Below are 61,671 nucleotides of genomic sequence, written 5' to 3' on the forward strand. Positions count from 1 at the left end.
AGAGTTATCTCGAGATACTTTACAGATAGAGTAGGTCTAGACCACACTCTATAATTTACAAAGCCCCAACAATTCCAGTAATTTCCCCCAAGAGCAAGCATTAGCAGTGGCTGTTGCGACAGTGGCGAGGAAAAACTCCCTTTTAGGAAGAAACCTCGGCAGACCCAGACTCTTGGTAGGCGGTTTCTGGCGGTGCCGGTTGGGGGTGTGATGAACAGTGGCGTAATAGTCACAATAAAGATAATGGAACAGTGACTACAATGATAGTCGTAGTAGTTCATGTCATAGCGTGGCACAGCATAGCGTGGATGGATGCAGTGGACGTGGCACGACGCAGAGAGCAGAGAGATAGGGTGTGTGTCTATGTTCTGATTAAGGTAACCAGTTTCATCCAGGTGCTTGTCAGGGTGTGATAAAAAAATAGAAGTAAACACAGACTCATGAGGTGTAGTAAGCTTTCAAAATTAGCAGGAAAGAGGAATGATTTTTCGTTGACCTGGCTCTGGTGAAGTATTTTCTGTCGAAGCATCAGCAGCCTACGTAAAATGGACGACGAGCATGAGAACAGTGTGCAAGTGTGTAATTAGTAGTCATTATAGCAGTTTAGGTCTAAATGTGATGTAATTAATACAATATCTAATGCTGCATGTGTATTTTGACCCCTATAAAAAGAGAATATAATGACCAAACCTTTACGTGACCACCTTCCTCTGTCTCTTTTGCTCTGCCTCACATGCAAGCACTCCCTCAAGTGAATGCACATTTTTCTCATAAACCACTCACACAGCAAGTCGCTCTCAGTCATCCCTGCCGAGATGGTAGGGAGGTGTTGCTTTAATTGCTCAACAGATTAACAGATTAAGGGGAGCCCAGGTGCTGACAGTCCAGAGTGAGAAAGGTATAACCATGCATTGAATGCATTATTTATGTATGCAACTCCTGATACCTTATTGAATGTGTGCCTCTATTTAAGGAGCACATATCATCTGCAACTATTTTAAGTGCAATTTGCAAAATATGCAGTACAATTTGAAAAAATAACCATTTCATTGGCACAATTTCTTCCAGAATGAAATTTCTCAGGGGAAATACCGGATCTTGTGTATTGAGGGAGATGAACCTGTAATTTATTTAGGGCTGCAGCGTTTGCCCTTTAATCTTTGACACAGGAGAGGATCCAAAGGCCCTGACACACCAAGGAGACCGTCGGCCGTCTGTCCAAGTTGGGCCGACGGTGAGTGACTGTTGCCGTTGTTTGTGTAGTGTGTCCCGCACCGTCGCCACACGTCAGCCTTCGTCTGCCTTCGTCTGCCTTTTTTTTCGGCCGAACAGTGTTCATCTTGAAAACGAGAGTGAGGAAACAAAACAAATGACAGTGAGAGGCACACCCAAGGCATTTTTCGTCTCATCTGACCAATCTAATAGACATCAGAGCTGTGAAAACTGGTAAAAAGAAATTACGTTTGAATGTTCCTTCTAAAAACACATAGGTTTGAATGATTGGAATAACTATTTTTGCACATTATGTCCATAAGATGGCAAATGTACAACAAGATATACATAGCTACTTGTTTTGGTATATTTATTCCAACAATAAGATGTCTTTTAAAAGATCTCTACATACCTATATACCATTGCAAAATAAACTAACGTTAATAAACTAATATCCTATACCGGAATATTTCATAAAGACTGCAATAGACCTCTCTCTCTCTATGAATTAGCCCCCTAGCAAGCTAGCTTACTAGCTAGCCTCTAAATTAGTCAAATGTAACAACTTAATGTTTCATTCACATGCTCTTGTCACATCTATAACAGTCTATGGTCACATCGTCGGAAAGCACATTGCTATCGCCAGATGAGTGACAATTTAGTTTGGATAATTTTCTGTAACCAGTGTATTATGAGGGCATGTTGGGTGCATTAGCATGCAAACGTTAGTTAACAAGCCAGCCGTACATCCAGTCTGCTCCCAGTATAGGGAGAGTTCTTTGCCAAGAGAACGGGTAACAGCCTGGGAGAGGCACAGTCGGGTTAGCCGTCTCCCGGTGTCCGCTGTCTTCCTGGTGGGGAGGGAAGCACGTATGTGGTACTGGTACTTGACAACCAGCTGAAGTCTCTGTGGTGTGTTCCAGTGCTAATTTTTTACCAAGACAAAGGCGACGTGGGGCAACATGCGGCGTGTGAGCATATGAATGGGTTTGTGAGTGCATACTGTGTTTGATTGATTCTCAGGGTCTTCTTACCAGATGATCCTTTGGTGCAGGGTTGTATATGCTGTTCACACAGCATATCATTTACAATGAAGTGAGTCTTCGTGCTGCATCTTGACTTTTTTTTTTTTAGCATACAAATGACTTTTTTTTAGCATACGAATGACTATATATATATATATATATATATATATATATATATATATATGTATATATGTACTGTATATATGTATATATCTGTTCTTCTTACATATCCACATCTTTGATAGAGAAAGAACAGCCTCAATCTATGCATTGATTTTTAATTCACTTTGAAGTCTTTTGAAACGCCCCCTTTTCCCCTCTTACAAACTGCATTGCTAACCATCTAAAACAAATTTTATCTAATTATGTTAAATAGTTAGGCCTACCTCAAATCCTCAGTGCTTATGAATGTTAGTCACGAAACTCACAACATTCTCCTCTTAAGGCTTCCATTCTCCATGTCTCCTCTTGTTAACTCCTTATCAAAGGAGTGAGATAAATGAGGTACTAATTAAAATGGATAAAATAGTAAATAAAAATCATGAGATTTTAAATAAAAATGTTGATTTTGTATCTCATAATTTTGACTTCCATCAAGTGTAAGATTTAGAAGAACTAAGTGATGGGTATCCCTACTGTATTGGGAGTCAATATAACAGTAAAACTGACAAATCAATCAGTCATATTAGCACAAGCTAGCGTTTGCAGGCTACATTCCAAAAGCTCACGGGTTAGCATTAGCTATCAGTATTAGCAGTGGTGTGATTACAGTTTTAAGTCTCCCACCTTGGGGGGATTCAGTACAGCAACACACATTTGATTTAAAATCTCAATTTTGACTCACTACCTCAGAATGTTGACTTTGTATGTCATGTATCTTGGCAACAATCTATTTTTTCCTTTTCCTGGCAGAAAATCTTATTGTTAGTAGTAGAGGGCTGTAGCTACCATGCAAGTGAATTTGTGGGTTTTAGCAACCTTCAGGGACATTACAATGTATCATTTTTTTTAAACTAACACACACTGGGTTGTGGGTGTTTTATAAACTGATTCCAGTTTTTAGACTAAATACATGAACACATAGCCTACATGAATTTACATACTTTTAAGCCTTTATACCTTTAGATGTATAAAGAATGTAATGGAACAGTTAACCTAATAGATAAAATGGGAAATATTAAAATAATAATAAAAACAAAAGCGTCAATGAAAGCGCTTTCTTTTGGTATGGTCAGACTTTTCAGAGGGATGCGCTTCAATGGAGGGAATTGGGCTCTTGACCTCAGTATTTCTGCATTCCTGGTTACGGCCTGGTATTAATATGTTGATTTGACAATAACAATGTTTCTTATTTGTTTTCTGGTTTATACTGTGGATATTGCACAGCTTATAGCATCCTGCAACATGATGAATGAATTTTAAATAATTGTATTCACAAACCCAATGATGAAATTTGACTAAAAGCATTAAAAAATATTTGTTGATGCTTTTTGTATCATTTTGAGTTATAATGACGTTGGTAAAAATATCCCTCAACACTGGCAGGGTAAAGTATTGGAGTGGAAAAGTATCCCAATGTTTTCATGTGTGAATCTATGGGATATGCTACATCACCTGCTTGGATCTTCTGTAATGGTTGACATGTTTCAAGGGCTTTAACTTCCACCGTGGCCACATTATGCATTCATTAGAATCTATTGCTATTAATCTGTCACCAGGGCACACGCACACGCACACGTGCATGCACACACACACACACACACACACACACACACACACACACACACACACACACAGACTTGTTATTTACTTGGGAAAACATTTTATTGACTTACATTCATTCCCTGGAGACTTATCCTTACCTCAACCATAATCACAACATGACTAACCATTACCTTAACCTAATATTAACCTAAAACCAAGTCTTAACCCTAAAGTGTTATGGTAAAAGGAAGAGTTCAACATTTTGGGAAATACAAGGTTTTCCTATTCCTCCACGCTGCAAACATTGCGTTAAAGGTGCAGTAGGTAAGCCTTATAAAACTAACTTTCTGTCATATTTGGGGGTGTCTAACTGCGTGTGAATCACTGCTCAGGCACATGCATTTCATAGTGTCCTCCCCTCCCCCTTCCACGCGCATGAGCTGCAGATAGGTTTCCTCACCTTCCCCACTCTTCACACGCGCTGTATCGTGCACAGCTCTCCCTTGTGGGGGGAGGGGCTTAGGAGACCGTTTGGGCTTTAGCAGAAAGGGGGGAAGGACTGAGAAGTTGTCGATGTTCAAATATTTTGGCTAAGTCCTGGATCTTCACAATCCTACCTACAGCACCTTTAATGCAGCCTAATGATCACATTATATCCAGTTTGTTTAATCTGTATAAAAACCAAAGTCTCTGCTGGTTGCTTGGCAACCTCACATTTTTTCCCCCTAAAGGTTATTCATGTTTTTTTGTACGGATTAAGCAAAAAAACAAAACACAATGTGTTAATGAGTGAGCTTTTGGGGTGTTGGTATGTGGATTTTGTTTTTATTAGACAGCGCCAGGCTGTTTCCACCTGTGTTCCACCTGTTTCCAGCCTTACAGTAATGTGCAGGAAAAGTTTGACAGACCTATTTCAGTGTGTTCAGTTTTGTTTTTTTAAGCTATGCTGACAGACTGCTGGCTTTGAACTTTATGTTACATCTTAAAATTGCTAGAACTCATTTCCCACCACCATTTCAGGATTGGTTCCATTCTCACACTTGCCCCTTACCATAACCTCAAAATGGCAACAAATTAACAGTAAAGGCAGCATGTGTATAAACGTCAGGGAGTGTCAGAGAGGGGGAGGATGATTATTGGGCTGTTTGGACAACCTGGTGGGAGGAAAAAAGTGGGAGGCTTTGGTGGAAGAAGAGAGGGACAGACAGAATGTCATTACCACCCCTGTCTGTAATCAGCATCTTTATCCATCATCATTAGCCGCTGGTAAAGACTACAAGTGTCCATAACATCTGTTCGTCCACACACAGAAATGCACAAAGCCTCTCATATTCATGAAGTAAAAGGAAAGAAGCAGAACAAGAGACTTGCATTTGTGCCTGAACTAGAGAGACAATTTTAGTCATTGAGCTATTTTTGCCCTGTGTGTTTTGTCTCCTCAGTCACATACTGTACATGCAAAGCAGGTCTGAGTGATTCAACAATAAGCAGCCATCACTCATGCAAGCATCCTCTTCCTTCTGAGACCTGCTGATAAACATCCAAACTCTACCTAACATTAATCTTTTCCTTCCTCAGACGTGTCATCCCCACCTACTGTAACAGGGTGAGCAGTGCAGCTAAACCCTCCCTCTGCCTTTCACTCAGGGATAGGATCCTACATTTTTTTAACCTCCCTCAATTAGACCTCAGACGTCAGATTCATGCATGTCATGCAGCAAATAATAAAGCCTATGCCTCCTACGACTGAAGAAGAGGGTGAAAAACTTTAAAGAAGCAGCTAAAAGAACTGCAACTTTGCAGAGCTGAATCAAAAAACTTTTTCGAATATTTTCCACTAAGATATTTTTTGGACTTTTTTCGACATAATATGCTATGACTTTTTTCAACATACTAAGACTTTTTTCGACATTTTTCGACAAACTATACTATGACTTTTCTCTACATTTTTCGACATACTATGACTTTTTTCCGACATACAATACTATGCCTTTTTTTCAAATATTTTCCACTATGACTTTTTTTTTTTTACATTTTTTGACATACTATACTATGACTTTTATTAGACTTTTTTTCGACAAACTATACTATGACTTTTGTTCCAACTTTTTTTGACATACTACACTATGACTTTTTTTTCAACATACAAAACTATGAAAAAGAAAAGTCACATTTATTGTCATAGCACTATAGCTTGGTCAGTATGGACTTGGCTTGGGAACTAGAGGGTCACCAGTTCAAGACCATGGATGGACAAAGTTGAATAAATGTCATAGTATCAAAAAAGTTATAGAATGTCTTGTGAGCATTTCTTCTGTAATTTGTAAAATAAAATATTCCAAAAGGAAATTGTTGCTGTGTTGCATTCCTTCTTTGTGAGTATAAAATAAAAAAGTCATAGTATAGTATGTTGAAAAAAAATCAAAGTATATTATGTCAAAAAGTTGAAACAAAGTCACGTACAGTATGTAAAAAAAAGTTGAAAAAAAAAAACTATGTATAAATACTATGACTTTTTTCCCGACATTTTTCAAGTCATAAAAAGTCATAGTAGAGTTTGTAGGAAAAAAAGTCATAGTAGAGTCATAAAAGGTTATAGCACAGCTTGTTTGGTGTCCAAGGCTGCCATGAAAGGTGCCGCCAGCTCATCAGATAAACTTTCACACACCGATGGAACAGCATCAGGAGCAACTTGGGTTCAGTTCAGTCTCTTTTACATTGGACTGCAGGGCTAGGGATTGAACCACTGTCCATCTAATTTGTCGATAACAGCTCTACCATCTCAGCCACAGCCTTATGCCATAGTATACCAAAGTCATAGTCTATTATGTTGAAAAAGTCATAAAAAAGTCATAGTATAATAAGTCGAAAAAAAGTATAAAACTAATTATAGTATGTCATTAAATGTCATAAAAAGTCAAATTATAGTAAGCTGAAAAAGTCTACTATGACTTTTTGTATGTTGAAAAAGTCATAAAAAGTCGTAGTATGTGTTGGAATAAAGCCATAAAAAAATCATAGTTTAGTAAAGTAATTTACCAAAATGTCAAAAAAGTCTTGTCGAAAAAGTCATAGTATAGTATGACGATAAAAGTCATACTATTGTATGTTGTAAAAAGTCATAAAAAGCCATAGTATAGTATTTCCAGAAAAGTGATAAAAAAGTCATAGTAGAGTATGTCTATAAAAAAGTAAATGTCAAAGTATAGTATTTAAAAAAAGTCAGTATAATATGTCGAAAAAAGTCATAAAAATCGTCATAGTTTAGTATGTCAAAAAAAAAAAAATAGTATAGTTTGACAAATAAAGTCATAGTATAGTATGTCTGGTGTCAGAGGATGCCATACAAGGTGCCACCAGCTCATCACATAAACTTTCACATACTGATGGCAAAGCATCTGGAGCAATTTGGATTCAGTGTCTTACATTGGTCAGGGATCAAACCAACAACCTTCAAATTGGTAGACAACCACTCTACCACCTGAGCCACAGCCGTCACAGCATAGCATGTCGATAAAAGTCATAAAAACGTCATAGTATACTATGTTGAAAAAAGTGGGAAAAAGTAATTGTCTAGTATGTCGAAAAAAGTGATAAAAAAGTCACGTCGAAAAAATTCATAAAAAAGTCATTGTATAATATATAAAAAAAAAGTTGTGGTATGTCATAAAAAGTCATAAAAAAGTCAAAGGATAGTATGTCAAAAAAATGGTTGAGAGAGAGTGACTGAAGAGAGCGTCGTCAAAACAAGGAAGTGAATCAGAGAAATAAAACGTTTTTTGCTGTTTCATCACTAGAAATGCAGCTTCAGCAATCTCACTATTACTAACTTTATCCACATTCATATTTAGACACAACAAATTATATTCAGCTACAAAAATAGCATTAAAGTTGGAGTTAGGACAAGTACAAGAGTACAAGAGTCGTTGTGCTGTGGAGATGATACAGCGTCTTATCTCGTCGCATTAGTGTAAACTGGCAGGTTTCAGAACGTTTCAGAACGTTGCAGAACGGCGAACAAAAAGTCATTAAAAAGTCATAGTAGGCCTATATTCTTTTTAAGATTTTTCAACTTCTTAAAGGTGCAATATGTAATATTGTGTGTAATACTGGCAGCTAGCGGTTAAAATAGTTACTGCACTACCAATTCAAAATACTGGAGAGTCGTTTCCCCCGCCCCCTCCTGCCCAGACTCGAAGTTCACGGGGGTTGCCAGGCTGAGACCGCAGCATTCACAACAATGTTGCTAGACGCTTTTCTCACATAGCCAGACGTTACTCCACAGCACAGCAGAGTAGCTAACGTTAGATGCTAGTCTCACATAGCCAGACATTACTCCACAGCACAGCGGAGTAGCTAACGTTAGATGCTAGTCTCACATAGCCAGACATTACTCCACAGCACAGCGGAGTAGCTAACGTTAGATGCTGGCTATATTGACAGTCATAAAAGCCCGTGCCAACTGACAGACACACTTTTTCGGCTTAAAATTATAGTATGAACCGCTAAAAACACAACAACCTTGCCGACGGAACACACTTCATTGGCTTAGAATTACGGCAACAATCGCTAAACACACTGCAAACTCACAGTCCTCTCTTTCTGATTTACAGCCCCCCTCTCGTTGTTTAAAATAACTCACCGTTGTCGGCTCCAACCGCTGAAGAGGCTACACGCTGTAAACAGCCACGACAACATTTAGCAGGGTTAGCATGGCGATGTCTCAATTGTTTTTGCGAGTAACCAACTTGGTTACTCTAGCTATATAATTCAATGTGAGTACACAAATGTTGAAATGACAAAAAATGCCCGTCCCTAGTTGCTGTGATAAATTAGCCTGAAGCTAATGCTTACCTGTTCAGGAGAAAATAAGCCAACTCTGCGTCCTTTTGGGATCTAAGCTGTCTCCATCTTTCAAATACATCTCCAATATTTACCAGGGGGTTGTTACATCTCTGGTCACGCAACTGTTAGAAACATGCCGTTTTCTTTTTTTTTATGTCATGTAGAATCTATCTCCGTTGATCGTGTTTGTTTGTTTGCTGCTTTCATGGCTGTACTACCGTTACAGCTGTAGCGTGTTGGGTTTACGTTTTTACAGGTATATCTGGCAACCCGGCCTGCCTGTAAAACTGGGCCGTTGATAACAACACAAAGACCAAAACATAAACATAAATTCCGTCACGGAATGTAAATTTCAAAAAGAAAAAATACTGAAATTAGCATTGTTGTCAGAAAAGATAGTATTTCAGTTTAACATGTTTCTTTAATATCTGATGAGGCATTGGTGTCATTTTTGGATTTATTACAGTATAAATATTACATATTGGACCTTTAAAAAATAATTATAGTGTCCTAAAAAGTCATTAAAAGTCATAGTATAGTAAGTTGATAAAAAAAGTCTTAGTAGGCCGATAGTATGTAATGTAAATGTGGCAGTGGGATAAAAATGTCATAAGTCAAAGTATAGTATGTTTAAAAAAGTCGGACAAAAGTCATAGTATAGTTTGTCAGAAAAAAAGTTGCAGTTTATATGTTTGGTGACCGAGGCTGCTATGAAAGGCGCCATGTTAATGTCATAAAAAGTCATACTATAATATGTATTAACCATGTCATAGTATAGTACATAGTCATAGTATTCATACTAATATTTCCCACAATTATCAGATTCATTCAACATAATTCTGCTCCATTTAATTTCTTCATTAGATAAGGGGCTTTAGGATGGAATGCACACAGAGCACGTCTGTGCGGGGGATCCAACAAACCAGCAGGGGTGCAACGATAAGGACTTTGAACACTGTCAGTACCCAACACTGAAGCTGAGCCTCTATAAGCCGCTGGTGGCCTGTGTGCCTGATATGTATTGTAAAAAAGATCATTTCAAACAAGCTACTTTGATAAAAGCTTTATTTTTCTGGTCTGTAATTTCTTGGAAAGCACCATGTTACTAATGATAAGGAAAATAGGGCCTTCCTTGAGTGAAAATGCCATTAGATACAAATGAATATTCAATCATAATGTTAAACATAATTCTACATATTTTGAATTGTGTGCTTGCCTGTAGACAAACTTCATATTTATGTTCAGCTGACCTGCTGTGCACTGACTCACTGATTGTCTAGATTGTTCAAGAAATTAATTGGAATTATCTTCCTTATAATTACTTGAGAAAACACAATGCAGTGCCACAATCAACTTGTTTTGGAAACAAATATTTTCACTATACTGTCAGAATAAGCCACACAATTTTAGACACTCAATAAGCTCTCCATGTGTTTTCATCACCTTCAGGATAAAATGTCAACTTTTCACACAAGATGGCTTTCAGTGTAAAAAGCTGATTGCCAAGAAATTGGATAAGCACATACAGCATATTCTCCCGAAGTGATAAACTCGTTTGTTTTTAATGACCCTGTCAGTTGTCCTCTAGCAGCATCCACATAACACGTTTTAGCCTCATTACTGATAAAGATACAAAGCAATATCATTAGTATATTTGATCCATAGAGCTGTTTCCTGGCCTTTGGGGGTTTTGGCACATATGCAGTTAATTTACAGTAAGATGATTTTATTATTGTCTCAGAATGATGTCCAGGCAACAAAAGCACAAAGCAAGCCGATCCGCTTTTCCATGTTGGTAAGAGCATTAAAATGAGAAAAAAATAATGGGACAAAAAGAAATCAAGGGAACTTTAGAATAGATAAAAATTTGCGATTAATTGCGAGTTAACTATGACATTAATGCGATTAATCGCGATTAAATATTTCAATCGTTTGACAGCACTAATTAATTTCAGTTGCAAATGGATTTTTTCTAGAGAAGGAAAACATAAATTAACATTAGGGGTTAGTAGCATTAGGATGATTCTACACTGGAAGTTCCACTCACATCACAGTGTACACCCATAAATAAAGTCACACACACATACACCTGATGCATCCTCAGTGGAACAAGGCCGAGTCGACGCAATGACACAAAGTGTCAGGGGAGCAGGTGTCTATGCCTCTTAGAGAAATAAGACAGCTTAAATTGTAGGCTGAGAAAGGCTGACCCCCACCCCTTCTTTCCCTTGTGCAGCTATCCTCGATCCATCTACCTTTTCCCCCATCTTAGTTATCTTTGATTTTTGTTCTTTTACTTAAATTATTTTCTTTTTGGCTTTACTCCTTGCCACTCCGCTCTCCCATCATCCTTTATCTCGTATTGTGTTTTTTTATCCTCCTTCGGTGTCAATGTTGCTTCTTTTTTCAGTGTCTAAATCTCAGAAAATCCTCTCCACTCCATTCCTCTTGTGTTCCTCCCAGAAAGCTCACAAACACTTTAATTCATCAGTATCTCATGGTGTCTCCCATCATCAGCAACATTCAGACATATACATGCATACACTTGTAATACTCTGTGTATAAATAGCCTGGAAAACATTTAATCATTTCTTTTATTTACAACGCACTGCAGTAAATGTTGTGTCTATGACAGACCTGCCCACCACACGGTTTATAATCCTGCTGGATTTGTTAGGATCACACAACTCCTCCGTTTATCAGCGCGTCAGAACAGCAGCAGGCAACTCGCCAGCAGGGAGGTTCGCCAATAAACAGACAGTTCCTTTAAAAAAGAAAAAACACTGTGCATTACATCAAAATCTCACATTTCTTTTAATTATAATGAATTCACACTAAGCACAATGTTTCCACATCAATATATATGACAATCTTTAAAATGATGTGAGGCTTGGCAGGGACCAATACGATCCTTCTTGCACAATTCAAGTGAATGTCCTTGAAATTTTATGTGTGCATGCACTGGAGAGTAAGTGATGGTGATGAAGTAAGGAGTGAGTGTGGGAGGTGAGTAACATCAGTTAATCCACACAGTGCAGTGGCAGCGGGCCTCAGGACGAAGTGGCCCGGAGCTCTCAATTTATCAGCCTCAAAGCTTCATCTTGAGTCCATAGAGCTTCCAAACTTACATCAATTGGAAAGGAATGTGCCAAAGTGCAGCATTCATACTGTACAAGACATATTCAACAAGAAAGTCCAACACCTTGTGCTATCAATAAGACTGTATGCATGTGAAAATGTAGGTAGAAGTCTTATTTGAGGAGTAATACTGTTTAAATGGAGTCCCAGCCCTGTTGAGAAAGAAAATCCCCTTTTGTTTGTATTAATTGCATACCACAGCGTCTGTTGTTTTTCATGCTGCTACTGTGTAATTCCTGTAGGACAGGTTTGCTTATATGGATCATGAACAGCGTACATCTGTGGTCACCATTTACCAAATGCACCACGCTTGAGTTGGAGCACAAGTGCACAGCCTAATCTCCATTTGAATTTCCTGGCGCGCTGTCCTCCTCAGCAGCTCAGGATCTTGATGAAGGCCCGTCTGAACTCAATGTTAAAAGTGGTGTAGATAATAGGGTTGAGGGCACTGTTGACATAACCCAGCCAGGTGAAAGCACTGTAAAGCCCAGGAGGCACGTAGCATGTCCTGCAGTGGGTGTTCAGAATGTGAGTCACAAAGAAAGGCAGCCAGCAGATGAGAAACACCCCTGGAGCAGCCAGAGAGCAGAGAGGTATGAAGAGAGGACGAAACAAAAAACATAAGAGCAGATTTGTAAGAAACAGTGTGTTTGTCTGCTGTAACATAAGCTGCATAAGCTAGCTACCAACAGTAGTAATCAGTTACTTCAAAAGTTAGCTAATAATAATTAATGTAGTCATTAGCTAACTACTTTAATTATTATGCGGGGTTACGGGTGATAATGAGTTTAGAGTAACAAAAAATGTTAGTATGCTGAGCTAACTATCTTACTACCTACAGTAACCGTGGGTTACTTTTAAAGCTAACAGTTAGCCAACAATGCATAATAATTAATGTAGGCCTAGACATTAGCAAACTACATTAATCATTTTGTGGGATTTGAGGTTATGCTTGAAAATTCCCTAAAATGCAACTGTAAAACTAAAAGAAATTGTCAGCTTTTTCAACCAACTCATGAAGTTAGTGTTCGTTAATTAGGTAACACTATCTAACCACAGCTGATAAACTCTTCTAGCGACGGTTATTTCACCCAACAAATTCTGCAGTTGCTGCTGGCTATAGTTGACCTGCCTTTGTTGACTTTTGTGTAAAATAAAAGACCCCTTGCTTCAAAAATTACTACAAATTTCAAGTGGTAAATCTGCTGCTTGTTGAAAACTGCCTGTGTGCCAGAATGAAACGCTTGACAGGCTTAGCAAGGGGTCAATTAAAACACTTTTGGTTCCCAATTAACCTTTATGTGGTAGTCATAGTCAAGTCTTGAAATCACTTAATATGCCCAACAGCAGCCAACAGGACATAGTTTATTATGTATAAACAACTATAAATGCAGCAGCATACTAAACACTCTTTAAAGTCAAGCACTATAATTGGGGTCATAACATCAGAAGCACTAGTCGGTTGGGTGAAAAGCAGGTGGGAAGTGGGCGGGACTGAGATGTGTGCCACAGTTTTTTTTCACAGACACCAGTGTAACGTAATGAGACACCTCTGATTAAATTTTTGCCAGCGAGATCTATGCTGTGCCAGAGCTAACTTGAACGGGCTTATAGCAACCTGGCTGATAATTGAAGCGTGTGGAAGTTGTGTCAGGAGCTGCAGCGTGTGTCTGGACACACACTGTGAACCCAAAGCCAGCCAGACATTTTTGACATTTCAACTTGATTTATTGTGGCTCTGCAAAATAGGCCGCAAATGCACACGGAGTAGGAAAATGTGCTGGTTTTACCGTGTTACCATCGCCAGGTGACCGGGTACATATGGCAAACAGGAAAATGTCAAAGGAGTTGAAACAGAATAAACAACTATCTATAAAATTGCTTGTGTTAATTGCTACCATGACATTAACATTTTCCTTCCTCAGCCACTTAAGACAATTTCCACTCACCAAGCACAATGGCCAGCATCTGAGTGGCCTTTTTCTCCCGTGCGTGCATGCTCCTGAATCGTGAGCTGTTAATGTGAGAAAGAGCCATCGACTGCAGTGACGTGTGTGTTCGTCCATTTGACAGATCCTTCACCTCGCAGCTCATCCTGACAGGAGGCCGTTCACTCTGGTTGTTCTCTTCCGCCTCCTCCTTCCCTCGCTCCTGCTCCAGATCCAGCTCGGTGCGGCCGCAAGAGGCGTGGCTGATGCTGCAGCAGTTCTGCATGTCCACTGGGGGCACCACAGAGTTCTCCACAGGTCCCGTCTTTGGGCGTTTGCGCCACAGGCAACCTGACAACAGGTTGGGCTTGGAGGGACCTGAAGGCTCTACACTCTGTTGTCGGGGCAAATGACACACAACAACGAGATCAGCACACATGTAATCATATTAGTTTTATTATAGGCTATGTCATTAAAGCTGCACTAATTCATATTTTTATATAAACAATAGATCAAATGACAATATGTTATATCAACGTTGTTGGTTGTAGGGACCAACCCAACTCTGTAGTTCCCCTCAGCTCTTTCAGGTCATTGTTTTGGTTTTTTGGCCTGCAGCTGTAATGTTTTGGTTCATTCTCACCTAGTACGCTACCTGCCAAGCACCAAATGGCAGGCAGAGTTAGCAGCTATCTGGGGAACGTAGTGGAGCATTTAGCTGTCTGAAGTGCTGGATATTTTCCTTGGGAGTTGTAGAAGACCAAAACAGAGCTAAAAGGACTGAATATTGGACCTTTGTCAGGTGCCAAGAAACACAAGTCTAAATGCTGCTCAGTGTCTGCTCAATATGTAAATAGCTAAGTGTTTACTAATGACTTAATTTGGTGATGCAATGTAGTGTTTTCAGCTAGTTCTGCTGTCTCCAATTGCAAAAAAATATATATATCTATATTGCAGCTTTAATGTTTCAATTTAAAGATATCACAGTTCATTGCTCTGCCTTCCTTCTTATCTTCTTCTCTTTCTATTGAAAGATTACTGTCCTCTTATCTTGCCTTGACCTCATGTGGAAAATATTAGAAGCTGAGTGCTACTCCAGTGAGCCAACACAGTGGGGAGTATGATTCAGAAAGTTGGACATTATGGCCAATACATCTCAGAAGTGCAGTTCAGACAGACTGAAAAAGGTGGAAAAGCCCCCACTGCACCTCTTCTCCAAGTTTTTAAATCACAGATGCAGAGTTGGCATTCAGCATATATCGGTGCGACTGCAATATCTGGTAACTACCTGTAAATACAATATTATTTTTTATAGCCTTGTATCAGCAATTACTTCTACTTTCTAAAACGTTGCAAATTCAGCAACTACAGCTCCAATGAGCTTTTCCCCCTTGGAGCAATAACAAGCATCATTAACTAGTAGTGTGTAATGTATATTTCTAGTATAGCCAGAAACGTTAATTGTCAGTCTTCTCTTACTAACACACTCATCTCTTTACACATTTTCCTTTAGGGGAAAATTATAGGTTGTCATTCCCTCGGCCTTTGAGCTGTCTGTGGATTATGCAGGTGCTGTAGTTTTTTGTTTTTTTTGCAGTGCAGTGCATCACCCACAGACTTTGTTCAGCTGACAAGTGACCAGGTGACGATAGACACGCTTCAGAATCACAATTTTCAGCTCCTTCTCAGACCCCTGGGCTGTGACCACACAGCGGAACAAAAATAACTCAAGTGTGCATGAACATACACGCTGACAGACTCCCATGAAAAGCTAAAAACAGAACCCCCTTGTGTGCCACCATGTCACAATACGCCAACACAGTCAATATGAGAGTTAGTCAGGCATTAGGCTGTGCTGCATTCAGCTAAATTAAAGCACTGAAAAAAATTCTATTCAAGAATCTCACGGTTGTGTTGGATCTCTCGTTTAAAATAGCACCCACCACTTTAATCCTTATAGGTGACAGGTCTTGCTTTGCCTTGGGAGTCTCTTCTTGTAGACAGGTCTCCTAGGGGATGAGAGGGATAGAAAAATGCTGAGCCCCCCTTATCTAGTCCCAACACCCCTACCCCATCAACATACACGTACAGAAAGTCTCTGCCATTCATTTGGAAAGTCATTGATTCATCTGTACAGTATGCATCTCAGTGTCTCCCAACGCAGACATGAATTGCGATTCACGTCTGTCATGTCTTCAGTTGCTTTCACTCCTGAGCCAAACGCTGTGCGACTCAATTAAAGCTCACAGCAGCAATAAAGATAAGTTGCTTTTGAAACAAGTCTCCTTCTTCATATCAATATCCTATATATCCTACCCTATTGTGTTATTTCAAAACACGTTGCCATTATACCAATCTCAGCCTCTCATCCAGCTCCAGGGCTTGGATATTATTTATATATATATCTATCTATCTATCTATCTATCTATCTATCTATCTATCTATCTATCTATCTATCTATCTATCTATCTATCTATCTATCTATCTATCTATCTATCCAAGATAAATAAGAGGGACAGAGAAGTTAATTAAATTAAATTAAATTGAATATATTTAGCGTTACAAGCCATTTTAATTAAGAACAACTTCATTTTGACAGTGACAGTCGTGTCAGATGCTTAAGAACCATACTATAAATCTTTTCTACATTTCATCTTTGACCATCGGAGAGGCCACTTGCCTACATTTACATTTTACAAAATGACACAGCATTTTTCTCCTATTTGAGCAAAGCAATATTCCTGAGATTATTCTGACATCTCCTCCGAACTCTTTTACCTGCAAATGACTTATAGGAAATTATGCAAATGAGAAAACCGGCTTTTACTTTGGCAATTTTGCCAAGTTTCTCAGACAAGTGTTCTCTCATTCTATAATGGAGCCAGTTATCAGGCTCTGGGGGAGGTTTTGCTAGAGAGGTCTAACAGAAAAGGTTTAATATAAAGGTAAATTGTAATTTGCAAGTCATTATGGGAATACATAAAGTGGGGGAATGTGAATGAGGGAGAGAGCCTGCATTTACATGAGAAATATAAAGCTGCAGAGAAAAACTTGAATCTACAAAGAGTCAGTTTATTGGGAGCTAAACAAACAGCAGCATTATTCTAAGCTTGACCACCATGAATTAACTTTATACAATCAGATCTAAAGGGTTTTATAATGGTGGATAATAGTATTTTTCTCTGTATAATTCCGATGCCACATTCTAATAAGACACCCTTTATAAAGGGTTAATAAGTTTTAACTAATGACTGTATAAATGGTTAATAAATCCTTTACTAATGTTAACAAGTTAAATAAATGATAATAAAACATCAAGTCTGCATCATGAATATCATATCACATCAAATATCACATCAAATGCAATCATATAAGTTTTCAGTTAAAAATGTTTGTAAGTCATAAATAAACGATAATAAACCATTATGTCTGCCATTATTCAAAGTAGCATAATTCTGCAAAAGTGAAAACACTAACAAAGCTAATGGACTCACCACAGACGGCAGAGTTGAGCCTGGCTGCACCTTTCCGCTGGCCTGGCCGAAGGTGATCCTCTTCCGCCTCATCCTGAGGAAGACGTAAATGCGGATGTAGACCAGCAGAGTGACAATAAACGGCAGGTAGAAGGACACCACCGAGGAGTAGATCACAAAGTCGGGGTTGGAGATGGAGCACACCATGGGGTCATCTGAGTAAAAAATAAATTATAATTATGCAAAACAGCTCAAAATCACACAGGATATCAAAAGAGAATAGGCGTAATTTATAGCCGACCTCGGAGCCCAGTGCTGATGCTCTCCACTTTTAAAATGATCTTGATGGCTTGTCATATTCGCCATACATACTTAATCATACAGCGATGATTGTGAGGTGGAGGCATGATTGATTTGACAGTAATTGCGCTATAAATTCAGAATAAGAAACCATTTGACATCATGACAATAATAATAGTATACAGTATATATCAGTTTTTCAATCAATATCTAGTGTTAAATATCTATCAACTGGGCAAATAGTGCTGCAAAAATTTGAAAAAAAAGAAAAAAAAGACAGGCTCTGACCACAGCTGTGAATTGCATATTGCATCTCAGTGGCATGAACAAACAGAAGTGATTTGCATTCATTGTAAGTAGACTAAACTAAATGGCTGTGTCTCTGTGAGTAGCTTTACATTGTGTCTGACTAATGTTTCTAATTGTGTATGTGCAGTCATGCATCGGTGCTGTTGGCTATTGAAATTGAAATAGCTCCTGGTGATGTCTCTCGCAGTTCTCTGTCCTTTTTTATTGTGTGGTGGTTCATTCTTCGTCACACAAATGTAGAAGATGTGATTTCATCAGCATAGCAAGTTAGTTATTGTTCAGTAATCCCTCCATCTCTCCCCATACAGTAACCTCATTAAACCAGAATTCTATGTAATAGTTGAAAGTTAACAAATGTATGCATTTTCACTTGATTGGGAAAATGCCTTCTTTTATTGTTGCTATCAGCACTACTCCCTCCACCTATATACATAATATAATTCTAAATAAACATAAAAATAAGACAAATCCTGCAGTGCACTAAACCTCACAGATAAATTATACATTTATTACACAGCCTTGTTGAATACTTGATTCTAATTGGTCAATCACAGGTAAGTGTTGCCATGGACGCAGTTCTGATCATAAACTCTGGCGGACCATTTTTAAATCAATAAAAAAATTCTAAATCAATTTGTGCTCATACGGAGCTCGTAAGGCGGATCAGCGGATCGCACATTTTTGTTAACAAGTGATACCACAAGCAAACCAATTGTGTATAACTCTTTTTAAATTTGCTGAGTCAGATACATTAGTATAATTTTGGATCTTATTTATTTGGATTTTATTTAGCGATAGGCTTTTTCATCCATTTTGCCACAGATTTGTTAACAGCCAATATCTGTGACTTTGGATTACAACTCCAAGGCTTTCTCCCACTCAGCTGTTCCTAATTATGGCCTGAACAATATGACATCAAAGTAGCATTATTAAACGGTTATCATGATGTATATCATTCAAGCTCAACAAGCTCTAGTTTTTAACACAAACAGACTCTCTGTTAAAAATGTTACTTCTCAATCCCATCATCAGTGGTGTGTTCTCAGGCTTGACAAAGCTCAAGACAGAGTCACAAAAACATTATACAATATTTCTTCAGGCTGAGCAGTACAGTCCATAACTAGTAAATTGACACTGGCATGCTAAAGTGGTGGAATGCACCTTTAAATCCCATTTTAGATTGCATGTCATGTCCCACTGCTGACCCTACACGGCAAGTAGACTGAATTTTGGCACTCAATTTCACATTAACACGGTGCCTTCTATTTCGTATCCTGCATAACCTGATTCTACGATCCATCCAGACAGGCAGATAGGAGTCATAATGTTGTTGACCTGACCTGTGGTGTTGAAACCAAACAGCAGCGGACAGGAGACAGTGAAGGCCAGGACCCACACAGTGGCAATCATCACAAAAACTCTCTTCCTGGAGCGATGGGTGGTGTTGTACAAGACGGGCATCACCACTGCTGTGTACCTGCAGACACACACACATTAGAGTCTGTCCAGCTGTGAAAATATGTGTGTACAGGGGATAGGAGAATAGGTGGGCCAGAAAGCTGAAACATTGGACACTGAGAACAAAAATATATCAATATCATGTGCAATATTACTTTTTTTTTATTTCATGCACAATATCTTTAGCTTACTTATTTACTAAATCGTACAGGCACTGGTGTTAGAATATAACTCCTTATACACTTTACATTTATTGTTATTGTTAGGGTTATGGATTAATAAAGTTCTATCTTATCTTATCTTATTTGGATGAAGACAGAAGTGCTGATATAGTAAAGTTAAAAGGAATAATTAGAGTGAGAAAAAGAGTGCCACTGAAAAGATCTTAAGGATGCCAAGAAATGCACTGCTGAGAGAAAGCAGATAATATAAAGACCAACAATAGAGCAGCAAAGCAGGCATTTCTATCTAGAAAATATTTGGGTATTCAGCAATAAACCAAGTGGAGCTTTGATTTAAGAGTTAATCAGCACACTATACGCCATGAGCACGGGAAAACTAGGCTCACATGAGGCAACAATTATGCTGGACCCCGACCCAAAACGGATGTGATGTTATGTAGTTTAAAGCCAGATAACTTCCATGATTGTTTATCCTCATCAGAATAATGACACTGCTTTTTCTCTGGGCAAAATGCATGCCATGATGCTGTCTGGTTGAATAAAAGCAGATATTAACAAATGGAGTAGGTTGAAAATAATGTACATGATTTATTGATCAAGTGCTGTTTTAAGTTACACATTTAATTGAGGATTAAAACAGCTACTGCTCTGAGAAGCCCCTGAAACCATTACCTAGTAGGTACCTAAGTAGGCCTACTCACAATACCTTCACCATGAAGTTTAATGCAAGAACTTCCTTTCTGTTGTATTTTTATGCTGCTTCCGAATAGCCTGGTTTGACCCTTCCTTTTGACAGGCAATAAATCTTTCCTGCTATCATAGCAACAATTGCTATAAACTTATTAATAAACAATACTGTCACAAAGGTTGAGTGGGTGTGTTGAACACTATCAATGACACAGAATGCCCTTGGTGTTTCTCTTTAATTTAGCACCTCACAAAGCGTGTGATGCTGCAGTGGTGTTGTTGACACATCAATCACAGAGAACCGTGGGTCTCCACATATCTTGATCCCTCAGAATGAAAGTGTGCATTGTACGTACAAACATAGTGTATGTACCAGCAGGCATGTAACCATGTGCAATGAGAGATACAAACTATGGGGAAAAGTGATTTGGTAACCTGTTAGGGGGCCCTGGATCATGTTGCCTCTAAGTTCCCATTGCCCTGACTGAAGTTTTTTGTGTATTAATTAATTTGTGGCAATCTAAACCGTCGGCCAATTGGAGTCAACAGAAACTGACTTGTCATCACTTGTTAAATTGGTATGGCGAACAAACAGTTGCCTTTTTACAAATTCAGCAGTTGCAAAACAACAATCATTCATTTGGAGTCGTGTTGTGAATAAAAGTCCAATAAACACTTTCTTTTAGCTCCGTTTTTGGTCTCTACGAACTCCTGAGGGACATATCTGTCTCTTTAGCTGCTAAATACTCTGCTGTGCTCACCAGCTAGTCTCTAACTGTGTCTGTCTGCTGTTTTTGTGCTGGGCAGGTAGTTTACAATGAGTTGTTAGAGCTATTTCACTGAAAACAGCTGCCTGCTGCGGCTGAAAACAACACTATGAGAGGAAATGAGTGTGAACCAAAACAGTAAAGTTTAAATGAGCTGAAACTATAAAGCTCTGTGAAGCCGAGGGGCACTGCAGGGTCACATGAGAATCCTCTGTAGGTTCATCACTACGAGCAACACCTTACACATATTGCCGCATTGTTTTCACATTGTCACTTGAATGGTTAGGTGGTTAAACTAGATGTTGACACTCTACGAGACCTAGGCACATAATTAAATAATAATGCAGGATCACCTGTTATCATGCATAAGAGGTCTTGGTTGGTAACCCAGCTTTGTAACTGACGACACTATGAAAGCACACATTGGAAGGTCTTACTTACTAACTGTACAAATACATTCCCACGACACCTTCAGTCCTTATGTAGTACTTTATTCATACTATGTAGTTGGACTCTTGATGCCTGAAGGTTTTAAGTTCAAAGACCGTAGAGAGCATTTAAATATTAACTGTGACACAAGAAGAAAACTAAGCAAATAAATAATTTAAATAGAAGATGCACATCTACATTAAAGGTTCAACTGATGCACGGCACAGTTTCTTCTACAGTAATGCAAACAAATGTACAGCTATTAGACATAAACAGACCAGGGACTGAACCTGGAAGATCAAATAAAAACCACACATACATGTACATAAAATCTCCTAATTTCTGTCTCTTCCTCACTGTCTCTCATTCTGTCCCGCACTGATGCTCACAGATGTACACGCTGACACACATTTTTTAAGAGGAAATTAATATGGTAAAATATTGTCTTTCTCCAGGAAGTTGTGAAATATCTATGACGTGAGGTGAAGAAAAGAACGAGAATTTAAAACATGGAAATCACACATGGTCCATCATGGATGACATCCATACTGGAGGTGTCACGGCAAATTTCTGTAGTCATACACACAGTGACTGAAGAAGGTACACACACACGCACACACTCACCTGTCAATGCTGATAGCACACAGGTTGAGGATACTGGCGGTGCACATCATCACATCTAGCGTGACAAAGACGTTACAGGAGAGCCGGCTGAAAAGCCAAGCGCCGCCGACCACCTGCACAGGACAGACAGGCAGATTATCAACGCACACGTTTCTCTTTCCCTTCTTCACCGTGAAGTGTGACACACCTATTGAGTGCACACATGAACACAGACACTTGCACATGTAAAAGAAAGGCAAGGAAGAAGGAAAGGCATGAAGATAGTTTGGACTACATTAAAAAGAAGGATAAAGAAAAATAAGCTGCCAAAAATACTACCATATTCACCTTGATATGTTGAATTTAAGCAGTTATGATAATAGGGGCATTAATTAGGCTAATTTATGCATGAATTAAATATGTTTAAGTCACTTGTTTGTGACACTAGCTGCAAAGGGTAAATGTGAAAATGGCCTGTGATGATGCGTCATGATAGACACAATTCATAATGTTGTTAAATCTAATTATCATTGACATGACATTGACCAACAGGCTTTCCCTTTCACTTATCCGCTCCATAATGCCTCGATTACCTGTCTGACAAAGATAAATGGGATCCAAACTCCATTGCCTGGTTGCTGAATCTTTTGTGTCCATGAAATTAATATATGCCTACCCACACAGAGAGGCAGCGGGCAAAGATGGGAATACGCACGGGCGCAGAAACACACACACACACACACACACACACACACACACACACACACACACACACACACACACACAAACACACACACACAGAGTACAGTACAGTACAGTACAGTATGAAGAGGTAAATAGAAAGCAAACAACTCAGGCTGTGAAACAGTTGCATAATGTTTTCCACAAACTAGGGGTATTGAGTTTAAAATATAAGGATGTTGAATAGGCAGGGAGGGTGTTATTAAATACAATTGCCAGTGGTGGAATGTAACTATGTACATTTACTCAAGTACTGTACTTGTACAAATTTGAGGTACTTGTACTTTTACTTTTCATGCCACTTTCTACTTCTACTCCACTTCATTTCAGAGGGAAATATTGTACTTTTTACTCCACTATTAATCTGATAGCTTTAGTAACTAGTAACTTTACAAATGGATGGTTAAACACATAATTGTTTTGATTGTTTCCAGTTTGTAAAATGTATTACACTCTAAACGATTTCCTTGTATATTTACAGTAAATTACAGGCAGCACAGTTGCCAGCAAGTTACTGTAAATCGATTTTACAGCAAACTACTGTAACTGCAATTTACAGTATATAAAAACAATACTGTAAAAGTACAAAACAGTATTTTAATGTATTTTTATGGTATTTTGTAATTTGATGGTATTGTACTGTAATATGCAGTTTTATTAATATTGATATATTACTGTTAATTATTACTATATTATTGATTATTACTATTATAAATAATATTATATAATAATCTCCAGCTACTAATATTGTACTACTAATAAGGTATACTTCAGAATAACAAATACAAATCAAAAGGCAATCCAAACAATGTTCTTAATTTAAAAAATAATTTTATTTAAACATTTTTTTAATTTTCAACATTTTCCTGTCCTTGATAACATTTACATTTTTCCTGCAAGTTCAGCCCAGAGAGCTGCAGCAACTTTCAGTCAAATGTGATAGTGTTGATATCCTTCAACATGTTTCCACAAAGAGCAGCAGCAGGCAGCTGCAAAGGTTTCACTGCTGTCCAGCACTCATGATGACAATTCCCTCAATAGATCCACCTGAAAATAATAATAAAAAAACTGTTACCTACAGTATTTTAATCTGAAATCATACACATACTGTATATTATTACTTTTTTGATGCACAAATGGAAGGAACTGACGGGATTCCATTATAAAGGGATTGTATTTTACTTACCATCATAATGAGGGTGGGGGTGTCTGTCTGGTCATCTGATGTGCCTCCATGTCTGCTTAGGCTGCAGTGATCTGCATCATGATAAAACAACATTAAGCATAGAGTTGTTATAGTGTCCCAGGAAACATGAGTACATTATAGTGATGAATGTGGGTTCATTTTGGATGTCATTATTGGTTATTAGACGATAGGTACTGATGTTTGTTACCTGACAAAAATACCTTTTCTTTATAAGTTAGTTATTCTGCTACCGTTAAATTCGGCGTCATGTTTGACTCTGTAAAATCAGATTTAATAAATCAGTATTAATAAAAATGTGTAAACTGCGACGTTAAAGGAACACGCCGACTTATTGGGAATTTAGCTTATTCACCGTAACCCCCAGAGTTAGACAAGTCGATACATACCCTTCTCATCTCCGTGCGTGCTGTAATGCTGTCTGATGGCTCCAGCGGCATCAGGCCAGCACAGAACATGCAGGTGAATGGTTCCAGCAATCCTACTGCTCCGAATAAGTGACAAAATAACGCCAACATGTTCCTATTTACATGTTGTGATTTATAGAATCACAGCGTGTACAAAAAACAATGTAACATGAGACACAGCTGTCTTCTAACTGTAAACAAACCGGGAACTATATTCTCAGGCGGAATAATATAGTGCTTGGGTGGAGTGATATGCTCGCAGCAAGCCTGTCTGAGAATATAGTTCCCGGTTTGTTTACTGTTAGAAGACGGCTGTGTCTCATGTTACGTTGTTTTTTGTACACGCTGTGACTATACAAATCACAACATGTAAATAGGAACATGTTGGCGTTATTTTGTTACTTTTGTCACAATTGGGAGCAGTAGGCTAGTTGGAACCAGTTAACTGCAGGATCTGTGCTAGGCTAAGCTAATGCTGGAACCGTCAGACAGCGTTACAGCACGCACGGAGATGAGAAGGGTATGTATCGACTTGTCTTACTCTGGGGGTTACGGTGAATAAGCTAAATTCCCAATAAGTCGGCGTGTTCCTTTAAGCAGACAAACATGTTACCTGGGAAACATCATTAATCACTTTACATGGAGTTAAAGTTTAAACCAAATTATGTTAAATCATGATCGCCGAAAGAGATAGTGAATGTTTATAAGTCGTAAGAAAACATACATCAACATTTGTAATTCACTAAGTTATTCTGATGAAATCGGCATCATGTTTCACGAAGCAGAACTCTAATTTAATGAAATAATAAGTTGTAAAAGCTCCGTACGGACATGCTGACTGGCGTTGTTTTGGGATGTCAAACAGTAACGTTAGCTAGTTTTATCATCTCACTTTAGTTTAAAGTTAGTTTACAGAATAGCTGTTTAAGTTAAATACAAGCCGAAATGTAAAGCCTTTCTTTAGGAGTCATACAAAATCATACCTTATAAAATAGGAGTATTAGCTAGCTAGCTATATGTGTAAAGGGGAACCCAGATCTTTTAAATTGAGCAATATGTTAACGGAGTCTGGAAAGTAATGGGCAGAACCCGTACGTACCAGCTAGAGTAATTTTAACGTAATGTTAACTGTAACAAGTAAGTTAGTATGAAAAAATGTAAGGGTATTTTGTACAGAGAAAAAAAAACAATATGTTCAGAGATTAGCCACTTGCTATCCACACTAAAGTTGCAAGTTCAGCTAGAAAATGACTCTGTGTGAGGATATTGCAACGTTAGGATGCCCAGTGCACCCCACACTATAAAAAAGAACAATGTTGTGGTAACGTTACACTTGAGCGTATAATCATGAAACATTATGATAAAAGTTAGCATGAAATACATAAAATAAAACAAACTTACCAAAACTTTAAAACATCGCCGCTAGCAAGGCTTCTCCTTCAGTATCTGGGGCCAGTTGGTGTTCTGTCTGAGTAACTGACATCAGGAGTCGTTTTTTACAGCAATGCTGTATTATTGCCATGGCATATTACAGCCAGGTTACAGCAAGCCTAAAATACACTGTAAAATATTCCCGCTTCATCAAAATTACCCACAATGCAACATAAAATGAAGTATTTTACTGTAATGAAAAAATATGGTATTGTACTGTAGGTTTTTACAGTACTGTGCTGCTAAATCTACAGCGATTTCTAAGTATTTTTCTGCATTGATTACTTTTACTTTTAATACTTTAAGTGCCTTCTCCTAATGGACAGAAAGATCTTAGAAACGGCAAAAACTGTATTCTATTAAAATTAGTATATTACTGTATATACTGTATACACCGAGTTTTTAGTATGGAATTAGGACACAGCATAGGGAAAATGTCCTCTTTGTGGCATGCAACTATCATCTCTTTAATATTTTGTAAGGACTTCTCAAATGTAGAAATTATGCCAATACACAATATATATATACACTGCATGTACACAGTACATTTTTGTACTCAGTCACCCCCTCACACAAAAAGGCTGAGGCTCACATGTGGGCACATATTGAACATTATGTGCACAGTGTGGGGAAATTATGGTGACTCAGTGGGGCTCTGCATACACCTTGTATCGACTGTTTGAACAAACTGTATAAGATCTATACTTTTGCAGCAGTTAAGTGCAAAATGTCTCAGTAAAAAGACACAGCAGGAGCAACAAATGTTAGGACCCGGGGACAGGAGATAGAATATCTGTCAGAGATCTGTTTGTGTTTCCACTGTTTTCTATAAAGTAAAAATAATATCATATTCTGTGACAATAAACTTCCTTTTTGGAAATTATGTGAAACAGGCGTAGATGATAATAAACCAAATCTTTTAGAATTTTTCTTGACGAAAGGTGGAGGAACAAAGTGTTGACTAGGGTTGGGTATTGTTTGGGTTTTTTCCAGTACTGGTGCTAAATCGATACTTTTAAAATGGTGCCAGTGCCTGAACCAAAATATATATAATATATTTATAATGTATAGAATATAAAATATAAAAAAGGAGCACAAAACGACAGTTGGCGACATTAACGAATGGCTTGTTTATTGCTAAGGCCATATGGTCAAAAAATGATTAATTAATAATGTAATAACAATAACTTGACTTATTTCACCAGTAAACGACAAAAACAAGCACTTAATGGGAAAAGGGTATTTTACAATAACTTAAAACGCACCACAAGACTGGCGAGTATCAAGTCTGTGTGGTTTTTCCGACAACGGCAGCTGCAGTCAGACTGTTACATCTCGGTGTTGGAATCCTCCACAGGGAAATACAGTCACACTTTACACCGCTTAACGTAAACTGTCAGCATTTTAACCATTGTGTTTAATCCAGCTACTAGCTAACGGTAACTTGGCGTCCCGTGCAGCGACGCTTCTGAAAAAAAGAAAAAAGTCAGGAACTGAAATTTTCGTTCTTATTCGGTCTCGTTACTACCGTTTAAGTTGGAACTGGTGCCCTAGTGGCACCGCGTTTCGGTACCCAACCCTAGTGTTGACCCAAGAAGAAATAATCTGCATGTGGATTTATTTATTTATTCTTGTACGCAGGAGTACATTTGTATCACTTAATCTTAAATTTTCTGTCAGATCTACGTGCATTCCATAAAATAAAACACCACGAATAAAATCTTGACCTTAAAGAGGGGTAACCTCCACACTACCAATGGAGCTGTTTCCGAGTCAGGCCGTATATTTGCTGAGGCCAAGCAGCATCATTTAGGATGATTTATAGAAAGTGAGCTCTCTGTCATTGCTGCCAATACAACCACATCCTTCCAGTACAAGTCATACATTAACTGTACCATGCAGGTATAAGATGGCTTGCCCAAGGGCACATGATTGGTACCTGCTGAGGGGTGGGGAGAGAGATACTCAGTCACTTTTCCTGCCAAGACACATCTGCGGAAGCAAACCAGCAACCCTCTGGTCAAAACAAGCTAATCCCCCATCCTTCAGATTATAGAGCTCGCAGAGCGATGGTGCTCGCAGTGTCTTGGGAGTTGAAAGTCTTTGCCTCTGACTAATATGTTTTTCCCCCAGCCCTATATAAGATATTACTGACCTTTAAATTCCTGCTAAAATAATGAATATGGCACCAATTATTATATTTGTATGATACTATATTTTAATGATTCATTCCTTATGGTTTTAATGATTTATTTCTTATGGTTTTGTAAGTCTCTCCTTTGAATCTGAAATTAAAAATTTAACACATGCTCTAACAACATGACGAATTTGACCGGTTTTCAAATCAGAAATATGGGTTTCTTTCAACAAAATTGCCCAAAATGGACATTGATGGGTTGAATTTTGGGTGTTTTATAATGTCATAAGAATTTGTTAATTTGTAAAAAAAAAAAAAAAAAAAAAACATTGGGAAAAAGAGACAAAAAAAGTTAATTTTCAATTTTGGCGAACGGAAAGACAACACAAGGGTTAAAATCATGTTTAATTTGTAAGCTTCAGCTCACTGAGTGTGTCAATTTATTTATTTTTATGGTTGACCTGTCGTTCAATCTCCTGCACGCTGTGCAAAATAGTGTTCTCTGCTGACGGTTACCCCCACCCCACACACAGACACAGACACAGACACACACACACACACACACACACACACACACACACACACACACACACACACACACACACACACACACACACACACACACACACACACACACACACACACACACACACACAAGCCTGTCTGTGTACAAAAATTGGAAACCCCTGCAGTGCATTTTCAGTGTGCAGAGTATTACTTTGATGAAATGTGGATGCCTGAGAGTCATGAACGCCAGTACAGTTAATGGATTTACTGAACAGCACCACAAGGATGGAGGCTGAGAAAATGAACAATAAGCATTAGTAAATAATTTGTAAAGTGTAAATAAAAATTAACAGCAAACAAATATCAGTTTGCTTCAAAAGTTTTGATAAAAATGAAATTCACAGGTTTGCAGTTGCCTATACGTAATTTGCTGCTCAGCCAATTACCCAAAGCAGATGAAGTCATTATTTATTAATACTCAATATGTCCTCCAGCAATTATGTATAATCTAAAGGAATGGTGAAGCACTATTATAAACCACACAGCTTTCACTTTGTAATAAGCTCCAAATGACCCTCATAATTTTTATCTCTGACTGCAGCTCCATTTTCCTGTTGCAAAGGTCCACTTTGTCCCCCACCCAACTTTCTGTCCTCTCTTCGCGTCAGCTCACTGCCAAGCATCTGTATTTCAATCTCTTCCACACCCTCCGTGCCTCCTCTCTACTTCCTTACCCTTCTTTCCATTCAGAGCTCTAGAGATGATTCCCAACCAGGGGTACTTGCAGCACAAGTGGTACTTCTACAGCATTGTTGCTGGGATGGTGGGTGGAAAGATTATGGGGTAGCTCAGCCAATTAAAAAAATAATAATTCATGATTTGATTAAAATAAACGTATCCACATATTTGTGTTTAGGGAAGAAAATACATCCAATTAGGATTACAAATTGGTCATTTAGTAAATGTATTGTCACAATAACCAGTAAACTACTAGACAATATGCTGACTGCACATTACTCTCCTCCTTTAAACCTGAGATAACTGTAATACCTTAAGGCCATGTTTTGCAAAAGAGATTGCAGGGAAACTAGTAAGCAAGCAGCATAGAAGTTAAAACTACAATTTTGAGGTAATTTTTGGAGGTATTTAACTTTTTATTACACTACATTTATTTATCAACTTTAGTGCCTTTGAAGATTTAGATTAATAAAAAATAAAGATAAATTGCGAGGTATTATTATAGGAAGTATATGAAGTAATCCAGTAGTCCAGTAATATACATTATTCAGAAATGGGTAATTCTCTGTAATGAGTACTTTTACTTTTGGTACTTTGAGTACATTTTGGTGTTAATACTTTTGTACTTAAAATTTTGAATGCAGGACTTTTACTTGTTAGAGGGTATTTTTTTAAATTGCTACTTTTACTGAGGTAAAAGATTTAAATGCTTCTTCCACCATTGCCTGAAAGTAAACAGTTGAAATAGTTACCTAAAAGTAGCTTTTGGATCAACTTTTGAAATAATTAGCTACAAGTAATAACATTTAGTAAATACAGACACCCTGAACTCCTCACCTCCAGGTACACAGCCCAGGGCATGACCAACGAGGCCACGAGCAGGTCGGCAACAGCCAGGCTGACCACCAGATAGTTGGTGGTCGTCTGGAGGGAACGCTCCCTCAGAACAGCCAGACACACCAGCACATTTCCAAACACGATGCCCAGGATGAGCAGGGAGTACAGCATGGCGTAGTAGTTACGCTCGTCCTGCCCTGATTCCTCTGAACTCTCATTCCTCTCTGAGTCCCATCCGAGTCTGTCTGATTCGTTCCAGACCTGCTCTGCACTGCTGAACATCGCCATGGAGACGCCACGGTGACATGGGAGGTGAGATGTTTGGAAGACCTACCAAAGGAAAAGAGCATAGTTTGGTGTTTACCCATTCATCACATAACTTCCTCTCTTTTGGATTCACAGACTTAACATTTCTCACATCTCATTAGTCAAATGAAAGTCTAGCATATTAGCCATCAGATGATGGTAGCAGCATGGTTTCAGGTCAGAAGCCTTGTGGGAAACATCCCTAGTTGGTTCCTAGGAACAGTAGTCAGATTAACTGATAAATAAAACAGTGTAAAAGCATCCCTGCAGTAATGTTTATTGCTGTATACACTGGCACTGGTATAAGTAAGTTGAAACAATGCACTCTTGAATAAAGATAGGAATATAACTCCATACATAAGTGTTTTATTTGCTTCATGAAACATAGAAGCACATATTGTTGCCTCCTTAAGCTACTGGTTCCTATACATATAATCAAATCCATAACGATGCAGAAAAAATTCATGATCTCAACAGCAAACTTCAGTAACAGTATAATGCATTTTTGATTGTTCCAGTCAGCCTCTCCCTTCCTTCCTAAACAGAAACTCCAAAGCAGAGATGGTAACTTTAATGAGCGGCTGGCAGTGTGCCTTTGAGCAGTGTCAGTGAGGTTAGCTCATCAGGGAGGGGTAAGAAGTCTGTGATGCCACCCTGAGAGGTTGGCTCTGGTCCCAGGCTCTGCTCCTCGCACTCAATCCTTCCTCTCACTTATTCCCAATCCTCCCTATCTGGCCTGAATCCAGATAACAGCGCTGCTGTTGTAGTGCTCACACCTGTGTCTACATGTTAAAAAAAAAGTGATCAATCTTATCCAGCTCCCCCCCTCCTCTCCCTTTCTTAGACCAAAATATGGAGAATGACACGACAAACTAGGATCATTTTTAGATCTGGTTCAAACCCAGGAGGCTTTTAAAGATTTTTCCTGGTCTATAATCCCACTCAGTGCCTCAGTGGCACCACTATCACATGATTGTCCTCAAGAGAATCTAGAAGAAGCAAAAGAAAAAACAGCCACCAATACCAATCACCTTGAAGTCTCCTAATGGAAGTGAGTTTATCATATAATCAGGTGTGATAGGTCACGAGGAATGCAAATCATGAAACTACATACACAGGCATTTTAATTTTTTATCTGAGGACACTGGTTATGTGAAACAGGGCTGCATAGTGCTCCAGTGAATGGTTTGTTTCTATATTGTAGATATGGGGCTGATTTTCCTACAACTGATTTCCCTCTTTACTCTTTAGTTCCCCCTCATGTCAATATGCAGAGCTCTGACCTCCTCCAATCATCGTACCCTCAAATGCACACATAATGCTCATATTGTCGATTGCTCTAACGCAATTAGGGAGGTTGTAAGGGTGTGTTACTGTATTTAACTGCATATAGGAAGACATAAAGCAACGTAGTTATATTTAATCAATTTTAACGATAAATTAGGAGCATATCAGTTAAGGGTTATGCAGCAAAAGACCATTTATTTGGGGTATTTTCCCTTCCAAATTTAAACTGGCTGCCAAGTCAAACCTTAATGTAAAATGCAATTAAATCCCGTAATGGAGCATCTTTTCAGGCTCCACAATCCTGCTTCCCCACACGATCAACTATCAGAGCACACGCACAATGGAACAATTAGCAAACGGAAGCATAAGAATTTAATTTAGGCCTACACAAACACTGGAACAGAAACATGCAAACTTCGAACGGGTGTGAAATGATGCTGTGGTATTTTTTTATTATGATTTTTAAACCAAGGAGGCGGAATAAGTAAACAGAATTACCTGTTACGGTTTCCCAGAGAAGAATTCATCAGATGCCATCGAGGATAAAAGCATCATCCGTAACTGGAGAGTTAAAAGTTATCCGGTCATCGCGTCCAGCACTGCGAGGCGAGCAGCAGGAGGAGCGCTCGGTGCTATTGCGCACAGGCGAATGTGAATGTGGTAAGCTCGCAGATGAACCACTCACTTTCTACATTTTCACCAATGCTCTGTGGTTGTGTGACTGCCGGTAACACGAGTTGGGCTTTTTTTTACACCTTGATTTTGCAGTCACACGGGAGGCGCGCGTGTAGCCTACGTGAGTCGTCAGGAGTCTCCCTTTGCGTGTTTAGAGATGCAGTGACAAATGGAGGGGACTAATTATCACAACCCCCCAAAAAGCTGTTTTAATGTCAGAATGAACTACTTTTTATATTTAGTTTTAATGAAATGTCTAATGATCATATTTCTGTTACATTCCTGTACCATGGGACTGGACTGGACTGGTTCAGGGTCATGCTGAGGAGTAGGCTACTCCTCCTCCATGACCCTGAACTAGGCGGCCGTGCTTTGCTGAAAATGACATTGCACAAAAATAGACTAATGTTGACCTCATACAGCACCAATAAAACATACAGAACATAAATTAGGACATGCTGGGTGTATGCAATAAAACTGATGCACTGCTGTGGTTCTGTATCCTACTGATCCCATTCCAACTCCATTTCCCACAAAAAAAAAAAAAAAAGGTACAGATAAAAAGTAGCCTATACCTACAGCGTAGTGTCTTATAACTTGCAGCCAATGTGCTTTGTTTTGCTATCTTCAACATGACATTGTAAGATAAGAGTATTAAACCTGCAGAAGCCAAACAAATGAGATCTGGACCAAACCGATGAAGTGTCCCAAGGGAAGATGTTGTTTTTCCTCTATGAACCAGTTCCAACTTGCAAAGAGTCCAATTCCATTGTAAAAAAAACAAAGACAATTTAATAGACCTTTCTGTAGCTCATATAAATACATGTTTTTTTTTTTTAAATAACATACTGTGTCAATTGGGAAGCAAATGAAGACCACATAGCTCACATTTCCAGATATTTCTATATTTAACAAATTACAGCACATGTATTCAATGTAGATTTCATTATGAAGCCTCCCATAAAGTGCATTTAAAAAAGCAGTGAGCAGCAGGAAGTTGATGACCTGTTCTATGTAACCGCATGCAGCTGACAAACAGCCCTAACTAATCATTTTTTACCACCAACCTGGAGTCACATTGTGTTTTACCTATTGTTAAAGTGCCCAAATGTCCTTGGAAATTTGGGCCATTCTTCTCCACAGCAGGACACTGGTAAAAAGCTCCTGTACACTGCAGGGCTAGAGAGAATATTAATACACACGGTAGCTGGCATGAATCCATACATTTGAAACTTGACAAAATTAATGGTGTGACATCCATAACACATGCTGAAATTTGACTTTGGATGAGTAGTTTGTAAACTCCTTTAAAAACATCCAATAAATATGTCTCATAAATCCAGATTTTGCTTTATACATTTTAATACATGTATATTATACAACATGCCAGCTACTGGAAATGTGTATTTTTTTTTCTGGAGAGGCTATTGAATTTCATAATTTCAATTGAATAAACATGCACAAAAATTAAGTTTTTTTTTTTTTTATTAAATAGAGGGACATCCAAATTTCTCACACACACACACACACACACACACACACACACACACACACACACACACACACACACACACACACACACACACACACACACACACACACACACACACACACACACACACACACACACACACACACACACACACACACACACACACACACACACACACACACACACACACACACACACACACACACACACACACACACACACACACACACACACACACACCTTTTGCAAATAACCCCGATGAGGGAGGATGGAGGGTGAAGGTGAAATGGGATTTGCTTTCCTTCTGAATGAGGCATTTATGGACCTTGTGCAGACTGGGCTCCTGACAGCTGCTCACAGAGCGGTTACTCACAGGATCCATACCTGCCTAGACCAATACCTGTGTGAAGGTCAGGCCTGAGAGGGCTTCGCTCCAACAATAATAAAAATAAGGAAAGTGGTAGGAATAATGGACACAAAAGTTGGATTTTTGAAATTTTGCTGCCATCTAGTGGTCTGGAGCTCTAACTGCTTTTATACCACAAACTCACAAGCTGTTTCCCAAATCCAAACTACACATTTATTTAAAGCAGGGTTTGAGTATGTATGTCTGAGTATGTTCACACTCGAAAAGAGACAAAATCAAGAGCACTCAAAACTTGCACAAAAGGAAATGGAGAAACTGGTTAAGGATGCTGATATTTTTATGATGCTAAGTACAAAAACAGTAAACTACGACAATTACTATATAGCTGAAAAAATTGAAAAACAATAGTGTGTAGTGTGAAAGGGACAAACTGCAGGTCTACAAATCCATTCAAAGACAAGTTAAAATGTGTATATAATTTAATGTGAATCTGATTTGTAACTTATAAACAGTCAAGTCAATGTTGCTCAAGACATCACTCATTTATATTCTGTAGTTTTGTATTAGCTGTACTTTTGATATAGAGGTAAAGCGCAGCATTTAGTCCGGATTCATTTTCCTTCTTGCTCTGCCCACTCACTGTACCCTCCTTTATAATGTCTCGCCCTGAGAAAAAGAAGCATAAACAGAAGAGCTTAGTCTCTAATCACTGTTATTTGTTTTTCTAGTATAAAGGTCATACAGCGTTTAACACACCAAAGCAGTGTCAGAGGACATTGTACTCTAGTCCCAGCACCAGGACGGATTAATAATTACCTAACAACACATGAAATATGCCATTTATAGTGCTACATATCTCCACTACAGCACATTATGTGTTTTAGCAGGATCCATATTATCTAGCATGATTGAAATCAGAGAGTTTAACAGTGGAGTCACTTTTATTTTTTGCTCTTTAGGTAATACCTGTCGCCTTCGACCTTTAATGGGCCATGTAATAATTGGACTACTGGATGTTTCATGTGTACACAATAACATCTGCTGTCATTTACCTGCTAAATCCCAGCTGACGGGCGATGTTCAGTGCTTTGGCGCTCCTGTTGCCACTTTTGCAGTGAAACACAATGTTGTCGTCATCTTTCCCAGGATTCTTCACTTCAAACGTCTGCTTAAAACGCTCTGGGGACAGCTTCAGAGACTCCTCCAGGTTGCCCACTGATATTCAAACACAAACAATATGAGAGTAAAAGCACATAGAAAACAAACTCTTCTTCCCACTTTGCACGTGTTAACACTTACGTGGGATGTTGACAGCATCTGGAATGCGCCCAGCCTGGTATTCATCAGGATTTCTTACATCAAACAGCTGAATGTCTCGGTTGGACAGCATTGTCTTCAGCTGAGAGTAGGTCACCACTGAAGCTGAGGGGGAAACATAAAAGATATACACTTTACCTATTAAGTTAAAAATCATCAAATTTTTTAAACTGATGCCTATAAAAACCTATAAACTCACCATCCATTGATTCAATGATAACCTTGGTTAATTAAGCATATAGTGCTGGTAAGTGCTGTGAGGATAAACTAGATCCTTTCCCTACTGACGGACTATTGTTGTCCATTTGAAACAAAACTGCCAGAGTCAACCAAACTCTCTGTTTCAAACAATCACACGAAAAACACACTCTGCAGTTCATTCAGTTTGACAATAGGCCTACTGGCAGGAGCTTTACGCAAAAAGCAGCCTCTGATAATATAAACCACTACAGTGATAACTACACATATTTGGTAACCACCAACATACGACAGCAGTGGTAAACACTCAAAGAACTCTTTAAAGCGACATTTCACAGCTGTAATTATGATACCCAGCATATAAAGAGACAGTAATGTAACGTTAGGCCAACAGTTATATTACTGGGATATTAAGGTGATTACTGTTGGACACAGCCAAAGTACAACAGGAGTTATTTTTTTTACCGCTGTCGGATGTATCTCCCCATTTGGGACTTGAGGTTGTAAAAGTGCGTAAAACTGAGCCAAATGTCGGGTAAGACCTGCGGTTCACTTCCGCAACGACCTGGCAGAAACCTCGAGACAGAACACAAGAAAACATCGTGAAGACAAATGCCCCGTGCAGAACGTTGCGCAGACTGCTGAGAAGCGAACACATCCTACTCACTGCAAGATTATGCCGCGAGACCATCTGCATATACTATATGCGCGAGACTTTCTTCTTCTTCTACTTAAAAAATGTCCCACAAGAAGGGCTACATTTGACGCTTAGCAACTTTACACGCCACCCTCAGGTTGGAAAGGTTATAGACTAGGTTTCATCTTTTTCTAATAGACCTTTTTCACGGCAGACATGTTGACATGTCATAGTAGGAAAACCACAGGTGTATTCAAAACCATTAGTGATGGCTGCATTCCACTTAGGAGAGGCCCTGGTATTGTACATGCTGACTCACTGAAATAGCTTACTGGGACACTTGATGGAATTGAGCCATAAGGTTATCAATTTCAGCTGTGCTTTTCCTACTATGACAAATCAAAATGTCTGCTGTGAAAAGGTCCATTAACTATGAGGAGGAGTACCTCTGCCCCATCTCATGACATACATGTCTGTACAGGGAACATTAATGTTGGTTGAACTGGTCGCAATTCATAGACATATATACAATGTGGTGATAGGTTATGAGTGGGCATTGGTAGGAGTGATTCTTCATAGGAGTCAGCAGGAACCGATTCAACACAAAAGCCTAAAGACAGTGTTGTAAAACATGGGTCAGGTGGCTGAAAATGGAACTGGACATATTTTATTCTGTTTTGCACTGATGAATCCAGTTATAATGATAGATGAAAATCACACTTGACCAGCAGATGTGCTCATCAGGTTTCTCATTTGCTCATTTGTACATCTCCAACACATAGTGGTCAGAGAAGTCAGCTGAATTGGATCATGTTATTTTATGCACATTTGCCGGTGAAATTGAATTAATTCTTCTAGAACTGGAAAACCCAGTGGATGGATACATGATGGAAAAACGGTATACCTTCCAAGCTGGGTGTTAAGATGAATGGAACACTTGATTGATCTGCACACAGCAGAATGACTATGAAAAGAGGAAATACAAGGAACACAAGTTTTATGATTTATGAGAGTCCAACCAGTCTGTATCATGGATGTATAGGCCTAATAAAACCGTACCAGTCAAATCTGTATTGGCTGAATTGGCTGAATTGAGTCAATTCCCAGCAGTGTTTTGAACGGGATAGTCAGCTGTCACATCCAAACACAGCCACGCCTTGGACTAAACCATATGGCTGTATGAGGGAGAAACAAAAATATATATATAAAATATATTTAAGAGACTTTCTTCCTGATACTTTAAACGATTAACACTCGAGATATACAAGTAGTTGTAATAGTTTATTTACAATTCGGATATGTTATTTGTTGTCTAGTCGGTTTGTGACATTCAAAAAGTAAACACCCCTACGCCGATGGTATGATTCAAAATAGGAGTCATTACTGCGTAATGGTTATTACCGATTTAATTTAAACGCCTCACTGTCAAACTGCATCGTTTTCTTTCGTCTTTTTTTTTTTATATCTACGCCACCAAAACGATGGCGATGAAGCGTGGAGGTACTGGCCCGCCAGCGGATGCCGACGAAAAAGTTCAGAAGCTCTGTGATCACGTAAGTAGAAAAAAAATAACTGTATTTACACGTTGACTTTCTTCCCTCAAAACTAACGTTATCCCCACACAGTAGACACGACTTGTATTATTTTGATGTTGCTATGATTTCATTTTTACTCAGGTAAAGGCCAGTGCAGAGGCAAAAGCAGGGAAGACGTATGATGTTTTCACAGCCAAGAGCTACACGAAGCAGGTAGTGGCTGGGACCAACTACTTCATAAAGGTAAGTTTTTATTTGCAAGGCAAAAAAAGCACAACAGCAAAACCACGCAGAACCTCGAGATTCATAGCATCACTTTGGTTTGCAGCAGATGAAAAAGCTCTAAAAACCCAGTGTGCACTCCGCTATCTGCCCAGCACCAAACAGCAGACAGACACAAACCTAGTGGAGCATTCAGCAGCTAAAGAGAGGGAATGTTGGATTTACAGTTCAACATAACTTCAAAATAAATGCTATAACGTTGCTACATGTCTGCTGGATGTATTAACTATTTCCTAATAAGTTAGACATAGAATAAAACCAGTGTTGTGCTTGTTATTTCTGCTACTTTTTCTAAATGGCCAAGACCAAGATCTTATGTAACTTTACTTTTCCTTCCTTGCAGGTCCATGTGGGAGGAGACGAACATGTTCACCTCCGTGTTCATGAAAAACTCCCATGTTATGGAGGAGAAATAGAGCTGAGTAATATGCAGCACTCGAAGAGCCACCAAGACCCTATTGAGTACTTCTAATGGGATTCTGAACCAAACAAAGCATCAGTGCCTACAGGCTGCCATCTCATTATAGTCAGTTCTGATCAAATTATCCTTTTTTAATTATATAAAATAATGCTCCTATAAAAAATATGCAGTTCCCTTTCCTAGCATGTTATAACAGACATGTGTCATACTGTAGATCATGTAAGGAGTATGTCAAAATGGAACTACGTTAACTATATTAAACGTTAAGGTTTTTTAAAAAAACGTTTTACTTGCCCAACGTAAATTTTTACTGGCCCCTATACAAATTGATTTTTATTAGTGGTTATCAAATAATGACAAAGACTCAAGTAAATTGTTGTATTTGATCTTAATTTACAATGAATAAACATCATGAACAGTGTCATAGATGAGTTAAAGTTCATACTAAAAGTGGAGGCTATTATTTTAAAAAGAACTAACAAATCTAATTGTGATAACTAACTTAACTATTTCTACTATGTCATAGAGTTTTGAGTTGGAACTTTTAAATTATTTTGTTTCTAAACCTACAAAATGATGACCCTAAGATGCTATTTTACAAGCTGTAGTGGTCATATTTCACCGGACCCGCGTGAGCTCAGTTTCCATAGGAAATCAGCTGTTGAGGCTTTCCTCCCTATTTGTCACTCTGGCTGAGGAGTAGGGATGGACGGATTGATACAGTGGGATCGGAAACTGCGATACTTAGAACCTACTTATTTGGTATTGATTCCTTTAAACAATAATTTGATAATAAAATATTACACAAAACGTGGGTAGCTGCATCACATTTAAATGTTTTCAGCGCTTTTGTATAATGTTTGTGCCAAAACAGCCTGTGTCCTGTCACGTGACTGGAAACCTATGTGACAGAACCTAGTGTGCACTGTGCAGCCGTGGCGTGCACGCCCAATTCCACGTGTTCCAGATGAGATGCACTATTTGTGATAAAAAAGTGGCACACAGCAGCTACAGCAGCAACATGTGTAACCTCTTCAAACATTTTAAAACAACACACCCTGAAAGTTGGATACTGAACAAAAGCATGAAGAATGTAAAAAGGTTTCATACATACCTGGTGAAAGATGACCACATATCTTAAAAGTGTTTTATGCACGGTATCTGAGCCGTGAAGCTCCCCCAGCCCTTAAGACATTTGGATGAGTCATGCAGTCTATAGATACCTCCATATTGTTTGAACAATACTGTGTAAACTAAGCACACATTTATGAGTCACACCCACTGCACTGGAGGTGAATCAACTTGTTGACTTTGTTTTTATAGTATGAATATGAAAAAAAACTACATACATTTGATCCATCTTTCTAAAAATATGTCATGACGTTTTAGTTCACTGCAATTATTGATGCATTTAACAGCAATTTAATGACTTTATTTATTTAAGCAATCTAAAAAATCAGTTTTAAGGTATATCTATCAACCTCTTTAATAAAGAACTATTCTGTAAGTCTGTTATTCTGGTACGCAGCACAGGCTACATTGTCTTAACCCACAGGTAAAAACATACAATCACATTTATATTCTGCATTCAGGTGCTCTCACATAAACTAATCTGTTGACCAAGCTGACTAAACTGTAGCCGTCTCTAAGACTTTTTACCTCTATTCAGTCACCAGTCCGTCAAGCTCCTGAAGTTCGCGGACGACCACACTCATTGGAATCATCTCTGGGGGGGACAAGTCTGCCCACAGGTGGGAAATTGACCACCTGGTGACCTGGGAAGTCAGAACAACCTGGAGCTAAACGCTGTGAAGACAGTGGAGATGGTTGTGGATTTTAGGAAGGATGCAGCAACCACCCGCCCCCCATCACCGCCCCAGTTTTAGGGTTAGCGCTACTGCTTCAAGTGTGTTTTATTATCCATCTTAATTTTTTTTATTAATTATTGCATTCTGTTGTTTTTATGTTCATTCTATGTCTGCTTATGTCATGCAATTTCCTTATTGTACAGTAGGCCTATTTCTTGTATTAAAGGCACGATACAAATATTATTTATACAAAGTATTATTACTGCTTTTTACATATAAATACTGTGGTGGCAAATTTTATTTAACCATTTGTTTAATGATATTAACCATTTGTTTAAAGATTGTTTTAAACCTCCACATAATCCTGTTCCTTCCTGTAGACTTTTAAAGCACCAGAGAGGGGAAACAGCTACCGCCGTCAACTATAGCCTAGAGAGTTATTTAGTTTGAAGCTCCTCACATTGTTGACTTTTTGCTTAGATAGAAGTGGAGAAGGCCGATGACTGTTTACGACAGTGAGAACTACGTAGGTTTCTGTCTCCTGAGATAAAACTGTTGTTTAGGCTAATGTTAAGAACAGAGAGCAGAGGGTGAAGGTGAGACAATGGTTTGACTGTTAATGATGTCCTCTCTTCAACTATGAGCATGCTAAAGACATTTAGAGGGGTGGCTTAACAGAGGTCTTCACTATATGATGTTTATTCTGTTAATTCTCAAACAGTCGTTATTTGTTTTCATTTTGATCATTGATATTACTAAATGCTGCTGCTTCAAGGAAAACTTCCACCACAGTTTGGCGTTGTCTAGCAGGACGGTTGAGTTAACAGAGAAAAGAGCTCCGTTGGGTCGCTGATATCTGGCTATCCAGGGATCAAAAATCACCTGCCTCATACCTCTAAACCTTTAAAAAGGTTTTTCCAGACAGAAGAGGGTTAGGACCGCGGAGCGCTCTTGACTGTTTTCCACTCAGATAAAAACGAATAGGAGGAGATTTCAAGCAGCACGGTAAGATAAAATTGATTAATTACAATTGGATTGTGAATTCAAGGTTTGTTGAAAACATTCTAAACAAGCAACCATAGCTAAACGAATTAAGTAATGAATAATTGGCGAAATCATTCTCTTTAACTAAAGAGAATAAATGAAACTAATTCTGACTTTTGGGAAGTGAGTAACTGGGTATTTCTTTTGGGTCATTAGATAGGACAAAGATATAACTGAGGTTATGAATGACATCTTTTGGCAGACACGGACGTCGGACATATTTATGATTGAATTCTTATATGGTGATAAGACAATTGATTGACGGACAAGACCAGTAAGAGAACTGGCAGAACAGTAGGCAAGGCCTAAAAATTAATCTACGAAACTGATGTTTCTTGATTAAAGAGGCGTACTGCAGAGTAAAAAAAAAAACAAAAAAATAGTTAACTATTTAAGAGATTTTTGACTGCAGGGTCGCACCGGGTTTTTCATACAAGTTTCCCGAACAAAAACAAATAGTCTAAACTCTAAACAAGTTCTGGACCCTTTAAAGACAACCTGCAGGACGGTCTGGGTTGTAACGATACTCTAAACAAGTTCTGGACCATTATAAGGACAGCCTGCGGGATGGTCTGGGTTGTAACAATACTCTAAGAGAGCCTCTTGATTATTTAGAGACAGACTAAGACATAGTATACTATAAGGTCCAAGGGTCAATCATGGAAGAAGAAATTCCCCGTCCCAGTGATGCAACTGGACCCATTGTGGGTGAATGATTCATAAATATAGACCAGAATGTTTACGATGTCTGTCATACTGGTCAAAAAGCTTTGGCTTTCCGAGAAGCGGATCTTTGTGTACAAAGACACTGAGAATGTTAAAGCAAGATTTTAGAAGAAGTAGAAAGAAAATTAATGGGAAAATCAATAATTAAGACAGAGGATTTAAAGCTACTGAGTATAGGAAAAACAAAGAATGTTTTAAAATATAGATAAAATAGTGATTCAGGAAAGAATGCAAAAACACACATGCACCAATAACCTCCTCATCAGTTCTAACCAAAGCCCATGTTCTGAGCTTTCTCTAAAAACCAGGAAGACAAGCTGGAGAAACCGAGGGACGAAGAGGACACAGACTCAACAATCGGACAGGACTGACAGCATCCGTCACACCTGCATCGGGTGGAAAGACCAACGAGTACGTGAGAAAACCATGTTTGAAGCGTTCATCTGCATGTTACAACAGGCTGGTGGGCAACATATGGAGCGCGGACCCGAAAAAGGCCGCTCCCACGAAGGACGTGGTCGAGCCAGAGAAGTGCCGAGGCGGGTACCGTGGGCAAAATGATCAGCCCAACAACCCAGACCAGTGTTGGTACTGCAAGGACTTTGGACATTGGGTATGTAACTGCCCAAAGAAAAAGCAAAAAACACCTCAGACAGAGAACAACACCTGTCCCTCTGTTTGACTGAGTCCAACAGCTGATGAGGAAGGTAGTGCTGACACACACACACACACACACACAAACACACGCTTCATGCAATGAAGAAATGCTTTGCACTGATACACTGTTTTTGTTTTTGCTATTAGGGACAATTGATAGGTTAGAAAGTTCTGGAAAATAATCTATTCAGTTAAACCATTATAGTATGTTATCTTCTGAAACCTGCAAGAAAATGCCTACTACTGAGTGTAAAGATAAAGGGGTTCCACTCACATAACTTGATTATAAGAGCTAAAGATTTGACACTGAAGATTATTTGGTCGATCTATTTGGTCAATTGGGGCTGCAGGTCAAACAGTAAGAGAACAATTCTCTGTTCCTCTCTCCTGTACATGGGAAAAACAATTCTTGGTGTATGATTATGTCCACTTATTTGGTTTAGGTAGTGATTTAATGTGCACTTTTAACATTGGCTTAACCTCCACACCTGATGGATTGAGAATTTCTCGTAATGATGCATCTGACATAACCACTTTTGTTAATTACAGTGTGGCGAAAATGACCTCACTGAGGCAGCGTCTGTAATCAGCCCTGCCTCTGACTGCATGAAACCTGACAACCAATATCACCTTTTTTTTAGTGCCCAGCTTGTATTTTCTACTGTACATCTCTCAAGGCTGCATCTGCTTTTTATTCCTCAAGAAAAGTTTTTTTGGTGCAGTGGTGTTTTCATGTAAAAATGAACAGAATAGCAGCTTGTTCAGTTTAGTGTTAACGATTAGGATTTTTTACTTGAGCCGGTCACCTAAAATGTCTGTATACGTTCCTGATGTCACTGTAAGACTTTTTCTGCCAAAGCTATTGAAGCGCTCGTGAATATGAAACTGGCCATCACCATTCTTATGATATGTGTGTGTTCAGATTCTTAGGATCCTGAACTATAAAAGAAAGGAAAATGTTCATTGTTTCTTTTTCCCCCTCTTCCTTTCATCTGAGTGTCCTGAAAATTTGTTAGGCAGAGATTTGAAAATGTCTATTTGAAATTTAAGTCATTCTTTCACCCACAGGTCTTAGGAATGTTTATTTTTCTGCCCACTGGCTTTAAAGTTGTGCGACTTGATTAAAATCACTCTTTGGCTGACATATTTTTGTTGCAGCCTAAAAGTACGTATTTGTTTACAAATTATAATGGAACACGTACCATGTCAGTCTGTTAATCTCCCGACTACGGTAAAAACAAATTGGGACACCTGTAGTTAAGTTTAAGGAATCACAAATATTACATGCATTCCTTTTGGTCACTTTTTGACCCTGATGAAGATTACGTTGGAAAAGTTTTTTTGAAGAAATCTAAGGACGAGCATGAGTTTTCTTTTGTCTACTGGGATACACAAGTCCAGTGGCTGTTATCTTGACTGATAAACTACAGAAGTTTTTCAGAAATTCTAACTCAAAAGCTCACATTCATGTTTCTTTGTCTCCAACAGAAGCGGAGACAGACCCAGGACACCTTGTGACTATTTGTAAAAATTGACTGACTGGACTGACACGATTGATAATGTGTTTATTTGTCTCCACCGAAAGGAGACTATGGAAAACCCATACAACAACAGCGTATGCCTTGTATTCACAGTGTTCAGATATTCAGTGAACGTGTGACTACGACAGGCACATTCGCACGGTAAAAACGACATTTTTATCTACTGATGTTACACCACTTTTTGTCTCAGGTACAGCGTTATCTCTGGACAAAACACACAAATGTGATGTGGATTGATAGACAAATTGTCAACCTGTAGTCATCAAGCTGCGTTCGGACTACAGGCCCCAGAATACATCAGTACACGCTAAAATAGGAAGTAATCGACAGAAATCCGACCGTGTTTTTAACTCTTTATTGACGGATGGGGTTTATAGTTCCGTGTTTAGATTCTCTAGCACGTACACTTATTCTGTCAAGTAACATAAATAAGAAAAATCATTTTTATTACAAATGTTAAAGTTTTGTTTTATTCAGGACCTTCAAGCAGTAAATGCAGTAAGGTCTATGCTCGAGCACCTAAAGTCTTCCACAGCTAAACATAACATTCTGCAGGGAATGTTAAATGTTTTGATTCTCTGTGGTTTCGTCTAACATTTTTCTTTTCTCAGAGTTCCAGTAGAAAAGATAGTAGTAGTAAATATCATTTTATAGTTCTGGGTGATGGTAAGCTGTACACCTTGACACACCTTTGTGAGAAAACCATTGAGTTGTTAATTAATGATGCCATAAATTACAAAAAGAATAACTGTGTTTGTATGTACCCTGGAGAAATCCTTCTTTCTTTGAAAGAGGACAGCCAGAGGAGGAGACACACACACACACACACACACACACACACACACACACACACACACACACACACACACACACACACACACACACACACACACACACACACACACACACACACCACACAGAGATAAGATACAAGCTAAAACCAAACATGAGTAGTACAAGTGAAATTTTGGTTTAAAGAAATGATTTTGATATACATTCTTGTTGAATATTATATGATGTGATATGTTTCCCATAAAAGGTAAACAAATTGGATAAATAGATGTTCAAGTTAGAAGTGATTAGGTGTGTTTTATTAGGCTAAACACTTTAATTTGTAATGATTTTTGGAACTAGCAGATGGTAATTAGTGTTACTTTGGTTTGTAAACTATAGATGATATAGAAAATGACAAACAATGTATTTTGGGTAATTCGTCTTAGTTTAATGGTGATATTGAATAAATGAAGGTTGAAATGAGATTTAATCCTAAAAGTAGTACATTTCATATCATACTCTAATGAGTTTTTGAGTTGCTGTATCACAAATTGTCTAAACTACATTAGTTGATGTTGACGTTGAAACACTTTACTGAGGTGAATTTCATCTGAAGAAATTATTTATTGAGCTTTGGTTACTGATAAACAGGATTTGCTGTAAAACCCAGAATAATGTTAATGGCTACAATATTAAACAGATTATTTATATTGCTTTTGAGTCATGAGCTTTGTCATGTTTCAAATAGGAGGGATATAGTAGCAATGATAAATAAGGGGTTTAATAAATGGTAGGGAAAGTAGCAGAAATAAATAGTGTTTGTTAAATAATTTTAGTGTTAAAATATTTTTCTTTCCTCAGATATAGGTTGAATTTTCTAAAGATGTTTGAAAAATTTGTTGTGACATCACTGTAGCTATAGCTTGAAAGACCTTGAATAACCAAAGTGCTAGAATAGTTAACAATTGTACATTTCAAAAATCTAATTGTTTAGGTTTTATTGGTTCTGATCTGCTCTAAAGAATTTTGCTCTAAAGATTTTTTTTCTTTATTTATACATAGGTAGGGAGAGGCCCATAATAAAAAACACCTATTTCTTCCACGGCAGTATAAGGGAAATTATAGGTTAGGGTAGGTTATTGCGTGAGAATATTCTTCTGCTCTTTTGGCCGTAAGAATCCAGGTGTCAAGCCTGGGGATTCTGTGGGGATAACAACTTCAGGAGGAAGGATTGGCAAATAGACGGTGACCATCGAGATCCTTCCAGTGACACAGGGCAGTGAAGGTTCCAGGGAGAGTCACCTGGATAAACGCATCACTACAAAAGGTTCCGGAGGAGAAGAGGACAGGTTTTTCTACAACCTGCAACAAGTGACGAGCAGATCCTCTGCTGAGTCACCTACAAGGGAAATCGATTCAGAGATCAGCCTGACAGACGGCGTTTCTGTGCTATCTCTGAAATCAATCGGGGAAAACTGGAGTTTTTCTCACTGTTTGCAACACATTGAGAGAGGAGAAAAACGAGAAGTTTTTACAAGGAGGAAAAACCAGAAGCCACATACTGGTATTGTACCTTTTGACACAGCACATTCCTGAAACACACTAATGCTGTTGCAACTCTGACAACTTTGACACTCACAGCACATTCTTTGTTTTCTTTACACTGAGGAACTGTTGACATTCCTCTGTGACTCAGAGCAGTGTGCCTTGAAACACACACACACACACACACATGAAGCAGATGGACAGAAAGGACTGAAACAGGGACCCTTCAAGAAGAATGGGGGGGGGTTGCCTAATTTGTAGTGTGTTTATTCTTCGTTACTGCATTTATGGTTTTCTATTGCATTTATGGTTTTTTGCATTTTATTTTTGATGAGAGAAAAGTATGATAAATCACGTGTAACCATTCCTCCCAACATTTACATACACCAACACACTAGGGTGACTGGAGGAAAAGGCGAGTGATGCGTTCACTGCTTTCCATGTCAAGGAGAAAATGGTGGTTGGAATACAATAAGTACTAGTACAGAGCTAATATTACTGTAATGATTAAAACTATGTCCACTCTTATGTTCCAATAATAGGCATTGGGATGTTTGGCATACAAATGCTACTAAATTGGGGCTAATTGGGGTTTTGTACCTTATGTGGTCCTCATGACCACACAAACTCAACTGATAGATTACTGATAAAGAAAGTAAATTATTCCTAAACACCAATATTGTTAATATTGAACAAAGTTAAGTATAAAGACCTAGGCCATTTTGTTGTGTGCTTTAGAACTTAGGAAAAGTTCCTTGTGGATCTTTTATTACATTTAAGTAATTTCACCTTCCACATTTTGACGACACACATAAACACCACATTTGACTAAGACTTTTGAAAGATTATCTAATAGATACATTTTCTACTAGTGCATGACTTGGTATAGTTAAGAAATATATGCGTGATGTAGGTTATAATGATTTTTGTTATGTTTGTTCACTATTTTTTCGCTTACAGAAATAAGCTATTTTCAGTAATACCACACACATAGAATAACTGAATTTTATTTGTGCTCTGACAGCACGTAATGAGGTTAGAGACAAGGAGGGGTCAATTTGATTCTGATTCTTTTCAAATTTCACTCTGTGAGAGCTTTGATAATTGCACTAAGCGTGTTTCAATTGATTTATATTAAAATAACCAAAAGAGGGAAGCATTTGATGGCATTGGGTAAATTAATTACAGCTTTATGGAAAAATTTTAAACTTATACCATGTATTCAGCAACTTCGCCGTATGAGTTTGCAGTACTTGGGGTTTAACCATGGGTTGTCAATGGACTTTGAGCGGTACATGCGTATGGGTAAATATGAAATTAGTAAATGTTCACACTTCACACCAGGTTATTTTAATGTTTAAATACATAACACATTCTTTACACAAATTATAAGGCACTAGTCTGATTTGACATTAACCTGAGTGACATTCAGGTCCAGGGTTTTTAGCAGATTATGTTTGGTCTTCGGATTTGTTTTGTTTGCTATGTCGTTATCAAGAAAAAGAGTTCTTCATTCTTATGGTAAATATGATTGAGCCTTCTGACGTATTCCGTCTTTCTGAATATGATAATAATGTTTGGACACCATTTCTGATACTTTGTGAGACTGATTACATTTTTTTTAATTTTTTTTTAGACGTGAACGCTCGCCACTACCAAAAGGTTTTTTTTGTACCTCTTTGAAAAACAGCATTTGTTTCAATAGACAAGTATATCCATATGTTTGAATCTTAAGAAGTAAGGTTTGGTTATGTGATTAATTCTATAATAAGGGTTGAATCTTTAAAAGTAAAATTTATTTTTGTGATTATTTTGTAATCAAAAGGGTGAACTGTGGTGGCAAATTTTATTTTAACCATTTGTTTAATGATATTAACCATTTGTTTAAAGATTGTTTTAAACCTCCACATAATTCTGTTCCTTCCTGTAGACTTTTAAAGCACCAGCGAGGGGAAACAGCTACCGCCGTCAACTATAGCCTAGAGAGTTATTTAGTTTTACTAGCTTGAAGCTCCTCACATTGTTGACTTTTTGCTTAGATAGAAGTAGAGAAGGCCGATGACTGTTTACGACAGTGAGAACTACGTAGGTTTCTGTCTCCTGAGATAAAACTGTTGTTTAGGCTAATGTTAAGAACAGAGAGCAGAGGGGAAGGTGAGACAATGGTTTGACTGTTAATGATGTCCTCTCTTCAACTATGAGCATGCTAAAGACATTTAGAGGGGTGGCTTAACAGAGGTCTTCACTATATGATGTTTTGATGTTTAGATTTTAGGTTAGAACGACATTTTCAGTTGTGCTGCGTGTACTTTTGAAACTGTTTTCTCCATTTGCAAATGTAAATAAATACTCAAAGACCAAACTTTGGTTTAATTCTCAAACAGTCGTTATTCATTTTCATTTTGATCATTGATATTACTAAACGCTGCTGCTTCAAGGAAAACTTCCACCACAATACCTGCAGACTCATTTCAATGAGGCCTGTTAATCAGCTGCATGAGTTTCAGATTCAGAAATTTGTGATCTGTGTCATGATTAATTATATTAATGCTTACATCTCGCAAAAACAGAATTTATCTAAAGAAATCACATATACAACTAGCCTATCTAGTAAATAAAACGTATAAAGTAAATATTAATTGACATTAGTTATATTACATGTTTTAGTAAAATATCAAACTAACAATGACAAAACTAAAATGTTCAAATGTATTTATTCATCTTCTCCTCTGGTGGTCAACAACTGGAGTTTTAGCAGTTGTAGGCTATACATTACTGCCACCTAACCATGGATGTATTGTCTTGAACCAAATGCATAAGTGCAATGCATTGTGGGTGATATTCACCTCTGGATTGATCATCGTTCACTCGCTCCCTCAGCCCTCCGAGAGTCGAGCGGCTTAGGAGAAGCGAACGAGGACATGTGGAACCACTATTGAAACGCAGCCAAAAACATCCAAAGTCCATCCTCACCTGCTCCATCATCACCATAGTATGTAGTACGTGTTGCACAGCAGAAAACTGTAAAAAGAGGAAAACACAAGTTTTTCATGACGTTTCCAACCAGTCTTTATCATGGATGTATTATAAAACCAGGCAAATATGTACTGGCTGAATTGGCTGAATTGAGTCACTTCCCAGCAATGTTATTGAACAGGGTAGTCAGCTGTCACATACACAGCCGCGCCTCGGACTAAACCATATTGTCTGTAAGAGGGAGAACAAAGAGACCTATTCAATATATTTTAAGAGACTTCCTTCGTGATGCTTTAGACGATTAACACTAGAAATACCAAAACATAACTGTAATAGTTCTATGAAACTCAGAGACGGTATGTGTTGTTTTAGTCCGTTTGTGACACCGTTTAAAAGGTTAACACCCCTACGCCGATGGTATGACCCGAAATACAGTCATATGACTCCCTGACTATTTAATCGCCTCACTGCCTCAGACCACATCGTTTTCTGTCGTTTTTTTGCTGCTTTTTGCCACTTAAAGCTGTCACAATGCCAATGATGTGTGGAGGAACTTCCCCTCCGGCTGAAGCTGACGAAGAAATTCAGAAGATTTGTGATCACGTAAGTAGATACAAAGGAATAGTATATACGTTGAGTTTCTTCTCTCAAAACTATCCCCGCACGTAAACACGACTTGTATTATTTTGATGTTGCTATGATTTCATTTTTACTCAGGTAAAGGCCAGTGCAGAAGCAAAAGCAGGGAAGACGTATGATGTTTTCACAGCCAAGAGCTACACGCAGCAGGTAGTGGCTGGGACCAACTACTTCATCAAGGTAAATTTTATTTACAAAAAAAGCATAATAGCAAAACTACGGAGGCCCTAAAGTCCTGAAAGATGAGATTTCTTTTTCAGGACTTCTGGAGCTCCCTCCAGAACAGATCGATGACTAGAAACGACTTTTACTCTGTTGCAACAAGATCAAGTGATATTTAAAGCGACTGCAGTCAATATTTCTTTTAAATAAACAATGGATCACATAACTAATTTTATGTAAAAGGTGTCACTTTGTAGTTATGAACCCACAGGAAAAGTCACCAAACCCCTAATTTCTATGATCTAGTGAGTTCTGCTGGTTCTGGTTTTCTGGCCCGTAACTTTACAGTTTTTTTCCAACTGCTTACACACGTTTTCAAAACTGTCTCCTTTTTTCAAAACTCTACACACAATTCCTAAAACTGCTCATGCAAAATGCCTCACATCTCCTTCAAAATGAAACACGGCATTCAAAATACCATAAACTCGATTCAAAATGAAGCATTTGCATCAAATGGCAAACACTTTTTTCATAATAGTACGGATATACCATGTACACACCGTTGTTCTAAATCTAATGCTCTTTTGTCTTTCATGTGTGTGTGTGTGTGTGTGTGTGTGTGTGTGTGTGTGTGTGTGTGTGTGTGTGTGTGTGTGTGTGTGTGTGTGTGTGTGTGTGTGTGTGTGTGTGTGTGTGTGTGTGTGTGTGTGTGTGTGTGTGTGTGTGTGTGTGTGTGTGTGTGTGTGTGTGTGTGTGTGTGTGTGTGTGTCCTCCCCTTGCTCTCTGTCTATTACTCTGACCTATGTATAGGTATAATATTAAAGCAATGATTGGTTAGTGTTCAATGTGTTTGCAAATGTGAACAGTGTGTGCCCTGGTAAATAAGTGTAGCATTTTGATTAATTGTGTTTAGAAATGGATAGCAAGTCACTTCCTGTTAGATTTTTGTGTCTTAGGTAGAGCATTGTGTGTAATGTTTTGAAAAGAGTGTTTTATGCAATTAAGAACTGAGTGAAAGGCTGAGAAATGGCTTATGGTTTTGGAGATTTGCTGTGTAGTTTTGCACTTTGAGTGAGAGGTTTCAAAAATCGTGTGACATGAAAAGATTTTGTGTGTAAGCAGTTGGAAAAAACTGTAATATTGTATTGGTTCACTCTCACCACTCGAGACTGTAGCATCATTTTTATTCGCAGCATGGTGAAAAAGCTCTAAAAACCCCAGTGTGCACTACCAAACAGCAGACAGTTAGACTCTAGCTGGTGAACACTGAAGGATCCACTTGTTAGTATTTTGTTGAATTACTAATGAGTAGTATTGTTTGATTGTTCTAGGTTTGCTTTAGATTAGTTTTTTTTGATAGTATTTTCTTTTGTAGCATATTTATTAGTTTTTGCGTAATTAGTATTTTGTTTTGTTTATGAATTTGTCACTGGGCACTCTGTTATATAGTTAGGTACAACCAGCATGCACCTAGGTGGGCCTATGTTTTATTTTAAATTTTTACCAGTTTAAGAGGCAACAAGAACCATGATTTCTTTATTCCTTTGTTTGCTTACTTTTGGAGAAATAAATCATGAGAAACTCAGAACTTTGCACAGAAGGTGGACTTCTTTGCCTGTGTACACCACATGCCCATGGTGAATCAGTAGTCCTTTGATTTAAGTTTAGGTTTGATTTTGATTTTACTGACAAATGGCCACTAGTAACTTAGTGGAGCATTTAGCAGCTAAACAAGATTTTTTTTCTCAGACCACTACAGAGCTTAAAGAGAGCTAATATTGGACTTACATTCTTCAGGGGGACATAAACATGACTTCAAAGAAATTCTAATGTTGCTGTGTCTACTAGATGTATAATTAGACATAGAAAACCAGTGTTGTGCTTTGTTTCTGCTACATTTTAAATGGCCAAGATCTTCTGTAACTTTACTTTTCCTTCGTTGCAGGTCCATGTGGGAGGAGATGAACATGTTCACCTCCGTGTTTACAAAAAACTTCCATGTCATGGAGGAGACATAGAGCTGAGTAATATGCAGCACTCCAAGAGTCACCAAGACCCTATTCAGTACTTCTAATGGGATCCTGAACAAATCATCAGTAACTACAGGCTGCCATCTCATTATAATCCGTTCTGATCCAATTGTCCTTTTTTTAATTCTAAAACAATGCTATATGCAGTTCCCATTTCTAACATGTTTGAACAGACTTTGTCATACTGTAGATCATGCTGTAATGTGTCAAGATGGAACTATGTTGTACGAGCTGAATAAATGAATGAATCAGATTGATTGTGGTATTAAGTGTTTCTTTTCTTTGTGAAATCCCGAAGATCCAGTCTGACATAGTTTACATAGATTTGTGTAATAACATTGGGCTACAACTAACTTATTTCCTGAATTTTTAAACATGCCTGTTTAGGCAAAAACTGTACCCACATAACTTATTTTAAACTCTGGAGATCCCCAAAGTTTCAAATGATGCAAAAATGGCAGGCTAAATTTGGGAAAATGAGTATACCCAAGAAGTATGAGCCTTTTCCCCAGTCCCTAAATAATGTACAGTAATATTTTTAATGAACACTGTTTCCTAAAGTATTCCTCAATCTGAACACTAGTTCACGGTTTATACATTTTAGGTATATTTTTCTGTTTAACATCATGTGGTACATTTTAGTAACTTATATTTCACCTATACATCATGCAACTTCAGTAAAGATCTGGAACAAGCTGATTCCTATAGGTGTGCTGTCATACAGTGTAATAAATTACTTTTCAACCTAAAGGTCCCTTTTTAAGAATGCATTTCAGTAGAAATATGGACTTCCAAGAGGTTAAATGTTGGCTAAACGTAAAGCAACATTTGTCAGTGTCGAGCCATAATATCTGCCCTATAACAAAAGTGCAACATAGTTGTGGCTTAAAAGTGCTGAAGTGATGAAGTGCCGTGACTTTATACCACAATAACAAATGTACAAAAATAATCACAATGATGAACATTAAACATATTTGAGAAGACATTATTGCTTTTTCATTTCCAATACATAGTCAACATGCACCTTAAAATAAAATGTGTATTCTTTAATGAATTTGATTATTTACACCAAACACTGCATCATTCAAAAGTAAATTTAGTTTGTTGCATTATAAACCATGTTAAGGTTTCAGGCTTCATACAAAGCTGTTGAAAGATGACCACATATCTTAAACAAAAGTGTTTTATGCACAGTCTCTGAGCCGTGACCCAGCCCCAGCCTGTAAGGCATTTGGATGAGTCATGCAGTCTACAAATACCTCCATATTGTTTGAACAATATTGTGTAAACTAAGCACACATTTATGAATCACACCCACTGCACTGGAGGTGAATCAACTTGTTTCATAGTATACAATACATGTATATATGTATATGTTAACATTGTTACATTGAATTTAATAATTTTTCTAAAAATGTCAAATCTATGGCAGTTATTGATGCATTTAACAACATTTAAATTACTTTACTAACTTTATCAATTTGTTTTAAGGTATATATATATATATATATTTCAACCTCTTTAATTAACCACAGTTAAAGTCTGTAATTACTTGGTATGCAGCACCGGTACTCAACCCAAAGGTTGAAACATAACTAGAATCACATTTATATTCTGCACTCTGGTGCTCTCACATAAACGTAACTGTTGAACAAGCTGACTAAACCGCCTGTGACTTTGTTTCTCCATTTTCCGGTGAACGTTTATACCACAAAACTGAAAATATTCTTCAATGGAAATTTGAATTAAATTAACTGAATCCCAATAATCTGATTAAAGATCAACACGTCAGACTTTAAAGGTGATAAATATTGATAAAAGTCAAAAACATAAGGCCAAATTGATTTTCTTGTTTGCTCACAATGTCCTATAACTGCATAGAAAGATTATGTGCCTATCTTACAGTGTCTGTGACTTATTTCTGTTATTACAATTGATTTGCTTGACATTGTAAGTTTTCTTAAGTCGCATCTTGCAGCAGCATGTATTGGCCACATTTGCCCATCAAGTCTTAGAGTCCTTTACACAGTTAAGGGTCTGTCACATCAAATTTGAATAAATACCATTTTCTTTTGTCCGACTGACCCAACATGTTGAGAGTAAGTTACTAACTTATGTTAACTCACTAACTCTGTAATTTGTCACTTGGTAATACATTTAAGTCCAAATGCTTTTGAATACTAGGTTAAAGTAGTGTTGTATTTTCACTGGCGTTTACTGCCAGTATTATCTGAGTTTCACTTACATTCTGTGTTATTTGCTCTGAAATTCCTCAACACTCACTAAAAATCACTAAAACATTCCTACAACAAGCAGGAACAGGACTATCTTCAAATGACTGAGGAGGCAGATGCCAGACCAGGCATTCAATTTTTGTGTAGACTAATTCAAGAAATTGACACTATTACAAGGCTTAGAAAACAAACAGCCACGCCATAGTCTGTGGGAAAAACTTAAAATCTGAACCTTTGACTCATGACTTTTTGTCAATAAATCTACTTCAAATCTTGTAGGTTCCAACAGAAACTTCCACTATCCTGAGATTTCAAGCAATGTGCAATCAGCCTTTTAAAACAACTTTGTGACATGATTTACAATCTAAGGATTTTTACAGCCACACAAGCTTTCAGCAAGACTCAATCAGATTTGACTTATTTCACTTTTTTCTCTTTTTAAACTGGACGTGGCATGAATTCAATACTTTCCACAAGGAACTTAATCCAAGGAGACCATTTTAATCCCTGCACATTCAAAATGAAGGCAAAATTCAATTATGGACTCAGTGACATTATATTTCATTTGTTAATGGTAACAAAAACCATGCAGGATGTGATTAAGAAAAAGGAACAGTAGTCACAAGATGAACAGGGATGTGACTCACGTGTGAAGTCCAGGGAGTAACAAATAGGCAGACACAAATTTAGCTGAGCACAGCTGCAGTGATTTGAAGTAACAAGTGTGGTTTGTGGTACAGTCAACAGTTTCAAGATTTCTAACTGTGGCGTGTAGGATTTGGTCTGGCTTGGGTCGGACGATTGCTTAAATATGATACAGATGTAGGCTATTTAAAGTATTCATAGATGGAAGACAACTTCCACAGGATTACTTGTAATACTTAATGTGATCATTTTCAAGTTAGGAGGAGCAGTTTCTTTCCTTCGTTTATTTGCATGTAAACTCAAAACTATATTTCATGCAAACGCCACATGTAAATACAGTATTTGTGTGAACATGAGGTCAAAATCAAAAGTAACACTCAGTATCTGGTGTGGCCAACTGCATTAAGTACTGCAGTGCATCTCCTCCAAATGGACAGCACCCATGTGGTGGGTGGTGTTTTTCAGAGTCAGTAAAAAAGGTCTTTACTTTCCTAATTTTTGGTAACGGCCCGCCTACTGCAAGTAAGCTGTTCTTGTCTTATCGACCATTCACAGGCACATGTTTATTGTTGGTTCATTGATCAAGCATGGAGAACTTTGTTTAATCGCTTCAATAAAAATCCTTAAAGTTATTTTGATTTCTACAAAATTATGATATACATGTTTCAATCAGGAGAGACTTCGTTTGCAGATATGCAAAGATATTTATTATACAACTGTATGATATTGAATGTACAAAGTCTTTTGGAGATTGGACTCCATCGAATTAATCTTCTTAAAGGGGTAGGAAATAGGAACATAACCCCCCGATGGAGTCCAGACACTGGTGGAGGCGGTGAAGAGACCAGAGACCGGACCGAAGAGGCAACGGAGCGGTCAGCCGGGAGAAACACAACGACCGGAGGCGGCAGGGGAGGAGGAGGGTCGAGCGCTTTGCCTGAAACGACAGCTGACAGCACAAGGAGAGAACAGATTTACAGTTTTTTCCAACTGCTTACACATGTTTTCAAAACTATGTCTCCTTTTTTCAAAACTCTACACACAATTCCTAAAACTGCACACACAAAATGCAAAATGCCTCACATCTCCTTCAAAATGAAACACTGCATTCAAAATAACTCATCTCAAAATGAAGCATTTGAATCAAATGGCAAACACTTTTTTCATAATAGTACATTTTTGGATATACCATGTACACACTGTTGTTCTAAATCTAAAGCTCTTTTGTCTTTCATAGGTTTATAGCTACATTTACAATGTTCCAGAGAGAAAGTCATCTGCTGAGAGTGGTTGAAAAGTGCACTGTAAAAAACAATCTAATGTTACAGTAAAACAGAAAATATTTATTGGGCACAACGTTACGTTTGGAAGAGTAGCTCAGTGTTGTATACAGTAGCATGAAACAAGAAAATACAAGTACAAACATATGTAAACCAAAGGTATCATTTTTAGAATAATGAATATGTGTGTGTGTGTGTGTGTGTGTGTGTGTGTGTGTGTGTGTGTGTGTGCGTGCGTGTGTGTGTTGTGAGTGTTTGCTTGTGTGTCGGGGCGGGGGTGTGTGTGTGTGGGGGGGGGACAGAATTGTATGCACTTTGTGCAAAACAAAGTCTGATTGATTTGTAATGCTGAAATAGTCATTAGATAGTTGCATGCAGTATGGACGCCACTATAAAGCTACTCAAGATGGGCTTCTCTCCCTGATCTCATCAGAGATGGCTCTCCTTCTTACTCTTCTTCCCTCCTCCTCCTCCTCGTTGTTATCCCCTGTCTCTTCCTCCTACTCCCCTTGCTCTCTGTCTATTGTTGGCATCTATTGTTCAAAACAGGAAAATCTGACCTTTGACCTATGTATAGGCCTATACTAAAGCAATGATTGGTTAGTGTTCAGTTATGACATAATGTTTTTTGCAAATGTGAGAAGTGTGTGTGTGCCCTGGTAAATAAGTGTAGCATTTTGATTGGTTGTGTTTAGAAATGGATAGCAAGTCACTTCCTGTTAGATTTTTGTGTCTTAGGTAGAGAATTGTGTGTAATGTTTTGAAAAAAGTGTTATGCAATTGAAAGCTGAGTGAAAGGCTGAGAAATAGCTTATGGTTTTGGAGATTTGCTGTGTAGTTTTGCACTTTGAGTGAGAGGTTTCCAAAATCGTGTGACATGAAAAGATTTTGTGTGTAAGCAGTTGGAAAAAACTGTAAAGCAGAGTTGTAAGGCTGTGATTGGCCCTTGAATCTCGTGGCCGAGTCTGATTGGTTTAACTGACAGCGTCCCTTCTTGAACAGCTGATTTGATTTAAGAATGAGTAGTGATTTGGTTAATGACGTCTTCCTGAAAGAATTTGCGCTGAGCTTCATTAAGTGCTCATATTATGCTCATTTTCAGGTTCATAAATTGTATTTAGAGGTTATATCAGAAAAGGTTTACATGGTTTAATAAAAAAAAACACACCATATTTTTGTTGTAGGCTACTGCACATTGCTGCAGCTTCTCTTTTCACCCTGTTTTAGCAACAGAGTAAGGCATCTCACTTCTGTTCCATCTTTGTTGGGAAACGCACATGTGCAGTAGCTAGGTAAGGATAACCAGCCAGTCAGAAGCAGAGTATGAGGGGGTGCCATTCTATCAGCTAGCCAAGCATTATAACGTATGTTAAAGTGCCGCACGTTCGTCATGGAAGTAAAGGCTGGACTACAATAGAGCTGTTTGGAGCAGTTTGTGAACAGTGTTTTCTGTTGGAGATGGTTTGGGGTGGACTTTAGGATTTTTCACTTTGTAAACCTATGATGTGCACAAAAAAGATATATGACACAATAAAGGAAAGGGGAAAAAGCCAAAAAGCACAATATGTGCACTTTAAAATATGTCCTGAAGACCTCTGAGTACTAGTTGTCAGAGATTGCTGATAAAAAAAAAGCATACAGTTTTGTCCCTGGCCCTACCTGGGGTGGATATTTCATGCAACATTATGTTTATTTTAAACTTGTAAAACTGGATTATTGAGCAGTAACTTTGTTGAGAAAGTAACTGATTCAACACAGTCTGTAGGAAACAAGGTAACGGTGAGTTGTCAAGATACCACCAATCACAACGGAAATAGCATTTGCTGGCGGTGGGTATTACAGTCGTTTATTCACATTTAAATAAATGATAAAGGGAAACCCTACCACCTTGACTAACACATTTTCTGCGGGAAACCCTGCCCATCTTAAATCAACAACGTGCATTTGTTACAGAATCCTGTTCCATTATTAAAAACTATTTAATTATTGTGGTCTCCTATTGCTCATTAAAAAGGGGATTATGGAAACAAATTTGTGTCAGAATAATTAAACAAAACTTGGTACTGGAGCAAAAAAGTAATCTCTGGAGCAAAACTATTAAAGCAATTAAGTTATACAAATTAATTAGCCAATGGGAACACATCCCTGAAAATGTATGATCAGTGCAAAAGAAGCAAAGGGAATTGTAAATAAAGACTAATAGTTATCATGATAATACAAATAATTTGTTTGCATTAATAAGGTTTACTTTAGAGATGACTGTCTTTTTTTTGCTTTATTAATAATAATAATTCTTATTTTAGTTTGACATTCAAGATGTTTTGATTATTTGACACAAAAGCTTATTTCTATACTTGTATACAATGTTAAAGCTTGAAAAAGAATATATTTTTCTACTTTTAAAAGGAGGATCCAACCAACCTATGTGCGAACAAAATACGCTCTTGGCATCGTCCCTATTTCCTTACCTCAGTGATCCTTACTCAAAAAATGGATATCTAAGTTTGTAAATGTATGGCTTATACTAAAATTTATGCAGGGAGGTTATTCTGAATTTGCCTTGTATTGCTGTGACCCATCAGTTATGTTTAGTTTTGTTCTTTCTTCTCGAATTTTACATGAGCACTTCTATGATGCTGACAGTGGATCTGGTTATTTGGCCTGGAGGATAAAGACAGTCCAGCGCAACACTGCAGTTCAGTCCCGGAGATGCTCAACCACCACTACCTATCAAGATCGTCCAAAGAGCAAGAGGGATTTTCTCCTAACTGACAAGCAGCTGTTTGGCAAGGAATGCTATGAGGTTATCTCCATATTGAATTGGTTGTCAAGGAGAAAATGAGGGCAACATTTCAATACCGTCAGACACTAGTTCAAGACCAGCAAAATTCCTCAACAGTCCTGGATGTTTTTCCACGTTTTCTCGATACAATTAATTTATTTATTTTTAAGTGAACAATGTGTATTTAAGGTTTACACTTTTAGTTACACAAGCATAAACATACTGAAAATGTGTGGATGGTTGCACGGCTACAACATTTTTTGTCACATACAGAAAACAGCTCCTCACTATCCGCTAGCTGCCTGTCCCCTGACCACACTGTAAAAAAAACGCGGTCTCTGAAGACAGCTCAGGCTCCACAAACGGCAACAAAAACAAACTGTGCCAGCCTGGCTCACGAACCATAACAAACAGTGTTCCAGCCAATAACCGACAAGAAGGAGCTGGTTGAGCCATCACTGCAGCAGCTTTAGCACGTAGGTTACTTCCACAATGCGTATTCATGACTCAACCAATTCCTTCTTGTTGGCACCTTTAAGGAGTTTCTTCTGTAGATTGATCACGACTTCACTGTGATGTTTGGAGAGGAGGAGGTTTCTAACAGATTCTTGGCCCCTTCTTGGTCTCAAAATGGCCCACTTACTTTAAACCCAGAATCCTGGCAGACTGCAAGAATTCTAATGAGTATGTTGAAGACCTCTTGTCTGGGCATCAATCCTCAGATGAGTCTGGTAAGCATCGCTCATTGTCTTTTTAAAACATTAATTTACTTGCCTGATTCCAAAATCTTGTATGTAGCATAATATGGATATATTTATTTTCACATGTAAGTCTTTCTTACAATGTTCTACTTTCTTCTGCTTTCCCCCTAGGCTGGGACAGTGACCTGTCAAGCATCCTACTGCTGGTTCACATACTTCCCCGTACTGCAAAAGGACCCAAGAAGAGTCCTAAAATTGGCTCACATCAAGCAGTCAAACATGTTGTGAGATATTTGAGGGTATGCAATGTTTTAATATGCTTTTTAATTTAGTTCTTTTCACAATGCCACTTTTTGTGAAGAGGCACATACGTTTTTAGTAATGTAGTGGGCCATTAAAATGGTTCCTCATGGTTCTGTTTTTTTCAGATTGGCGCCAGTGTTGAGACCTTCCTTGAGAGTTTGGAACCAGGACAGCCCATCGTCCTGTGTGTTGGTGCGGGTGAACAGGAGAACAACCTCCAAAGATTCTATATCATTGTTGACTACAAGGCCATCCCTTGCAAGGCTCAGTCAGCCCTGGCAGCTTTCGATGAACTCTTCAAGGCCCACTTCATCTTCAGTGTTAACTACCAAGAATCCCTTAACAGCCTTTACACATTTATCCAAACCACTGTGTTCAACATTGATGTGGGAAGTACCGAGGAAAGTCCCTGTGTGAAGGAGCTCAGAGCAAGACTGCTGAACACAAGTATCTGAGGTGACACACATCCTTGGATGCAAATAGGTTGATTTGTTTTATCTGCAAGTTACACCACAGAAGTTCTGCGCTGCTTTGTCAGCATTTTAGATTTTACCATGGTTTATATCCAGGAAAGACATTACGTTTGCAATGTGGACAGCCGGGATTTTCTTCATTCTTTTGCACTTATTCAGGGTTCAAGAAACACCTTATTTGTTTACACCGGGACACTGTTTCAACAAGTACTGTTTACAATATGGACACTCAAATAATAGATGAGCCTTCAACTTCAAATGCAGTCTATACAGACTGTATTATTGTATTTAGAAAATTAATGTTGGAGTTTAGTTTACAATGTGTGATTTTGAGCATGAAATTAACTGTTTTGCCAATTGTGTACTGTAGATGTGTTGGTGCGTCAAGAGTTTAGGAAAGTTGTTAAAAGTATTGAAATAAATTGTCATAGCAATCGTGAAAAACTAACATTGCAATTAAAGCCTCACCACCCTCCAAGCTATCAATCACTTCCTTCCTCACTGGACCAAACTCAAACCTCTGAAAATTAAAATTCTCCCAGTGATAAGCTAGCTGTCTCTGGTGTTGTTTGACCAATGCTTGTTATATATTTGAAATTCTTGACAGATCTTTAAAAAAAAAATAATAATAATAATTGTTTGGCCTCAAACCTCATGCACCATACATGAAGGAGTGGGCCTATTTTACAAATACACCTTGGGTAAAGGATCATAAAATGATGCTTTGGAATAAGTCTTTTTTTTCAGGAAACAAAGATTTGAATAGCTTGTG

At 38.1% G+C, this 61,671-nt stretch overlaps 4 protein-coding genes and 1 long non-coding RNA gene across 8 annotated transcripts; 3 read left to right on the top strand and 2 right to left on the bottom strand.

The window, feature by feature from the left end:
- Window positions 1-11,362: 11,362 nt before the first annotated feature.
- drd3 (dopamine receptor D3) lies at window positions 11,363-32,550 on the bottom strand. The gene is made up of 8 exons (XM_028569242.1): window positions 32,154-32,550; window positions 30,063-30,392; window positions 22,082-22,194; window positions 19,275-19,411; window positions 17,347-17,540; window positions 15,796-15,861; window positions 13,874-14,246; window positions 11,363-12,493 (listed from the first exon to the last, which is right to left on the bottom strand). Exons 2-8 carry the CDS (start codon window positions 30,348-30,350, stop codon window positions 12,297-12,299), a joined length of 1,368 nt encoding a protein of 455 aa, XP_028425043.1. The 5' UTR covers window positions 30,351-30,392; window positions 32,154-32,550; the 3' UTR covers window positions 11,363-12,296.
- A 1,838-nt stretch (window positions 32,551-34,388) lies between these two features.
- On the bottom strand, window positions 34,389-36,445 carry si:ch211-161h7.8 (thiosulfate:glutathione sulfurtransferase). 3 transcript variants are annotated; one of them, XM_028569616.1, is made up of 4 exons: window positions 36,372-36,445; window positions 35,489-35,611; window positions 35,242-35,404; window positions 34,389-34,855 (listed from the first exon to the last, which is right to left on the bottom strand). In XM_028569616.1, the coding sequence occupies exons 2-4, from the start codon at window positions 35,577-35,579 to the stop codon at window positions 34,801-34,803; spliced, it is 309 nt and encodes a 102-aa protein (XP_028425417.1). In that variant the 5' UTR covers window positions 35,580-35,611; window positions 36,372-36,445; the 3' UTR covers window positions 34,389-34,800. The 3 variants fall into 3 exon arrangements, with proteins under 3 accessions (XP_028425417.1, XP_028425415.1, XP_028425416.1); XM_028569614.1 differs by having other exon boundaries at window positions 36,170-36,408; XM_028569615.1 differs by lacking the exon at window positions 36,372-36,445 and adding an exon at window positions 35,706-36,160.
- Window positions 36,446-37,717: 1,272 nt separating this feature from the next.
- Window positions 37,718-40,628, top strand: LOC114549234 (cystatin-B). Of its 2 annotated transcripts, XR_003691521.1 has the most exons (4): window positions 37,718-37,894; window positions 38,018-38,119; window positions 38,502-38,684; window positions 40,249-40,628. XR_003691521.1 is itself a non-coding variant. In XM_028569464.1 (3 exons), exons 1-3 carry the CDS (start codon window positions 37,823-37,825, stop codon window positions 38,628-38,630), a joined length of 303 nt encoding a protein of 100 aa, XP_028425265.1. In that variant the 5' UTR covers window positions 37,718-37,822; the 3' UTR covers window positions 38,631-39,021. The 2 variants fall into 2 exon arrangements, 1 of the variants encoding a protein (XP_028425265.1); XM_028569464.1 differs by lacking the exon at window positions 40,249-40,628 and having other exon boundaries at window positions 38,502-39,021.
- A 9,477-nt stretch (window positions 40,629-50,105) lies between these two features.
- On the top strand, window positions 50,106-52,735 carry LOC114549193 (cystatin-B). Its single transcript, XM_028569418.1, has 3 exons — window positions 50,106-50,253; window positions 50,368-50,469; window positions 52,397-52,735. The coding sequence occupies exons 1-3, from the start codon at window positions 50,182-50,184 to the stop codon at window positions 52,523-52,525; spliced, it is 303 nt and encodes a 100-aa protein (XP_028425219.1). The 5' UTR covers window positions 50,106-50,181; the 3' UTR covers window positions 52,526-52,735.
- Window positions 52,736-60,031: 7,296 nt separating this feature from the next.
- LOC114548930 (uncharacterized) lies at window positions 60,032-60,642 on the top strand. Its single transcript, XR_003691467.1, has 3 exons — window positions 60,032-60,153; window positions 60,295-60,422; window positions 60,552-60,642. It is a non-coding gene; the product is annotated as an uncharacterized LOC114548930 (long non-coding RNA).
- The last annotated feature ends 1,029 nt before the right edge of the window (window positions 60,643-61,671 follow it).

This window comes from Perca flavescens, chromosome 22, assembly GCF_004354835.1.
Source record: "Perca flavescens isolate YP-PL-M2 chromosome 22, PFLA_1.0, whole genome shotgun sequence".
NCBI lineage: Eukaryota > Metazoa > Chordata > Actinopteri > Perciformes > Percidae > Perca > Perca flavescens.

Excerpts from the sequence above, each read along its gene's own strand:
- si:ch211-161h7.8 (XM_028569614.1), bottom strand. The coding sequence starts at position 36,401 with ATGCAGATGGTCTCGCGGCATAATCTTGCAGTGAGTAGGATGTGTTCG. Across the intron at positions 35,612-36,169 it reads GGGAGATACATCCGACAGCG|CTTCAGTGGTGACCTACTCT; the intron begins GTAAAAAAAATA and ends TTTCCCCCTCAG. Across the intron at positions 35,405-35,488 it reads AGATGCTGTCAACATCCCAC|TGGGCAACCTGGAGGAGTCT; the intron begins GTAAGTGTTAAC and ends TTTGAATATCAG.
- LOC114549193 (XM_028569418.1), top strand. The coding sequence starts at position 50,182 with ATGCCAATGATGTGTGGAGGAACTTCCCCTCCGGCTGAAGCTGACGAA. Across the intron at positions 50,254-50,367 it reads TTCAGAAGATTTGTGATCAC|GTAAAGGCCAGTGCAGAAGC; the intron begins GTAAGTAGATAC and ends ATTTTTACTCAG. Across the intron at positions 50,470-52,396 it reads GGACCAACTACTTCATCAAG|GTCCATGTGGGAGGAGATGA; the intron begins GTAAATTTTATT and ends CCTTCGTTGCAG.
- drd3 (XM_028569242.1), bottom strand. The coding sequence starts at position 30,350 with ATGGCGATGTTCAGCAGTGCAGAGCAGGTCTGGAACGAATCAGACAGA. Across the intron at positions 19,412-22,081 it reads TGTGCTATCAGCATTGACAG|GTACACAGCAGTGGTGATGC; the intron begins GTGAGTGTGTGC and ends GTGTGTCTGCAG. Across the intron at positions 15,862-17,346 it reads GCTCAACTCTGCCGTCTGTG|GAGACCTGTCTACAAGAAGA; the intron begins GTGAGTCCATTA and ends CTCATCCCCTAG.
- LOC114549234 (XM_028569464.1), top strand. The coding sequence starts at position 37,823 with ATGGCGATGAAGCGTGGAGGTACTGGCCCGCCAGCGGATGCCGACGAA. Across the intron at positions 37,895-38,017 it reads TTCAGAAGCTCTGTGATCAC|GTAAAGGCCAGTGCAGAGGC; the intron begins GTAAGTAGAAAA and ends ATTTTTACTCAG. Across the intron at positions 38,120-38,501 it reads GGACCAACTACTTCATAAAG|GTCCATGTGGGAGGAGACGA; the intron begins GTAAGTTTTTAT and ends CCTTCCTTGCAG.